At 45.8% G+C, this 71188-nt stretch overlaps 2 protein-coding genes and 2 pseudogenes across 3 annotated transcripts; 2 read left to right on the top strand and 2 right to left on the bottom strand.

Moving 5' to 3' along the window:
* Positions 1-12623: 12623 nt before the first annotated feature.
* Positions 12624-29652, top strand: LOC139011370 (phospholipid-transporting ATPase IK-like). Its single transcript, XM_070416933.1, has 25 exons — positions 12624-12699; positions 14078-14169; positions 14598-14711; positions 15822-15923; positions 16245-16306; positions 16866-16938; positions 17072-17142; positions 17601-17683; positions 18737-18895; positions 19186-19274; positions 19805-19995; positions 20081-20472; positions 20824-21012; positions 21090-21220; positions 22057-22221; positions 22347-22458; positions 23006-23081; positions 23306-23390; positions 23659-23899; positions 23986-24209; positions 26898-26981; positions 27506-27739; positions 27915-28053; positions 28248-28375; positions 29443-29652. The coding sequence occupies exons 1-25, from the start codon at positions 12624-12626 to the stop codon at positions 29650-29652; spliced, it is 3522 nt and encodes a 1173-aa protein (XP_070273034.1).
* A 1761-nt stretch (positions 29653-31413) lies between these two features.
* On the bottom strand, positions 31414-31994 carry LOC139011369 (protein-S-isoprenylcysteine O-methyltransferase pseudogene; annotated as a pseudogene).
* A 4728-nt stretch (positions 31995-36722) lies between these two features.
* LOC139011368 (flt3-interacting zinc finger protein 1 pseudogene) lies at positions 36723-38186 on the top strand (annotated as a pseudogene).
* A 6399-nt stretch (positions 38187-44585) lies between these two features.
* On the bottom strand, positions 44586-54094 carry NPY2R (neuropeptide Y receptor Y2). 2 transcript variants are annotated; one of them, XM_070417233.1, is made up of 2 exons: positions 53556-54094; positions 44586-47670 (listed from the first exon to the last, which is right to left on the bottom strand). In XM_070417233.1, exon 2 carries the CDS (start codon positions 47646-47648, stop codon positions 46503-46505), a length of 1146 nt encoding a protein of 381 aa, XP_070273334.1. In that variant the 5' UTR covers positions 47649-47670; positions 53556-54094; the 3' UTR covers positions 44586-46502. The 2 variants fall into 2 exon arrangements, with proteins under 2 accessions (XP_070273334.1, XP_070273336.1); XM_070417235.1 differs by having other exon boundaries at positions 53566-54094.
* Positions 54095-71188: the final 17094 nt, after the last annotated feature.

Raw genomic sequence — 71188 nt, 5'->3', positions numbered from 1 at the left:
TGCTGCTCTTTGTCATAATGATAATACAGGTATTGTTCAGGCAAAAGAGGAGGAAGAATATTTTTCTGCTGGAACTGAAGAGGGCAGTGATATAGAGGATGTGTTGGAATGCTTTTTAGAAAAATTAAAGCTTCTTGGCAAGAAAAAGAGAAGCCGCGGGGGCCGTTCCCGCAGCTCTCCGCTGCCTTGTGTAGCACCAGTTCCACTTTCCCCTCTCCAGATGGCTTTGCAGGAGGCACGAAAGTATGATGAGGAATTGGGCATTCATGCCTTCCCTGTTATGGAACAGGTGAACCCTCACACGGGACAGCGTGAGCGTGCTTATGACCCGCTTCCTTTTAAAACCTTAAAAGAGTTAAAAACAGCCTGTGCTCAGTATGGGCCCACTTCCCCTTATACTTTAACCATCTTGGAAACTATGGCCTCAGAGGCTCTCCCACCTAATGATTGGAGAGCTATTGCCAAGGCTTGTTTATCAGGAGGGGATTATCTCTTGTGGAAATCAGAATATGATGAAAAGGCTAAGGAACAAGCTGCTCGTAATTGAGCTGCCCAGATTAATATTTCTTATGAAATGCTGGTAGGTGAAGGAGTCTATGCTGATACCCACAATCAAATTCAATACCCCCAGGAAGCTTATGGACAGATTAATGGAGCTGGGATTAGAGCCTGGAAAAAGTTACCCACCTCTGGTCAGAAAACAGAGGAGCTCTCAAAAATTATTCAAGGGCCAGATGAAAAGTATCAGGATTTTGTCTCTCGGCTATTACAGGCTGTTGGCCGAGTAGTGGTGGATAGAGAGGCTGGCATGTTAATAGTTAAACAGTTGGCATATGAAAACGCCAACACTGCCTGCCAAGCTGCACTGCGCCCTATCAAAGACAGGGGACTCTCTCAGATTATATCGGAACTTGCGCAGATATTGGTCCCTCATATATACAAGGAGTTGCCATTGCAGCTGCATTAAAGGGAACCACCATTGAAGGAATTCTTCAGCAACAATTTAGCACAGGGAAAAGTCCAACATGCAAGTGTTACACTTGTGGAGGAACAGGACACATAGCAAAACAGTGTCCTTCTAATAAGGGGATTAATAAAGGAAATGGCAGAGGTCCCAAACAACCTGGACTGTGCCCTAAATGTAAAAAAGGAAAACATTGGGCAAATGAGTGTAAATCTAAGACGGATATCCAGGGAAATTCTTTGCTTCGACACCAGTCAGGAAACTACCAAAAGGGGCCAGCCCAGCCACGGCAAATAACAGGGGCATTGTCTATTTACCCTCCTGTCCCTGTGCCTTCTCAAGGCCAGCAGGCTGCACAGCATCCAGCCTGCCACAGAAAACAAAATAGATACAAGAGCTATTCCGAGCAACCCCCGGAAGTACCGGGCTGGACCTTGGATCCATAGGAATAAGACATTCTGTCTGCCCTGGGTGCTGCCCTTGCCTACTGAAATAAACAAAATATCATTAGATTTAAAACCTTCCACATAGAGAAGAAATGACAATTTCCTTGCATTTCTGATACAGCTACAGCAAATGCCACTGGATCTGAAATTTAAAAATACATCTGGGATTTCTGTACACGTGTAAAGAGAAAACTAGCTTGGAACTAAGGCGTGCATTGTCCAATTTTGGACATTTAGATAGAGTTCTAAGCTGAAATCTCGTTACAAATGTACAAAATAAAACCCAAGACTGATTATTTCCTAAGAAAAATGGAAAATTTGACCCAAAGGAAAAAAGATGCTGGCTAGATTCTAGCAGCAGGATTGGCATTTCCATATAAAGAACAGTTTTTAAATACTAATAAAGGGTGTTAAAAGGTTAACTTCAAGGCCAAAAAGGAAATTCAGTAAAACTGTCTCTGTTACAAAAATTTGCTAAAGAATATGCCTAAAAATAATAAATTGGATTTAAATCTCAAGAATTATTAAAATATATTAATTATAAAAATCTAAGTAGCCCAGGTAAAAGACGGCTACCCCCTCTATTTAAGGCTGGCTTCCCAAAGCAATTTCTAATAGAGGAAGGGCTAGCCTCCCTTCCCCCAACAGAGCAGGTAGGCCAAAAATTTCCTGCCAGTGACAACTTTTAAAGAGAGGCTTGCTTCTCAGTTTCCCATCCTTAGTAGAAAGAATGTAACTAATTTGAATGTTAATGGTTACCTGTTTTCAGTCAATGGCACCCTGAAGCTTTGAGAGTTTACTAACTTAAATTAGATATTCTGAAATAACAAAATGCTAAAATATTAATCTAAATTTCCCTCAAGAAAAATCTAAAGGACAGAATTAAATCCATTGATTATGTCATATATTTTTAAAGTTTATTCTTAAAAATGTTACTGATTGAGAAATGCTAAATATTTAACTTGCCAGCTAAGAGTTTAAAGTTCTGGTTAAATAAATTGGGAGAAATCATATAATTATAGTAAAATTTCAACATTTGTCTAATTGAAAAAAGAGGATAAATTTTATAATCCCAACCAAAATTTTTAAATACAAAGATCAGTTTTAATTTAATTGATATCTCTTAATAATTATAAAAGGTATATAATCTTTAAATTATATATACACATATATATTTAATACTCTTTTAAGTTAGATTTTAAAACTATAATCAAGGAATGACTTTAGGACATTTCATGGGCCCTGAAATGTTTTCAAAAGTTTATTCTCTCTTCTTAAAGGATTTTTTAATAAAAGCAATTTAATATACTTGAAATCACATAGAAAGCTTTATCAAATAAATATTAATAAATATATATTTTAAGTTTTTGCCTCTAAGAAAGGGCAAAACAAGTTATCTTATTTAATATTTCTTAAAATACAACAGTAGAGTTTTAAGATATATTTTAAAATAACAAAAGCTCATTAATAATTTTTAATATTTTACAACAGCATATTATACATTTATTCCAAACAAACTTACAAACTAATTGTTTGGCAGCAATTTAATAAGAACATGAAAGGATTTTATCCCTCCCACTGTGTGGAAGGCCCCCTGGGAAGGCACTTGAGCATTCTATATTAACCTCCATTGACCTTTTTGCCAAGGGAGGTCCCTCTTCCAATTGCCTACAACTGTTGCCTAAGCTCTCTGTTCATACTGAGGTTAAAGCCTCATGGTGGCTGGTACCATAGATCTGTCTCTTGCCCAATAGCATAAGCCGGGCCCTCTCTGGAGAACAAACCTGGGTTCCCCATGATCAATGCTGGGGCCCCGCCAGCAGGCGAGGGGATCCAAAGGCAGTTACTGGGCATGGAGGCCACAGGGGCATACGCTACAAAGGAGACAGAACTAAACCTCACATCATCCTGCTTGGCCCCAGAGGATGGCTGGTAGTCAATGACGGGTAAGACCCCTCTGGGAGGGGCGACCTAAGACAGGCACAGTCTCAGGGGGCCTCAGGGGAGAACTTGGGGCTCAACAGAGGTGGGGCAGAGATCCTCACCCCCCCCCCCCCAACTATGCAGGGGCTTGAACACTCGCACCTTCTGAGGGAGGTCTCCTGCCCCCATGGCTGCTGCGCTTCCCATGCCCAGCTCAGATCGGGACCTAATGACAGTAAGAGACTTAGTCCAGCCGAAATCGGTACCCAGAAAACAGAGACTTGGCTAACAGCAACTACCCTATATCTAAATCCAGCTTAACACCAGGAATGCTCAGGGCCTTCTCAAGGATACAAAATAATCCTTTCCATTAATATTTACAGTATAAACTAAGATTGTTATTAAAGTATTAAATTTGACAGTAAAATAATAGTCAAGTTTTCAGATTAATTAAAACTAGCTCAAGAAGTATTAACCAAAATTTTCATTTCATGGATAAATTGCTTAACATACTATAAACCTAAAGCAGTCATATTTTTATACAAAAATTAAAATTAAAAGTTTTCAAGACTACACTAAAAAATTTCCAAAAACCTCCTAATATTAAAAAATAAAAAAGGGGGGATAGTGGAATAATAACCTGCTAAGTAAATGCCTTAATTGCTTTAATATTTTTACTTGAAAATTAATTTTTTATTTGTAATGCTAATAACAAGACACCCATGAAAACACATATGGTGTCAAATAAGCCAAAGGAAAATTATTTGGACAAAAATTAAAAGAATCCCAAGTCTAAATTATAGATATGATTCCTTTATTAACCTTTGGTCGAGAATACATTTGTATATTTTCAGAAAATAACTCCAAGACCATGTGGATTCCTGCAACAGAAGAGAATTATCAGGACTGCTCCAGCCACAGAATAGCAGTGGCCCCGTGAGACAACAAGAAGAGAAGCAGTCCAGAAATGAAGATGGTGAAGACGCCTTATCATGCTAGCGGTCAGCAGCTGTACGTTGCTGCAAGTTGCCCAGGACCAAACCACAGAGGGTCGGACCTACATTGCCACCATTTTTCCACCATCCAGAACTGAAATATTACTGCTGACATGTACACATAAAAAACTGTCGGACACTGAAACATGAACTTCGCAGAAAAAACAAAGAAGGGGGATCTGTTGGGGGCCAGATGTAAGCTGGCAAGGTCCTTGCACCTGTAGGGGCTAGCAAGGCTGGGATCCTTACCCACACAGTTTTCCCAGACTTGTTTGGATGGCGTTTATCAGTAGAATAAGAGCAACATTTGTAGAATGAGAACAGCCTTTCATAGCTTACCAAGAAGTCTGTAACTATTTACTGAGATATGCTGTACTGAGAACTTGTCCTTCTGCTGTGTCCTTCCCTTAGAGATTAAGAGGAACAAAGAATACATTCCTCTTGATAGACCTCCTATTCAGTGTATTATGTATAAACTAGAGGCCCGGTGCACCAAAATTTGTGCACTTGGGGGGGAAAGGGGGGTCCCTCAGCCCGGCCTGTGCCCTCTCGCAGTCTGGGACCCCTCGGGAGATAACGACCTGCTGGCTTAGGCCTGCTCTTGGGTGGCAGAGGGCAGGCCCAATCCCTAGGTGCAGCCCCTGGTCGGGCTCAGAGCAGGGCTGATTGGGGAGTTGGGGCACCGCCCCCTGTCATGCACAGAGCAGGGCGGATCGGGAGGTTGTGATGCCACCCTCAGTCATGCTCAGGGTAGGGCTGATTGGGGGGTTGGGGCACCGCCCCCTGTCACACTCAAGGCAGGGTCGATGGGGAGGTTGTGGTGCCACCCCCTGTCACGCACAGAGCAGGGCCAATCAGGAGGTTGGGGTGCTGCCCCCTGTCACTCACAGAGCAGGGCCAATCAGGGGGTTGGGGCACTGCCCTCCCCTTCACCCCCCCCCCCCCCCGTCACGCACAGAGCAGGGCCCATCAGGGGGTTGGGGAGCTCCTCCCTGTCACGCACAGAGCAGGGCCGATCAGGGGGTTGGGATGCCGCACCCTGTCACACACAGAGCCGCAGGGCGATCAGGGGGTTTGGGCGCTGCCCCCTGTCATGCTGATCTGGTGCCAGGAGGCCTCGTGGCTCCGCTGATCCCGGTGCTGGGAGGCATATTACCCTTTTACTATATAGGATAGAGGCCTGGTGCACGGGTGGTTTGCCCTGAAGGGTGTCCTGGATCAGGGTGGGGGTCCCCACTGGGGTGCCTGGCCAGCCTGGATGAGGGGCTGAGGGCTGTTTGCAGCTGGTCACACACCCTTCAGGGTGGGGGTCCCCACTGGGGTGCCTGGCCAGTCTGGGTGAGGGGCTGAGGGCCGCTTTCAGGCTGGCGGTTTTGACTGCTTTCAGGCTGGCGGGAAGCTCCCAACCGCTCCTTTTTTCTTTTTTTTTTTTTTTCTTCTGGGCCAGCTTTAGCTCTGGCTCTAGCTCTGAGGCTTCCACTGCTGAGCGTTCTATAATCGAAACAATGTATAACTTCAGCTCTGAGATCCCAGCCTATATTTGTTAGAATGTTTCAAACTGCCAGCTGAGAGGCCGGCAAGTTAGGCGGGAAAAGTTGCAGTCTGTAGTCACTGGAGCAAGGAAGCCTCCCTGCTCGCTTCAGTGCATGGCTGCCGGCCGCCATCTTGGCTGACAGTTAATTTGCATAAGGATATGCTGATTAGCCAATCAGAAGGGTAGCGGTCGTACGCCAATTACCATTTTTCTCTTTTATTAGTGTAGATAGGATTGTGTGGCTAATAAAGTTGCTTCAGTTCATCGAGAGAACTGGGGTCCTCCCGACCCCGCTTTCCTTTCTTTCTTTCTTTTCTCAATTTCCACCTCCCTGCCTCAGCCCAGCTCAACCCTGTCAGGCTGGCCCTGACAGCCTCTGCCACCACTTGCTTAAGTTCTCTTTCTCTTTCTTCAGCGATAAGCTGTCTCCACTTGGCAGGAAGTCTGAGTGCACACAAAGTGATTTTGGAAATCACTAGTTATCTTAATGTCAGCAATAAACAGTCATCCAAACTCTCCTCTTACAAATCTGAACACTCCGTTAGATAACTGTAAGGTGACAGTAAACAGAAGCTGAGCCTTTTACTTCTCTGTAGCCCAGGGTCCTTGTTTTTCTCCTCAGTGTGATCCAGGTTATTTAGAATTCATGCTCATAAGGGAAAATATCAGCCCTTGTCTTACAGCTCTTAGACACTAGATGGCAGCATTGCTCTTTATCTTCCAAAGAAAGGGACTCATGGCATAGTAGCCTCTTTCAGACAGAATATCTTGCCTTCACAGAATCTTACCAGACAGGGCTTGCCATAGCTCCTGTTGTTTAAAGTTATATGATTACTACTCTTCTTATCTAAACAGCAATATTTTTATAGAAAAATTATAAAGGCAAAAAAAGAAAGTATCTGTCAAGCCTTGTTAATATTATGGAATGTTATTAGCACTAATCAGCTTCAAATATAACTAAGAATGCCAAGCACCTTTGAAAACTTGATGAAGAGCAGATTTAATATAAGTAACAGATTCAAGAAAGCATTGTACATGTGTATCAAATATATTCATTAATATATATACTAGAGGCCCGGTGCACAAAAATTTGTGCACTCGGGGGGGGAGGGAGGGGTCCCTCAGCCCGGCCTGTGCCCTCTCACAGTCGGGGACCCCTCGAGAGATAACGACCTGCTGGCTTAGGCCTGCTCCCGGGTGGCAGAGGGCAGGCCCAATCCCTAGGTGCAGCCCGTGGTGGGGCTCAGAGCAGGGCTTATTGGGAAGTTGGGGCGCCCCCCCCCCCATCATGCACAGAGCAGGGCAGATCGGGAGGTTGTGATGCCACCCTCAGTCACGCTCAGGGTAGGGCTGATTGAGGGGTTGGGGCACCACCCCCTGTCACACTCAAAGCAGGGTTGATGGGGAGGTTGTGGAGCCACCCCCTGTCACACACAGAGCAGGACCAATCAGGGGGTTGGGGCGCTGCCCCCTGTCACTCACATAGCAGGGCGCATCAGAGGGGTTGGGGCTCCGTACCCTGTCACGCACAGAGCAGGGTCGATCAGGGGGTTGAGGAGCTCCCCCCTGTCACGCACAGAGCAGGGCCCATTGGGGGGTTGAGGAGCTCCCCCCTGTCACTCACAGAGTAGGGCCGATAGGGGAGTTGGGGCACCGCCCCCTGTCACACACAGAGCAGGGCAGATCAGGGGGTTGGGGCGCCGGACCCTGTCACACTCAGGGCAGGGCCGATGGGGAGGTTATGGTTCTACCTCGTCACACACAGAGCAGGGCCAGTGGGGCGGGGGGGGGGGGGGGGTGTTGGGGCACACACAGAGCCGCAGGGCGATGAGGGGGTTGGGGAGCTCCCCCCTATCAGGCACAGAGCAGGGCTGATCAGGGGGTTGGGGTGCCTTCCCCTGTCATGAACAGAGCAGGGCGGATAGGGAGGTTGTGGCCCCGCCCCCTGTCACACACAGAGCCGCAGGGCAATCAGGGGGTTTGGGCACTGCCACCTGTCACGCTGATCCCGGTGCCGGGAGGCCTAGCGGCTCTGCTGATCCCGGTGCTGGGAGGCATATTACCCTTTTACTATATAGGATAGAGGCCTGGTGCACGGGTGGGGGCCAGCTGGTTTGCCCTGAAGGGTGTCCTGGATCAGGGTGGGGGTCCCCACTGGGGTGCCTGGCCAGCCTGGATGAGGGGATGATGGCTGTTTGCAGCTGGTCACACACCCTTCAGGGTGGGGGTCCCCACTGGGGTGCCTGGCCAGTCTGGGTGAGGAGCTCAGGGCTGTTTTCAGGCTGGCGGGTGACTGAAGCTCCCAACCGCTCCTTTTTTCTTTTTTCTTTTTTATTCTGGGCCAGCTTTAGCTCTGAGGCTTGGCTCCAGCTCTTAGGCCTCGGCTGCTGAAAGCAGGTATCTGGTTTGTTTGGGTTCTATAATCGAAACACTGTTTCAACTCCAGCTCTGAGGCCGGGCTGGCTGAAAGCAGGTTTCTGGGGTTTTGTTTAGCTTCTATATTTGTAACAATGTTTCAAACTGCAAGCTCAGAGACCGGCAGCGGCAGGTGGGGAACGTTGACTTCCTCCGTCACTGAAGCAAGCAAGCCTCATGTTCGCTTCAAGCTGCCTGGCTGTCGGCTGCCATCTTGGCTGGCAGTTAATTTGCATATCGTCCTGATTAGCCAATGGAAAAGGTAGCGGAGTGACACCAATTTGCATGTTTCTCTTTTATTAGTGTAGATGTCTCATTTATACTATGTATTGTGTATAGTGTGTGTGTGTGTGTGTGTGTGTGTGTGTGTGTATTTTAAACTATGGATCTTTAAGAAACCTTATAAAATAGAAAGCTATATTTAAGCATTTTGTTTTCAGCAGAAAGCAAAAGCAGCACCAGAATATCTTGGAACAAAATTTGCCAATACCTTTGTATCTGAAGCCACATGGTCGCTCTCAATTGGCAGGTCCAGCCTTTATATCAGCATGACTTGATCAAGGGGCTAAATTTATCTACAGTATTTGTCACCCACTTGAGTGTATATACACTCATGTACACTTTACAGGCACCATGATTCAATTTATTACCAGGAGAGGTTTAGACCCTTCTGTAGGCAGTTGTACAAAAAGAAGCAAGTGTGAAACCTACCTTAAGGCCTAATATGTTAGTTTTCATCTTTCCCCCACAAGCGCTGTTGTTAATTCTAGCTCTTAGTGTGTGTTACATAATTTAAGTTAGGAAATATATATGGTGTGAAATAATTTCCCTTAACTTAAAAGAAGATTTTTTAAAATTGACAATCAGTGAAGTTGATAATGAACAAGAATAATCAAAGTCATACAATTCAGGCATCTACTGTTAACCACAGTAACAACTGCTTAGTAATTTAGATTCATTTGTCAAAAATGCATAAAAAGTCACTCAAATGCAAGAAAATATTATGAAACCTAATTTTAATTACATTATCCTATAAGTATCACTAGTAAAAAGTTATTTTAAAAAAGGATTCAGAAATTAATTTCTAGTAAGACATTTATGTAGAGAAACAGATATACCAACAAATGTATTTCTAATATTTAAACAGTCACGGGGGAAAAGTATTGAAAAACTTTTTATAAAATATTTCATATTTTTATATATTTCTACTTCTCCTTTTCTGAACCACACAATCCATGTCATGCATATTACAAAAAAAATGTTTTTTCACGTATTCAGCAATAAAATAGTTACTCATTCTAAGTAAAAGCAGAATGCTTGCATCGTTTACTTTTACACTGGTAGCTAATTGAATGCAAAAACAAATGGAAAGTTATTTAATGGGATTAGATCAGCGTTGGTTGGGTGGTGAGGGCCTTTCATTCTTTTCTATTTCTACTTGAGCACATTTATCATTTTGCACCTAGGAAACACACTTATACTGTATCAGTTACTTACCAAGGGTGTTTGAAAATCTGAATCGTATTTCTGATTCTGTCTTCATTCATGGTGTCGGGTTCAGAATGAGCCACCCAGGATGTGTCTCTATGGTATGCAGATTGTTTTGCACTAAAGGTAACTGAGACCCAGTGGGCTCAAGAGAAACTTCTGCTTCCCCATCTTATCTATCTAGACGAATTTAAATCAGAAGCCTGACCCACAAGAGTTATCACCAGAACTGACGTTTTACCTATTTATGTAGCAGGGAAACTTTACAAAATATCTGCCCTTCTTATCATCCTGCAATGACCCTTTGACACCCCCAAGGTGCATTACTGTAGCCCTGGCTCAGACTGTCTTATATACATACCCCTCCACCCCCCCCCCCTCCCCATTTCCTTTCTGTCTCTGAACCTCTTGAGTATCTGGAGCCCTGCCCTCACCTGGGAGCTGTCTGTGAAGGCCCACACCCTCGACCTGCCCCCTCCCCCCCACTTCCCCGGCAATGCCTCAACCCTTCTCCCCTCAATGCCTCAATCCTCTCTGCCCCCCAATGTCCCAACGCCCTCTCCACCCCCCACCCCCCACCCCCAGGCAGGGACAGAACAATTGTATGGTAAATGTATGGATTTGAGATGTCCTGGGGTGCCAGGTGTGGAGCCACACCCTGAGGAAGTCATTGTCCTTGTGGCCCGGACCTGCCCCTGTTGGGAGCCAGCAGCCAAGTCCGGTTGAATGTCCAAGAAGCTACCATGGAAAGGGCAGGGTGGCCACGGCCCACTGTGTGCTGTGTGCCCATCCCTGGAAATGTGTGTGCCCCGTGCCCTGAATCCTACCCTATTGGTGTGTTGTCCTGGCTCTTGGGGGTGGGAGAGCCAGGGCTGTTCAAGATTCTGCTTTTAATTTATTCAAGGTGAAAAATGAAGCCAGAAAAAGCCTTGTGGGACAGAAGATGGTGGCGGTCCCCAGGTCCAGATGTTGGGAGCATGAAGGTGTTAGAAGGCTGCCAGGAGGAGGCCCCTGCCACCCTGTCACTCTGGCTTTTGCTAAAGGTCAGGAGGGCAGGATCCCCGCTGAGGACACAGAAGCCCCTCCCCTAGGGATTTCCTAGGCCACAGCCGCATCAGGGTTTCCTTTCCAGGTCCCTGTCACTGTTACATCCCTCTGGGGCTGTTCTTGTAACCACTGACTTTACCCTTCCTCTTCGGTAAACAAGAGTTTTCTAAAGAAGTGGTTGCCAGTGGCTTCGCAGAAACCTGTTTCATTGTGGTGTCTGCACCCCTTGCAGTTTGCCAAGCCCCTTGGCTGTTGGAGGCCGAAACCCATGTCTCGCTGCTCGGGGAGCTCCTCTCCCCGCTGTTACTCTCCCAGAGAGGGAGTCAGGACCCCAAACCCCTCCTCACAGCTGCACCCGGCAAGGTCTCTCCTAAGGCCCCTTCCCCGGGGTCTTTCTCATTAAGGACTTGGGTGGGGCTGGATGAACGTGTGTTGGGTGCATGAGCACGAATAATCATAGGAGAGGGTTACTGGGCACCCCTAAGCGGCCAAGCAGGACATGCAGACCCTGCTTCCAAAGAAACGGGCTTGCGAGGCTGCTGCTCTAACGGGGAAGGTGGAACCCCCCCTCTTCACTCATTCATTCACCCATTCGCTCTCCCAACAGCTGCTCATCGGTGATGCTAGTGCCTCAAGGGGGGCCCAGCCTCCGGTGGGGGAAGGCACTAGGGCACAGAGTCAGACACAGGCACCCCATGTGTTGGGTCAGTACTGGGCCAGAGCGAGGGACCCCAGGGCTGGGGGGAAAGTCCCCAGAGCCCACTGCCTTCCTAATCCGCCCTTCGGGGAGCTCCTGAAAGTGAACACGTGAAATGTGGAGCTTAATCATCTCCCCAGTGCCCCCATATTTGCCCCGCCCCCTGAGCCCCAACTTTCAAGTGGACCGTCACTGTGGCCGCCCCTTCCGCACACCTGCCGCCCTGGCTCTCCTGGTTCTGGTTCCCCATCTCCCACCGGGGCCGCCCCAGCCTCACCACGGCCTCCCACCCCTTCGCCTCCCTCAGGAAGCTCCCCACCAAGAGCCCAGGCTGCGGCTGGGTGGGCGCACACCAGGGCGGGGCCGGAGGGCATTGGGGTTCGTCCTGGCCTTGGGATGGTCTCTGCCAGCTTAGAGGTGAGAAAACCAAGGTGGCTAGACTCCCGCCCAGGCACCCAGTCCCATCCTGGCCCTGCCCCACTTCCGCTGGCCCCGCTCCCCCTGACTCCTCCCGCTCTACCAGGTCCTGACCCTAATAATTAGTAATCAGTAATTCCTGGTGCCTATTACCCCCCCCCCCCCATGGCACCCCATCCCACCCCACCCCACCCCACCCCACCCCACTGTGCAGGACGCTGCCCACTGGGCCACTGCAGCGCCCCTATGGTGGCCCCACTGGTGACCAGCCTCGGCCCCGCCCCGCCCCGCCCCCAGAACCCTCCCCGAGGCCACGCCCACTCGTCGTGGCCCCGCCCCCGCCCCGCCCCTCCCAACGGCTGTACCGGCCGCCCTGGTCCGCCGCCCGCGGGGCTTCCATTCAGCGGCCGCCGGGACCGAGGACAGAGAGCGATGAAGCTCAGGATGGGGGGCAGCCCGGACAGACGGGGAGCCCGGAAGAGGCGCCTGTTCAAGCTGGGCCCGCCTGAGCACCCCGAGGGGAAACCCGAGGGGTGAGGCGGCGGCTGGCCGGGCAGGGGCACGCGGGCAGGACTGGGGGAGCGGCTGGGGGCTGTGAGGCGCCCCGATTGAAGGAGGGACCAGGAAGGAGGCGGGGGGGGGCGGGGGGGGGCGGTCAGGGCTCGGGGGGAGTCTGCTGTCTGCCTCCCTCGCGGCGATGCCGCCTCCAGAGCACACTCAGACCCGGAGCCGCGGGCGCTGTAGCCACACGAAGGGCCACGACCTCCGACCCAGTCGGTCAGCAAACTAGGAGGGAGCCCCTCGCTGGGGAGGCTTGGTGTCCATGTGGGAATCTTGGGGGGTGGGGTGAGGGGGGGCAGCGGGGCTCAGTGGTGGGCAGTGGGGCTCAGTGGGGGGCAGTGGGGCTCAGTGGGGGGCAGTGGGGCGCAGTGGGGGGCAGTGGGGCTCAGTTGGGGGCAGCGGGGCTCAGTGGGGGGCAGTGGGGTGCAGTGGGGCTCAGTGGGGGGCAGTGGGGCGCAGTGGGGGGCAGTGGGGCTCAGTGGGGGGGGGCAGTGGGGGGCAGCGGGCTCAGTAGTGGGCAGCGGGGCTCAGTGGGGGGCAGCAGGCTCAGTGGTGGGCAGTGGGGCGCAGTGGTGGGCAGTGGGGCGCAGTGGGGCGCAGTGGTGGGCAGTGGTGGGCAGTGGGGCTCAGTGGGGGGGGCAGTGGGGGGCAGTGGGGGGCAGCAGGCTCAGTGGGGGGCAGCAGGCTCAGTGGTGGGCAGTGGGACGCAGTGGTGGGCAGTGGGGCGCAGTGGGGCGCAGTGGTGGGCAGTGGTGGGCAGTGGGGCTCAGTGGGGGGGGCAGTGGGGGGCAGTGGGGGGCAGCAGGGCTCAGTGGTGGGCAGTGGTGGGCAGTGGTGGGCAGTGGGGCTCAGTGGGGCGCAGTGGTGGGCAGTGGGGTTCAGTGGGGCGCAGTGGGGGCAGTGGCGGTGGAGGGGGGCAGCGGCAGCTGGGGGTTACAGTCCTTCATCCTGGGGGCACCCAGGGAAGGACCCAGAGCTAGAGGCTGAGCCTTCAGAGCCTGACGAGGGGAGCCGTGAGGCGGGAGGTGGCAGCCGGGAGGCAGAACTAAGGGACGGGTCTGGCAAAGGCTGGCCCCCCGCTGACCCGGCCCCTCCCCACAGCTCGCCCAGCTTGTGCAGCCTGGGCCCCAGCGAGGCCCCGGGGGAGGAGGCGGAGGAGAAAGCAGGTGCGTGCTGGGGCCGCTGGGGGCCCCGGGAGGAAGCCAGGAGCGATGCAGAGGTTCGCTGACGGGGAGACCCCACATCCACCCGGCAGACCCGCCACGGGGTTCTCGTTGGGTTCCAGCCCCCGTGACTGAGTGCTGGACTCTGGATTTGGGGGCTGCAGACCGGAAGGGGCCGGGCTGCCCGGGCGAACCGCTGGGCTCTGACCCCGCCTGCAGAAGGGCGGGCCTGTGTCCACACTTGGTGACTGGCCCTGGCCCAGGCTGGTGGTGGCCGACCAGCTCCCACACCCGTGGCCAAGAGCCAGGCGACCCTGTGTCTAGGTTCCCCAGGTGCCCCGAACCCTCCTCTGGGGGGTCATTAGGCGGGTTTACACCCCTTGCAACCCCCCCTCCCCCCCCCCCCCCCCCCCCCCACTGGCTTCAGTGTTCACCTGGGAGGTGAAGGCCAACGACAGGACCTACAACAACCAGTTCAAGGAGAAGGCTTTCCTGTGTTGGCAGAGGAGGAAGTACAAGGTGGGTGGCCTCTCCTACCTCCTCCCCCCTACTTTCCCCCCCACTCCCGCCCCCAGTTTTAATCATGAGCAAATCACCAGTTTGGTGCTAGAATGTCCTGTGTTTCCTTGCCAGCCCCCACCCCATTCCCATTAAAATCAGTTAATATTAAACCTTCAAAGTGCATCAGGCTCTACCTAAATCTTTTGACGTGTGTGACTCACTTTGAGAACTACAGGGTCACAGCCCTCTTCTGTGAGTCTTTGCATCCAGTAGAGGCTCAGTTAATGCTGGCTCAAGGCCCAGCCCTCAGCTAGCACTCAATACATCTGGCTTGAGACTTTGTCTGCACTGGGTGCTCAGTTACTGCTGATAGTAGCTAAAGGGCGGGGTGAGGCCAAGGTGGAGTCCTGGCCTGGGCAGTGCCCCCATGCTGGCTCTCATTCTAGGGCAACATCATTCACACAGCCAAGTACAACTTCTTCTCCTTCTTGCCCTTGAACCTGTACGAGCAGTTCCACCGAATATCCAACTCCTACTTCCTTCTTATCATCATTCTCCAGGTAGGGCAGGGTCGGGGTGGCCCCAGGGGCCAGCACCTGTGCACACACCACTTCTTCCACCTGCTGGAATCGCCTCCTCCAAGAAGCCCTACCTGACCACCTTTGACACATGGCTGTGTAGACACTTGGTGGGGGTGGGAGGATGTGTGTCTGTCTGTGAGGTTGGTTGGTTGGTTGGATGGGGAGGCAGGGGTGGGGCAGTGTCTGGCTCCTCCTCACACACTGGGAAATGGCTGAGTCCCCCTGCCTAGCCCAGGGCCTGGCAACAGGAGGTGCTCAATACACATTCAGCGATGGTGCGTGAGTGGCTCCTTCAGATCCAAGGAGGGTGCAGCCTCTCCCCAGGATAGACAGCCTTGGCCACATAACCCCTTGGCCCCATCCACCCAGCTGACTCCAAAGGTTGAGGATCAAAGGGTTGAGAGCAGATTCTAGGGACCTGCTGGGCTACTTCCCAGCACCTGGGTGTCCCTGCCAGAAGGGCAGATGTTGGCCTGTCTCAGTTGAGTGGGCAGTTTGCAGAGCACCCTGACCGCCCCCCCGCCCACCCCCCCCCTGCCCTCAACAGCTCAGTCTGGTCTGACCCTCTCCTTTTCTTCATCGATCCCATGAACATACAGTGTGCAGGTCCAATGCTGGAAACGGAGGACCCAGCAGTTGCCCTGACACCCACTCTCATTAAACCACATGGCAGGGCCCAGTGATGGAAAGGAGACCCACTCTCCCACCCAGGCTTGTCTGCGATTCACTTGGAGCTCAGGCCCGAAGGGTGACTTGGAAAAGCAGAACTATAGGGAGAGAAATAGTAAACCCAAGGCTCTGAGGAGGGAACATACTTGGGGTTCCTGGAAGATGTGACATGGGAGCTGGGCATGGAAGGGAGATGAGTTTGCTGGGGCGGGGGGGGGGGGGGGGGAGTTCTGGGCAGGGTGTGGAATAATAGGCCATTGTCTCAAGATTTGTGGGGGGAGGTGGCTGGCCCTGAGCCCAGGTGGTGGTGGCAGGTGGGACACAGGATGCCAGGTTGAGGGTCTGGATGGGAGGGCAGGGGGAGGCAGTTGTGGGGAGTGTCAGGAGTGGTGGGTCAGTGTGAACCACCGTGTCTGTCAGGGTGCCTTTCCTGAAATCTCCACGATGCCCTGGTTCACCCTCTTTGCCCCACTTATCTGCCTCCTCCTCATCCGTGCCATACGAGACCTGGTGGATGATATCGTAAGTAGAGTCACGGAACTGCTGGGGAGGGCACTGGGGGCAGGCAGGGTCTTTGTCTTGCTTCCACAAGGGATAGGTGCACGCACAACATGGCCCTTTGGCCCTTGCTGCCAATAGCTATTGTCCCAGCAGTTCCCACTTCCCCCACCAGGGTCCCTGGACAGATGTGGCTGGTGCGGGCTCACTATAGGAGCCACGTGTATGAGCTGGAACTGCTCTGCAACTAGGCCCTTCACCAGGGTGGTGTGGGGGCAGGATGGGTGGGGGCAAGGCACAAGGCTGTGACAGGGCCACCCCTCTAACCCATCCCTATTGACTCAGGGGCGACATAAGAGTGACAGCACCATCAACAACAGGCCCTGCGAGATGCTGGTGGGGGAGAGGTGAGGCCTCTAGTGCTGTGTTGGGGAGTTCATCCTGAGGAAGGGAACTCCAGCACAAGTGTGTGTGTGTGTGTGTGTGTGTGTGTGTGTGTGTGTACATATCAGGGAGGAGTGCCCAGAACCCTCCATGCCCCCCAGACATCTTGGTTGAATCTGATGTGTGACAGGGACCCAGCCATTATTTATTAGATGCCTGCTGTCTACCAGGCCTGGGATGTGTCTTGTGATGAGGACAGAGGCTGAGGACCTGATTGTTAACCCTTTCAGGCCTAAAAGTTCAGTGGAAAAGGGAGGCAGAGAAGTTCTGAAGAGACTTGGACAAAGAACTGGGGGAAGGGGCAAGGTTAGGGAAGGTTGGACTTCTTGTGTGGACTAAGAACCCCCTACCCCAAAAACCTGTAGGTGGGCACACAGGGAAGCAAAGCACCATGAAGGTATCTATAGCCCCAACCTCCTGAGGTTCTTTCTACTTCAGGATGGCAAGAGGGCCAAGGGTTTCAAAGATGGGTCTGTTTGGGGCCCTCTCTTACACCTGCCACCTCCCCCCCCCCCCCCATAGGTTTCTGCATAAAAAGTGGAAGGACCTGCATGTGGGGGACCTGGTCCGTCTGCATGACACAAACATTGTCCCGGTGAGCTGTCAGCCAGCCCAGAACTTCCCACTTCTAGTGTGGGGGTGGGAGGGCCTGCCTTCCCACTTGTCTTTCTCCTCTCCACTCCTGCAATGCTGTTTCCTTCCTCCCATCCCTACCTTCCCCACCCCAGGCCGATATGGTCTTGCTGTCCAGCACGGAGCCCAGCAGCTTGTGTTATGTGGAAACAGCTGACATCGATGGGTGAGATGTGGGTTATCAGTAGGCATTTGGGGGCCTGGGAGCCAGCAAGGCCTTCCTCATTCCCCAACAGCCACAAAATGTGGCTCCCCAAGCCCACTGGGATATTTAGGTCATTCATTCTGGGAGCATTTGGGGGCACTTGCAAGCTGGCAGGGGGCAATAACATTAAATCAGGTGAAGGGACCCATCTTTGCACCAACATTTCTAGAAGCCTTACTGTGCTCCAGGTATACCTGCCCAAAAGAAGGCCTGGAGTCTGGCTTCAGCCATTTTGAAAATGCCCTGTGTGATTTGGGGCAAGGCTTTCTTTCTCTGGGCCTCAGACTTCTCGTGGGCAGCTGGCATGCATAGTAGGGGCTCAGTGAAAATGTTTGAGTGACTTTTGAAAAGGGCTGGAGATGTCTTGCCTGGGTACTATCTGTTCCTACCTCTTATCTCACTCCCCTTCTCATCATCAGGGAGACCAACTTGAAGTATAAGCAGGCCCTGTTAGTCACGCATCATGAGCTGACCACTATAAAGAGCATGGCTTCCTTCCAAGGTAAGAGGTAGTAGTTCATCCACCATCCACCCATCTGGGTCTTTGTCTGCCCCTCTGTACAGTGGGCATGAAATTTCCCCATCTCACTGGGTTTTGGGGAATGGCAATGGCGTTTGCTGGAGGGAGGTGAAATAGCTTTTAACAGACCAGCTTATCCAGGCCTGTTTCATGTCCTTTGAATCCATGAAACAGTTGGGGTGTTTTCTGTTATTGTTACAAAACATGCAACACTCTTTTATCAGGCTTTTTTTTTTTTAAACATTGATCACATTAAATGTTTTTGGTTGTTTAATCAAAAAGGCAGCATGTTGTGTGTACAGAGATAGGGAACTGACTCACCCATTGCAGTATGTTTTTATTTCCCACCTGGAAAGTGAGACATTTCACACCTGTGGGTTACAAGTGGCCCAAGGCCCAGCAAGGGGACACATTTTTTTTCCTGTCTTGTTGCAAAAACCAGTTACTTTAATTGGTGCTGGAGCAGAATCTTTTCTCTTGAACCACAACCCTTTGGTTCCTGATATTCAAGCACTGGCTGCATTTGTTTTCATGATATCTGAGGAAAAGCCTAGCTTACATGGAGAGCTAGGCACTGTCTGCCAGATGCTGATCTGGTTCCCAAAGTCCCCAGGATGATGAAGATGAGGCTGGAACTCACAGGTATTCGAGACACCACTGGCAGGAGTACATGTCTAGTGACTCTCAGGATTGTAACCAGGAGGAAGGGGGATTAATGGAGGTGGGCGTGGGGGGGGGGGGACCTGAAGGATCAGAAGAAAGGGTTTTCTTGATGAGGTGCAAGTCCTGGCACAGGGAACAGCATGCACAAAGGCCCTGAGGCTTAATAGAACCAGCTTTTGGAGCATCCAGAAGAGGAGGATTTATGGCAGGAGGATTGAGGTACCAATGGGACAAGTTTTGGGCATTGTGAAGATGGCTGGAGCCAGAAAGTGATGGGAAGTGTTCCCCACATCCTGCTCTACCCTGCATTGGAGAAGCATGGCCCTACCCCAGGCATGCCTCTCAGCTCCTTGATTGCTCTGTTACTCACAGGCAAGGTGGTGTGTGAGGAACCCAACAGTCGGATGCACTACTTTACCGGGCACCTGGAATGGGAGGGCAAGAAATACTCCCTGGACAGTGGCAATATCCTTTTACGTGGCTGCAAGATTCGAAACACAGACACCTGCTATGGAATGGTCATCTATGCTGGTATGACCACTCTAGGGCCCCTGCAGCATGAGCTGCCCTGGTGGGGGTGGGTGAGAACCCTCAAGTTGTTGCCTGCTGAGTGTCTGCTGCCACAAGATGTGGGGCTCTTGGCACAGCTTCTATGGAGCCTTGGGTTCTAAAACTGGAAATAAGCATATTGAGCCATCCCCCTTGGATGGGTGGCTAGTCAGGTAGGTGGATGGATGGGTAGAGGGGTGGGGTGACAGAGGGATGGAGGATGAGGTGGATGGACAGGCAGGTGGACAGATGGATGGATGCAAACCATGCAGGTTTTGACACAAAGATCATGAGGAACTGTGGCAAGATCCATCTGAAGGGGACCAAGATAGACCGTCTGATGAACAAGCTGGTAATCATGGTGAGCTTCACAGAGCCCCTGCCCTGGGGTGGGGGTTGAGGGACACGAAAGAGGGAAGGGAAGGGGCCCTTCCCATAGACAAAGGCTGTCATTTTTCAGGCCTCATTTTCCTTCCTCTGCAAAATGTGTGCAGCCTGATCCTACAAACAGAGGTCTGTGGGCCAGAAAATATTCTTGTAATCAAAATCTTTAAAAAATTTCTCAATTCTGAAATTTTTTCAAACCTACAGGAGACAATAAAATGTTCACCTACTCTCCGTGGACATTTATTTAACAATTCTTAACTTTTTGCCTAATCAACTGTCTTTTTAAATAAGTCACTGTAATAATTTTTATAATAACAGCCATAGAACTCAGCAAAACCCCTGCAAGTTCCCTCCCCCTAGGACTGCCAGCCACCTCTTCTCAGCCCTCCTCCCCCATCCTGATGGGTGGGGGTGCTTCCCCTCTCCTGTTTGTCTTTTACACTGTGGTGTGTCCGTGCTGCCTTGGGTTCCCCCCAGGCTCTACTGTCTCCCTTTGCTGAGCAGATTTGCATATTCGTGGTGCTGATCTCTATGGCCTTGACCTTGGGCTTCTGGAGCAAGGTGACGGAATTCAAGACAAAGCACTATTATTTGCTTAGGATGCACATGCATAGTCTGACCATCGAGTCTATCTTCATACTCGTGAGCTTCGTCATTCTGCTCAGTGTCATGATGCCCATGGCCATGTTCATCACGTGAGTCCGGGGTACTACTCAGCGAGAGGGAAGTGGAAGCTCAGGTAGGCAACGGGACAGGGTGTGACCCAGCATGTGTTTGCAGAGCTGAATTCATCTACCTGGGGAACAGTGTCTTCATTGACTGGGACGTGGAGATGTACTATGCTCCCCAGGACTTGCCTGCCAAAGCCCGTAGCACCAGTCTCAATGTCCAGCTGGGCCAGGTGGGGTACATCTTCTCGGACAAGACTGGCACGCTCACACAGAACATCATGACCTTCAAGAAGTGCTGCATCAATGGCATTGTCTACAGCCCAGAACAGGAGAATATATGTGAGGAGAACCCCTCCCTCTGCAATTTATTTGCCGATCAGAAGCTGCTGTTCAGAAACTCGAAGCTCCTGAGTATTGTGCACACCAACAAGGACAACGTGGTGCGGGAGTTCTGGCGTCTCCTGGCCATCTGCCACACAGTGATGGTGGAGGAGAAAGACAGTGAGTGCTTTGCTGGCTACATGGGCCCTGGAGCTTCTGAGGTGGTGGTCTGGCCTTCGAGGTTGTCCATCCCAACCCCCAGGGCTCCTGTTACCCACCTTAGAGTGTGGTCAGGCATGAGGCTGGAGATCTGTTGCTGAGCTGGGAAGAGGAGGTCCCAAGATGGGGGCCTAAGTGCCCACTTTCTTTTACTTGGCTTAGAGGTTGTACTGGCCCAGGAGACCATTGTCTTATATCTGGTGAGCACCAACTGTGTCCATTGGAGATGGGTGGTAGGTTCCCAAAAAAGACAGCATGTCCTCAGCAAATGTTCCCCTCCCACATCCCATCCCATGGCCCCTCCCCTGCCAGATCAGCTACTCTACCAGGCAGCATCCCCTGATGAGGAGGCACTGGTCACAGCGGCCCGGAATTATGGCTATGTGTTCCTGGCACGCACCCAGGACAGCATCACGGTGATGGAGCTGGGGGAGCAGCGGGTATACCAGGTCCTGGCCTTGATGGACTTCAATAGCATCCGAAAGCGGATGTCCATTCTGGGTGAGCGCCCTCGGCCCAGGGTTGGAGATTGGCAGGAAGGGGAGCACTTATAGGTAGCCAGGCCTCTCCTTCCACAGTCCGAAACCCCGAGGGCTCCATCTACCTCTACACCAAAGGCGCAGACACTGTCCTTTTTGAACGCCTGCATAAGAAAGACATGTATAGGAAAAAGCAGATCGTGAAAGCAGCTACAGAAGAGGCCTTAACTGTGAGTCCTGTGAGAAGGGAGGGAGGCTGGGTAGAGGGGGTAAAGAGAAGGGAAGGTATGCAGAGAAATGGCCTCAGGTACACAGACTAGTCATATACAGTTGGCCAGGCTGTGCCCTTAACCCTTCACAGAGGGAGCATTTTTTTCTAAGTGACACAAGTGACCCTCTCTGGTTAGGCTTTGGCCCTGGATGCTCCCAGCCCCCTCAGACCTTTTCTAGTCAGGTGTGGGTTCTGAGACACACTCTGCCCCAAATCTTTTGTCTCCATGAGTGAACCCCAAATGTCTCAGCTAACCTTTTGAAGCTGTGTCCTGCTGCCCTCTCTAGACTAACTCTCCTTGCCCACAGGGCATTCCCTAGGACCCCAATTTTCCCCATGCTCATGCGATGCCCCAGGAACTTTGCACACACTGTTCCCTCTGCTTGGATGTCTTCCTCCACTCTGTCACTCAGGATCTTTTGATCCTCAGGGCTCTGCTACCTCCAAAGAGACTTTCCTGCCTGACCCTAACATGGGGCTGACATGTTATGCCAGGTTACTGCTCTATGGCCCAGCTCTGACCCTTTGAGATTGCCCAAGGCCTTTGCTGAATCCTCAGCATCACCCAGCACAGGGATCAGGGTTTGTGCAAAGAGTGTTCTTGGCGTCTCATTCAGGACTTCTCAGAGTGCCCAGCTCTGTCAGGAGCAGGAGTCCAGGGCAGGTAACTAGTCTCTAAGAACTGGGGAAGTGCAATCAAGGTTCAGGGAGCCTAGGCACAGGGAGAAGGGGCTGAAAGAAGCAGAGGGAGGCAGAGGTGACAGGGTGGCACCTGCCTGCCCGCCCGGCCCCCAGTCCTTTGCTGAGGAGACCCTGCGCACACTGTGCCTGGCCTATAAAAAGGTGGAAGAGGACCAGTACAAAGAGTGGAACCAGCGGCACCAGGAAGCCAAGATCCTTCTTGAGAACCGAGCCCAAGCCCTCCACCAGGTATACGAGGAGATAGAGCAGGACCTCCAGGTGAGCATGGCATAAGAAGTGAGGGGGCTACAGCACCCTGGCTATGGGACCATGGATCTCCCACTTGTGCTGGGGTTAACTGGGTCCCTGCTCAGTCAGTCTATTCCTGCTCACTCCCCATCCAGCTGCTGGGAATCACAGCCATTGAAGACAGGCTTCAGGATGGTGTTCCTGAAACTATCCAGTGTCTCAAGAAAGGGAACATCAAAATATGGGTACTCACAGGGGACAAGCAAGGTAGGTCCTAGGGTGGCCATTGATGTGGGAGTAAGGACTTATAGATGCCCCAAGCACTATACCATCAACCTATCCCACTGGTCTGGGTTCAGTCCTGCCCCCCACCTTGTCCTGGGGAAAGGAAGATGGGATGATTAAAACTGCTGGCACCTCCCTACTAATTCAGTAGGTTCTGAATTAGTGCTTCTGTGGGTGGGAGGCACATACACACAAAATATTTAAAATGACGTTTTACAGCGGCGTTGTTATAAAGACGAATGTCAAGGCTGGAAAACATAGTTTTATTCAGATTTTAAAGTAAGTTCTTTTGGTGGGTTCCTAAAAGTGCCCATGGGCCCTAGCCTGATAAGTCTAATGATCCCTTGGCCCCTGCCCCAGATAGCCAGAGTGCAGGCCCCTTTGCTCAGAGCTGCAGGCCAAAATCTCGGGCAAGCTCTCATTGGCCAGCCTGGGTTGCACCCTTCTCTGAACCAGTTGCCATAGCCAGGAGTGGGCTGAGTGCCTGGGCATGGCCCCAGGCAAGGGGCTGAGCTGGGCTGGTTTGCAGAGACGGCGGTGAACATTGGCTATGCTTGCCAGCTGCTGTCTGAGAACATGCACATTCTGCATGAGGAGCAGATAATGTAAGGAGTTGGGGGTGGGGGCAGGTGAATTGGTTGGGGGCAAGGTTAGGGTGGGGGATAGTGAACACCCATGGCTACCTAGGTGTGGCCCTGGGGATCAGCAGAGTGTCCTCAGCCTCCACCTGGCTGGACTCCCAGAAGGGGAAACTGAGGCACAGCTGGAGGTGGAGGATGGAAGGAAGCTTGTTCCTGGGCATGGCTGAGCCCCAACTGGGTCCCTGCAGTGCAATCCTTGGAGCCTACCAGGAGACCAAGAACAACCTGCCTCAGGTCGAGATGGCTGCCATGATCGTTACTGGAGAATTTCTGGTCAGTATCAACTCAGGCTTGACTGGGGTCCCTAACATGGGGGAGGGAACTGGGAAGACGGAGTGGGGGTAGACTGTTGGAAAAGCCAAAATGAAAGCCACGCTAGGAGATGGTTTTCAGATGAACTGGAGCCCATGTGGTCAAGTCCACACTGGGGTTTGCGGCAGAAGGCCGGGAGGGAGCTGAGGCCAGTTGGGGACGTTCATTAAGGGGAGAGGTGAAAGCAGAGTGATGTGCCCCCTCGCCCCCACCCTCCCTTGCTAACCAGGACCAGCTGATGAAGAGTGTAGCAGCGCCGGTGCTGCAGAATAAGGACTCCAACACCCCCCAGAGTCCGGAGGTGTGGCGGGAACGGACCTTCGTGGAACTGGCCTGTAGGTGCAAAGCAGTCATCTGCTGCCGGGTGACACCCAAGCAGAAGGCTTTGATTGTGGCACTGGTCAAGAAATACAAGAAGGTAGTGACCCTGGCCATCGGGGATGGTGCCAACGATGTCAACATGATCAAGAGTGAGTGGTGGGCACTGGTTCTGGGGGGAAGGCATGTGGTGGGCTGGGGGTGGCCCAGGGCCAACATGCTGCATATGCTCCTGCAGCTGCGGACATCGGTGTAGGGCTGGCGGGCCAGGAGGGCATGCAGGCGGTGCAGAACAGTGACTACATGCTAGCCCAGTTCCGATTCCTGAGGCGACTGCTGCTGGTGCACGGGCGCTGGTCCTACATGCGAGTGTGCAAGTTCCTACGCTACTTCATTTACAAGACGCTGGCCATCATGATGGTTCAGATCTGGTTCGCTTTCTACAGTGGCTTCACTTCTCAGGTGCACTGCAGGCAACAGCCCTTTGGGGATTCTCTGTGTTGGGGTTCTGCGCCCTTCCCATGGCCTGCAGAAGGGTGGTGGGCATTACCTACTCCACTCTAGGGTCCTCATGGGGCAGGGCTTGCCTGAGGTCGCAGGGCCAATCAATAATTTCTATGGCATTCATAGAGGTATAGAGTATAGATAAAGAGAGGGGATGATTTCTGCTCAGTCAGCTTTGAGCCTGACATTTTCAGGGATATTTGACAGATTTGAGCTCTGAAGGCAGGGCAGGACAGCACATGCTCCAAAGGGTAAATCTTTCTAGGGGAAAGAGGGAAAGCTTGAACCCCAGAGAAGATAAGACTATGGGGTCTGGGTCCTAACTTTAAGACACTCTTGACAGTGTTGTGGTGAAGAATAAGTGTGCCTCCTAGAGCCTGAGAAGAGTCCTAGGAAGATGATTTCCCATGAGTATCAGGAAATTGTTTGAAAATAGATGGCTGTGATAGAGAATAAGCTGCTGTCGTTGTTATCCAGGCATTTGAGAGAGAGCTTTACCAGAGGGCACCCTTGAATAAGTATAATTGTTTGTTTTACTTTTTTGTTTCCAAATATTTTATTCATTTAGATGCTGCTGTGCATGGAATTTGTTTTCTTAATTCCCTTTTGAGATAGCTTATTGCTGGTGTGTAGAAACAGATGGGGTTTTTTGCTAAATTCTTTTTATTGACTCTAGGAGACTTCTGGAGGATCCCTGGGGATTTCCTGCATGTCATCTGCAAATATAGTGTTTTCCCTTTCTTCCTCTCCAATTTGGATGCATTTTCTTTTCTTTTCTTACCTAATTTCTCTGGCTGAAACTCCCAGCGAGATGGTGAGGGTTGGCATCTTTTTTTTCCTGGTCTTACTGAGGACATCATTCTGTCTTTCTATACTTCTCCCTCACTTATTTATGAAATTACTTGTTTTTATCAGTTTGGACTCCTGGGTATTTTTTATTGTGCATTTCATTGCTCCGATTGTCCCCGGCCTGTTTTATTCCCTGAGCATAACTTCATTTTTGGCACTACAAGAGGTTCCAGGCTAATAAGGAAACCTGGTTCTTTTCATCAGAGAAGGGTAGTGTTAGACACTAAGAGCTAAGTGCTCAGTGTGTGCTTAGGGCCACTGGGTGCTATTACCCTCTCAATAGACAGATTTAGGAAATGTACACATATTAGCCCATGGATAGAAGCATCTCTATGTCTATTTTTATTTACATGTCTACCCATCTAGCTTGTGTATATTAAAAATTATGTGAGTTCACACTGATAGTTCTGATTCCAATCCTACAAGACAAGGCTCAGCTTAGCCCTTTTCCAGGTACTCATTTATGACACTTCTCCAGCAGTGAGAAACTTGATTCTTATAAAATTCTTGATCATTATTTTTTGCTTACTTGCGGAATGCGCATAAAATGATTTTTGAGTTCTGGGTCAATGTGGCTCAGTTGGTTGGGCGTTGTCCCATGCACTGAAAGGTTGCTGTTTCAATTCCTGTGTCAGGGAATATGCTCAGATTTTGGGCTTGATCCCTGGTGGGAGTTCTGGAGGGGACAGCCAATCAATATTTTGTTCTCACATCAATGTTTCTCTGCCTAACTCTCTCAAAATCAATAAAATATTTTTTAAAAAATTTTGTCAATGTAAGAAACATTCAAATCTGTAGAGAATTTTTGTGACAATTGCTAGGAAGCAAAATTTCAGCAGATTAAGAAAATGCTCCAGAGAATGGCAGTTTTGCACCTCATTTTATATATAACAATCAAAAGAGCAGATCCAAGTGGGTTACATGAAATTTATTAGTGATAAATTGGGGAGGTGCATGAAAGAAAGCAAAGCAGGGAAACCTCTGGAACTGAGTGAAAAGTAAAATGATAGACACATCTTTTACATAGGTGGGTACAGGATAGTTAACAGTCAAAAATTAATAACAATGGGGGGATTTGTGGTCTCCACAAAGTGGAAAATTACTGTGACATTCCAAAGATGTGCTATACATGCAAAAAGACTATAGGTTCAGGTAAGGTAAAGATTGACCTTTGTCAGGGAAGATGTAGGTCCAGGACATGACTACTCACCATAAACTGCTTTTAGTTTTAAAAGTTTTTATTTTAGACCATCCTTTGTGGTTATGTTAGATCTCTGAGTTTGCAAGACTGCCACACAGGCATTCTCTAAGCTTGTCAGGTTAGCATGTGGCCCCTATTTGTCCACATTTTAAAAAATGGTTTTTGGAACAGAAGCCCTCTCTCCTCCATAGACTTTAACTGGACTGGATTCGGGCTTTGGAAAGAGAGTTGGTTGAGCTCATTGTCTGCTAGGGTCTCTTCCAACTCCTTTTTACCCAGCAATGTCTCCCTAAATCTAAAATGACCAAAAACCACACTTTTTAGCCATATTTCCTCTTATAGCTCTTTACTTGCAGTTCTCATTAAACACACAATGATTCTATTTTAAAATAATTAGATTCTGCTTTTTCTCTTTTATTTTCCAAACTTAATCCATCCGTTGATTATAATGCAACTTCCTAACTCACTAGGAATCCTTCCCAGGTGCATAGCTAACTTGAGTGGGTCTCCTCAGGTAAAGAACATTTCGGTTTCTGGCCATTTGGCATCTGAAGGCTTATCACTAACCACATTCTCCCATTCCTTCCCACCCTTAGCCTCTTTATGAAAGCTGGTTCCTGGCGCTCTTCAACCTGGTGTACACCACCCTCCCGGTTCTGTACATCGGACTGTTTGAACAGGTGAGCAGGCCAAGGACTTGCTTCCTCCTTCCCTGGAGATGCTCCTGTCTCTGCCCCACCTCCTCCTCCGGGGGGTTGGGCTAGGGTGGGGATGGGACTGGGAGAGTACTATTGTTCCCACCAGAGCCCAACCTGATAGTGGATGAAGCTCTCTTGCCCAGCTACCTCCCCCAAGTCTCAATCCCACAGTGGGGAAGAGATCAGAAAAGATGGTTCTCCTCTTTAAGAGGAGTCTGGCTACGTAATCCAGATTAGGGCAGTCCAGTAGAACCTTTAGGATGATGGAAGTGCCTCATGCCTATGCTCTTTACCAACCACAGAGGGCTAACAATTAGTACTTGAGGCTTCCTGGTGTGACCTGAAGAATGAGACATAGCATTTCATCTTTTTAAAGTTTTTAAACTGGTAAAACAGTAACAAAATTCACCATCTCACCATTCTCACATGCATGGTTCAGGCATGCCAAGCATGCATGTTCCTGGGAAACCAACTTCCAGAATTCCTCCACCCCACCCCCACTCCAGGATGTGAGTGATGAGCAGAGCCTGGAGCTGCCTGAGCTGTACATTGCTGGCCAGAAGGATGAGCTCTTCAACTACTGGGTCTTCTTCCAAGCCATTATCCATGGCACAGGAACCTCCCTGGTCAACTTCTTCATGACCCTGTGGATCAGCCATGACATTATTGGGCCCATCAGTGACTATCAGTCTTTTGCCACTGTCATGTCCCTGTCGGGCATGCTATCAGTCACCATGGAGGTAGGCAGGGCTGCTGCCCTCCCCACTCCCAGTGGGACTTTGAACACCAACCATGGAGGTCTCATCACCTGGTGACCCTCACTGAGAGGCTTTAGCAGGTGCCACCCTTCAACCTCCACATAGCCTTGCCTGGAATTCTGACCCTCCTGGTTTAACCCTCCTTTTTCCCATTCAGGTCATCCTCATCATCAATTACTGGACAATCCTGAGCGTGTTGGCCATTTTCTTCAGCCTCTGCTTCTACATAGTCATAACTAGGGCCAGCCAGAGTGTCTGGCTCTTCACAGTCTCCCCCACAACCTTCCCTTTTATGTGTGAGCCTTCCAGTAAGAGATAGGGGGGCCAGCCCTGGAGATGGGTGGGCCCAGTGTTGTAAGAGAATTTGCACAAAGGCACCCTGGGGGTTAAGGGTGAGGAAGGAGGTGGGTGTCAGGAAGAGGGGGTTTGGAGCAGGCTCTAGGGAGGCTAAACCCTAAGGCAGGCCATGACCCTCCCCTGTCTCCTTCAGCTGTTGAACAAAACGTGATATCTCACCCCTACGTCCTGCTGGTGATCATGCTGAATGTGTCACTAAACACCCTGCCTGTACTGGCCTTCCGTGTCATTTACCAAGCCCTCAAGCAGCTACGTCTCAAGGTGAGGGTGGCTGGGGTCCCCACTGCACATTGCTGGAAGCAGGGACTCCAAGGAGACGTAGAGCTGGGGTTAGGGGTTTGGAGACCCAGATGCACACCCAGTGCCCTCATGGGAGGCCAAGTAATGGGCTCTGGGACCCCAGAAAGGAAACCATACTTCCTGGAGTGGAGGTGGCCAGCCTGGTTCCAGCACTGACTTCGTCAGACTTCTACCATGAATTATCTAGGACTTGGGAATTGAGATGACAGAAATGACCTGGAAAAGGTTTAGGCAAAAGATTAAAAACACCCCCAAATGTGTCTGTTCGATAGATGAATGGATAAACACAGTGTGTGGTTCATCCACATATTGAAATATTATTCAGTCTTTAAAAAGAAGGAAATTCTGACCCCTGCTACAATGTGGATGAACCTTGAGGATATTATGCTCAGTAACGTAAGTCAATCACAAAAGGACAATACTGTATGGTTTCATTCATAGGAGGAGGTCCCTAGATGAGTCAGATTCATAGAAACAGAAAGTAGATAGTAGGAGCAGGTGCTGGGGGAATTAGTGTTGAACGGGAACAGCTTGAATTTGGGAAGATGAAGTTCTGAAGATGGATGGGAGTTGATGGTTGCATAACAATGTGACTAAAAGTGCTTAATGCCATTGAGCTATACTCTTAAAAATGGTTAAAATGGGACATTTCATGTCTATTTTACCACAATGAAAAAATGCTGGGGGACTTAAACTGTCTCAGGTAACAAATCTAGAAGGACAAGCTGCTGGGCTGTAGAATTGACTGGAATAGTGTACCAAGATATGGCCACAGACCTACCACATTTTGTCACACAGGCTGGAGACATGGCTACCCTGTGGTTAATTTCTCTTGCATTTGACATACGAGGGCACTTAAGGCACTTGGCAGTTGATCCAGAATCAGGTCCCATCGAGGACTCTAGTTGGGTCAACTTGGGTATGGAAGAGCCTGGTCAATGTATGGTGGCCACTGGGAGCAGGTAACCCAAGAGCAGTCTGCACAGTGTGAGATCTTGATGACCCTTGCTTGCCCCTTTACTCTGCAGGAAGAGAAGGAGGAGGAGAAAGAAGAGGTGGGAGAGGTCCCAATTGAGGAGATGGCTGAGGTGCCACGGGCCCGTCGCTCAAGCTATGCCTTCTCCCACCAAGAAGGCTATGCAGACCTCATCACACAGGGCACAATTATGCGCAGGTCACTAGGGTTCAGCAAATACTCATTTGATGATGATCGTTCCTCAAACATAGATTTCGTCTGATGAATTTTTTCATGAGCATTAAGTCACCCTGGTACCAGTAGAAGATGTCATTCCTGGGGGAGAATAGGTTCTAGCACTGGAGGGGGAAGGTGTCCTCTGAGGATATCATCTTTGTGATGAGCTCCTCCTTGATTGTGGAAGGGCAGTCTCTCTCTCTCTCTCTCTCTCTCTCTCTCTCTCTCTCTCTCTTTTCCTTATTGGTATCTGTAATAATGAAAAAATTAATTAGGCCATGAAGTCTATAAATTAATACTGTTATTAAAATGCTCTTTTGAACAACACATTTCTGGTGTCTGGTACAGTTTACCTAATGTCCATTTTCATGTAATTCTTACACAGTATAGATTCCATTAATGTCATCTAAATATTAAAACATTTGACATTCTTCTAAGTCTTCACAACACCCCTGTGAGGTAGTATGTGGTATTGACTACATACCACAGATGGGGAGTTCTAGGTATGGAAAGGTGAAGGAGGTGGCTCTTCAAAAGCCATGTGGCATAGCCAGGTGTGGTGTGGCATCAGGGCTGCACTCCAAATGTCTGCCTTGACATTTACAGGTCCCAGCACCACTGCAGAACTGCATGGAAAGACTCAGGGTGAGACCAAGTTCCTGTCTAGTTGAGAATTAAAGAAGGGTCTTTATAGGTCTTGTTTCTCAGAAAGCCGACCACTCACCCTGATCTTGAAAAAACAATGACTGACTGTCAGTTGCTCTTTTTAAGACTTGCATGAGTCGACTTGAATTTTGTAGCTGTGTGCTCAAAGCCGTTTGGAAGACAATTTGAAATGGCATTAGGGATGATGAAATTTTGAGAACAAAACATAGAAATCAATAGTTAATAGAGTTAATTCAAAACACAAACTATATGTTATGGTAAAAGAATAAAATCCTAAGTAAGTGGAGAATAATATTTCTCAGTGTTTAACAATGCCTTGCACAGAGCAGGTGTTGAATAAGCATTGCTTGGATAAAGGACAAATGACACATCTTTAACATGCCTGTCACAATAACCCTGTCTTGGGAGAAGGGCAGAGGCCCATGGATTCCCTGGCCTGGGATGCCCGGCTAATACAAAACTGCTCAGCCAAATCCCCGGGGTGTCAATACTTCCTTTCTGCCCACTAAAAGGTGGGGCTGTAAACACAGACTCTACTTTGAATTTATACTGCTATTTATAAAAACTATTCAAAGATGATTAAATATATGAAGAGCCATAGTGCCTTATAAGGAAGTGTCTTTAAAGTATGTAGATGCTCATGCACTAAGGACAGAAATGAGGTTAAAGCTGTGCCATTGTGTGTTTTTTTGGTTCCAGATTTTCAATTTATTTCTAATGCTAAAAAGCACCAGTGCCCACATAACCCTCCTGCTGAAAAAGCCTTATTCGGAGTAGTGAGTCCAGCTCTCCAGAGTGTATCCTAAACGCACTTTTGGCCTCAAAGGATGGCATGTGGCCTGGGCTTGCCCCAGGTCACACACTGGAGGGGCATTGCTGAATATTGCTGTTATTACTCCTTGTCCATCTTTAATCCATGTCCTATCTTGACTCAGCCCAAGAATATATTGCTCCCAGAAGTTGGGGTGGGGTAGGAGTTCCTTCAGTCCTAAAGCCTTCTGACCATTTGGTCTTGAGTTATATTCCGGAAGAGTAAATGGTGGCATATAAATGATCAGGAAAATCTGTTCTTCAGAGTGGCTGACCAGAGGTTGCTTTGTCTCAGGCTGCATGGAGTGGGAGACCCCTCTACCCTGGCATGTCATAGCTCCACCTTGATCCCTTTTATTATAGGCAGGCCTGTAAGCACCTGCTTCTTATACTCCAGGTACTCTTCTCCAAAAAAGTGAACTTAATGAAATTTCCTCTTCTATTTGGTGGCAAGAGACTTGCCATACTGTCAGAGCATAGCCAACATCACAGACAGGGTTGCACAGCATCACTGGTGTTCTGATACTCTAGTAAAACCACCCAAAGGATGCTAGAATCAGGCATACACTCCATTTGTCACCAGACTATGGGCTTCTGATTTTCCATTCTGCACCATGTGGTTGAAATTACAACAGCTGTAAACATGGCCACTTTCCTCAGACATTCTCCAAAGACCATCAGCAGGCCTGTGGCACTGAGTCAGGTGATCTGCTTCAGGTTCTGGCCAAAAGATATTTTGAAGTGTGAACTCTATCCGAAAAGAAAGAGTAGCTATGTGTACTCCAGACTGCGATTCCAGAGAAAGAAATCCAAGGACAGATTTTGGGGATTATTGACCACTGTGGCAAAGTATTCAGAATACTGGAACAATGTCAGGAAGGGGGCATATATACTGGAAGCCACTGGTTTCATATCCAGGGCAGGGGCTTAAGAAGGCTCTCAAGGGGCTGAAATCACCATGTATGGGGAAATCCTCTACTGGCCGTGGGGGGTGTATTAGATGTGACCAACCACAGTGATTCCAAGAACACTGGCTAAAACCTCCTGGAACAGGAAGTCCAGAAAGCAAGCTCAGATGGCTATGTGGTTGCTCGAAGGGCAGCTGGTCCAGCAGCAGCAGCAGCAGCTCATTGAGCCTGACTAAGTAGGGCCAGTTAGGAACTCTGGACTGGACTGTTGAAGCCTGGGTTGGCCCCATAGCTGGTTCCCTGCAGGGGGTCAGATAGGGGTCTGATGCCGAGGGTGCCTCAGTCTGGAAACAGGGCCAGCTGGAAAGGGAACCACCCTCCCACCCCGTGCCCCCTGTCCATCACACAACACATGTTCCTGGGGAACCTAGTGCTAAACCATTGTAGACAACCTGTTTCTGGTCAGGTTTCCTCCAGGACAGAGCACCTCCTTCACTGCGATCTAGATCTATTGAAAGACAATCCTCCACACAAGGGTTTGTCCTTCCACACCTAGGGGAGCAAGGAAGAGGAGGGGGACCATGGTGGCTCATCATCCCCATCTCCTAGCCATCCTCTCAGCTCCCTGGGAGCTGTATGCACCAATCTGCTGGGAGCTTTGGTGGGAAGGATGGGGTTGAGGAGTAGGCATGGAGGGAGCTGCTCTAACCTGAAGGATGTACTACCTCTGCTCGGTGAGAGACACCTCTCCCACCCCACTGAGGCTTGGGGCACCAGCTGGGACACCTCTTCTTGTAAATGTTTTTAATGGCATCTACAATGGTGAATTACTTTAAAAAAGTTTCAATTTACTTTGCCCAGATCCATCAGAGGAGTCACTATCTGTGGCAGCTTTAGTCTTACAAAATGTATTTCTTAGTGGTTTTCCACATTTCAATATTAAAGGAGTTTAGAAGAAGTTGATTTCAGCATTCATGGATGACTTTGAGGGGTTCGACTCGGGGGAGGACATAACTGCAGGTGTGGTGGAAATAGCAAGAAAACTAGAATTAGAACTGAAGATGTGACTGAATTGCTGCAATTTTATGATAAAACTTTGATGAGGAGTTGCTTCTCATGAATGAGCAAAGAAAGTAGTTTATTGAGACAGAATCTACTCCTGGTGAAGGTGCTATTAAGATTGTTGAAATGACAACAATCTTAGAATATTACATAAACTTAGTTGATAAAGCAGTGGTAGGATTTCAGAGGATTGATTTCAACTTTTGAAAGAAGTTCTACTGTGGATAAAGCCACTATGGGAAACAGTGTAGAGTTTCCTCAAAAAAAGTTGAACTGCCATTTGACCCTGTGATCCCACTTCTAGGAATATATCCTAAGAATCCCAAAACGCCAACCAGAAAAAATATATCTACTCTTATGTTCAGAGCAGTGCTATTTACAATAGCGAAGATCTGGAAACAGCCCAAGTGCCCAACAGTAGAGGAATGGATAAAAAAAAAATTTGTGGTACATTTACACAATGGAATATTATGCAGCTATAAAAGAGAGAGAGAGAGAGAGAGAGAGAGAGAGAGAGAGAGAGAGAGATCTATTACCTTTTGAGATAGCATGACGGGACCTGGAGATTATTAGGCTAAATGAAATAAGCCAGTCAGAGAAAGACAAATATCACATGACCTCACTTCTACGTGAAATCTAATAAACAAAATAAAGTGATGAATAAAATAGAACCAGAGGCATGGAAACATGGAATGGACTGATGAATCTCAGAGGGAAGAGGGGAAGAGGAACAGGAAGAGATTAACCAAAGAATTTTTATGCATATAAATAGGGTGGTGAAGGCATGGGGCTGGGTGGGAACCTGATGGAGAGGGACAATGGGGAAAAAAGGGTAGAGAGCTGTAATACTCCCAACAATAAAGATTTAAAAATGTATTTCTTAAACAATAAGACTCTAAAGTGGATGCTATGTTAGCAGGCAAAGAAGCAACATTAATCTTGTTGTCCATCTCCATCAGAGCTCTTGGGTAAACAAGTGCATTGTCAATGAGCAGTCATATTTTGAAAGGAATCTTTTTTTCTCAACAGTGGGCTTAAAATATTCACTAAACCATGTTGTGAACAGATGTGCTGTCGTTTTTGAAAATATGAGCTCAAACTTGCAATATAAGCCCTCTGAAAAAAAAATTACAGAGTTTGTACTGTTTATAACTTAACATACATCACTGAGTTTTACCTAACACCTACCAACTCCAGACACATATATTCCAAAATTTAAAACAAAGCGAATAAGAAAAGCAGAAACAAACCAGATTCACTTATAATTAATAGGAAAAATGTCTTTATCTGAAAGATATAAAATTGGCTTTTTAAAAGGAAAATTTAGTTAAATATAAAAATTAAAATAATCTCAGCAAAATAATAAAAAAAGAAAGGAAAAAATTTGTGGCCTTCAATTATAGAAGGAAAAAAGAGATTATAATATGTAATGCAGGAAAAAAATGTTTGTATCAGATTTTACAAGGTACATTCTTTATACATTCTCCATAATAGAAAACAAGCCAGTTGCCTAGGGGTTGCATGAACATGCTGTTACAAAATGAAAAGTTGACATTTGAATCCAGGTCAAGAAATAAAAGCATCAGAAATGTTTATTTTAAGGCTAAGAAACTTGCATCACAAAGTTTTTATCAAAGTTTACTCTAACTTTGACTATACTAGTAGTACATATATATAAAATGCAGATAATTGAACTCATGAGTGGGCAAATGTAGTGCCATTGAAGTTACGTAAAATAGTAATGCCTTAACATTTATCATAGCCTGTTTTCAACATGAAGAGCTTTATGTTATTTTTAGTTCCTGTGACCTAATGGATCTCCTTAAGAGAACTGTATTAGTTTCTTCCTAATGCTAGAAATAAGAGTTATATAATTAAGGACATGTGAAGTTTTATTTTTACCCACAGAATATCTTAAAGTTGTATATAAATAATCTCTCCTTCTTTTTGAGAGGCGCCAATATAATCAGGAGGGTCAGAAAAGGCAGACAGAACAAACAACTTTTATGGGAGACAGCTGCAGCCAGGGAGGTTACGGGAGATGGCTGCAGCCAGGGAGGGAACTGAAGGAAACCAGACAGGCATTAACTCACTTAGAAAGCCAGATCATTAGTGAAAAATTCCAAACTACATTCCCTCCCCGCCGAAAGCAGATAGGTGTGTTGATTCACACGGCGCCAGATCTCCAGGGAATGACCTCAGGTTACTTCCCCCGTTTGCTAAAAAGTATATAATGTGTGCTTAAACTCTTGGTCGGGGCTCGCAGCCGCTGCTCTGTGCTCAGAGTAGGCTGTGAGCCCCAGCATGCTGGAAACAATAAACCCTTTGCTTTTTGCATGAGAAGCGTCTCTTGGTTCTTTGTGACAGCGGCTTGTGTCCAGGGCGTTACATTTTAATTCTTAATGTTTTCTGTTAAAAACTAGAGAAAACATTTCCAATTAATGTTTTTACTTGACATTTTGTTTTTCACTTGTATCAATATGTGGAATTATATTTAAAGGAGACAATAAAACACTTGCACAGGATAAAAGAAGAAGAAAAATTTCACCAACAAAATCACATCTTACGTGGAGGGAATAAGTGTACCTAAATAATAAACTTAGGTGAAAACTTTTCTTATGATTCATATTGTAGTGTATGTTGTAAAAACTTTTCTGGAAGGCACTTCGGCATTAAGTATAAAGATAGTTAATATCCATATGCTCAATGATTCCATACCTAGGATTTTATCCAAAATAAGTAAGTATGCCACAACATTTATTCAAGGCTTCTCATCAAAATTGAAAACAAGCTAAAGGGACATGAATAATGGTTTTTAAATATACATAATTGTATAACCATAGAGTTATGCACAATTTGGCTGTTGATTAATATTACAGGATATTCAAATGAAAAATCAAAACAGGTTACTGAACACATGTAAGTGAACACTTTTATGTGCACAGGGAAAATAGTATGGAAAAGAATCCTATTAACAGTGATAATGGATGAGCTTGGGAGTAAGAAATGGACTGGCAGGTAAACATCTTATATAATCTTGTAAAAATATTTATAAAAAATACTTATTGTCACATGAAACTACTAAATTTCTAACTTTCTAATATAAAGAAAAAGCGTATTATTTTTAAAGTTTTATAAAATGATTTTAAAGGTAGTTTATTTTTCAATGTATTTTTTTAAAAATCACTCTAAGCAAAGTAAATTCTTTGGACAATATTAATGATTATGTCCTGGTATTTCATCTCAGGTGCTAAATACTTCGCTGCCATCTGCTGGGATATGGTTCCTAATTCATGCCCAAGCTCAAGCGTAGTTCTCCCTGAGAAACCGGAAGAGGTCCTTGGAGAAGCCACATGTCACCTTAGTTCTCTGCCTCCAGCCTTCCTAGCCTTGGGCGTGGTGGGGCCACAACATCAGTAACAAAGAAACAGAATTTCCGGAGGATGAGGCCCAGAAATCAGGATTTTCAAAAGATTCCCAGGTGATTCTAATGTGCAGCCAAGGTTGAGAACCCCTGCCTAGGAGGATTAAAGTGCTTTGGCTTCAACATGAGAAAGTTAAAAAAATATAAAAACAACCATTTTCGGGGAGGTGCCTTCCCTCACCTGCCCTCCATGTCTCCCCTGCTCCAGAGAGCCCCCGCCCGCCACTGCCCTCACGCCTCACCACCATGGATGACGCCCGGCGGCCAGCGCGCCCTGTCCCCGCTGGCCCGGCCCCAGCACCGCCGCAGCCGCCGCCCCCCCCCCCCCCCCCCCCCCCCCCCCCCCCCCGGGGGCCCTTTCACTGCGGTGAGTGTGGCAAGAGCTTCCGCTACCGCTCGGACCTGCGCGCCACTTCGCGCGTCACAAGGCTCTCAAGCCCCACGCGTCTCCGCGCCGTGGCCAGGGCTGCAAGCACAGCATCGACCGGGCCCATCACCTGCGCTCGCACACCGGCCTCCGAGACTCCGCCGGCCTGTGGCACCACCAGGGGGTCCACGCCGGAGAGGAGCCCTGCCGCCGCCTGGCCTGCGAGCTCCGCTTCTCCTGGCGCTCCAGCCTGGGCCGCCAGCGCCAGCGCCAGCTCCGCGGGGTGCTCCCGTCCCCCACTGCAGCCCGGCCCGCGCCTGCCGCCCTGAGCGCGCCCTGCTCCGGGTGCGGGGGTGCGGGGGTCCGGGGGTGCGGGCGCTGGGGGAGGGGGCGAGGCCCGGGAGGGGGTGGGCCGGGGCAGCTGGGGGTTGGCGGAGACGGCAGCGGCAGCTGCGGCCTCGCTGCCCCCATCCGCGTGCGGCGCCTGCGCTCGGCGCTTCGACCACCGACGGCCAGGAGCTGGCGGCCCCTTGGGCCGCACACACCGACGTGAAGCCCTTCCAGTGCCCGCGCTGCGAGCGCGACTTCAACGCCCCGGCGCTGCTGGAGCCACTCAAGCTGACGCACAACCTGCAGGGCCCAGGCGCACCCCCCGCGCAGGCCTGGGCCGCGGGGGCTGGTGCGGGGCCCGAGACCCCTGGAGAGGGTGGCGCCGAGGAGGCGGGGGATGCCAGGCCGGCCTGGGAAGGCGGGCACCTCCTGAGCCGCGTGGGGGGCGGTGTGCCCGAGCTGGGGGGACTGCCCCCCCCCCCCCCCACCGGCGGGCCGCGGTGGAGCCCTGGGAGGACACCCTGTACCCTTGCGACTGCGGGACCTTCTTCGCCTTGGCCGCGGCTGGCCAGCCACCTGGAGGCGCACTCGGGGCGGCCACCTACGGCTGCGACCACTGCGGGGCGCTGCACGCGGCCCTGGCGGCTCCCCCCCAGGGGGACCCCATGTCCGGTGAGCCCGCGGCCAGCTCTGGCCGCAGCAAGATCTTAGGCTGCTCCGAGTGCGGGAAGCTCTTCCGCGCCCCGCGGGACCTGGAGCGGCACATGCTGGTGCCCACGGGCTGCTCCGAGTACGAGAAGCTCTTCCGCGCCCCGCGGGACCTGGAGCGGCACGTGCTGGTGCCCACGCGCGAGAAGCCGTTCCCTTCCGCGTGCATCAAGTTCTTCCGCCACGAGTGCTGCCTCAAGCGCGACCGGCTGCTGCACAGCACCGAGCGGCCCTTGCCCTGCCACATCTGCGGCAAGGGCTTCATCACGCTCAGCAACCTCTCCAGGCACCTGAAGCTGAACTGAAGCTCGGACTGACCACGCCCCGCCGCCTGGGGCTGGACTCGGGGTCTCCCCAGGGGGCCACCCATACCCAGACAGGGACTCTGAGATGAGGGGGCCCTGGCTGGAGAAATGGAGCCACCAGAAACCTATATAGGCCCTGAGCTGGGCACCCCCAAATCAATGGGCCCCTACGCTGGGGAACCAAGAAATGGGCCTCCACAAGTACTTGTCACCTCTAGGACCCTAATAAAAGATGGGCACCCCTCCCCAAGGGCAGCCTGCCCCCTCCCTGAGAGCCATCATTCCCAACGACCTTGGTCTGGAGAGTGTGAGGGGACCATGGCCCCATTCTCCCTGAATCCTTCCAAATGCACTCCCCACAATCACTGGTGCCCCTAGGTCAGTGGTTCTCAACCTTCTGGCCCTTTAAATACAGTTCCTCATGTTGTGGCCCAACCATAAAATTATTTTTGTTGCTACTTCATAACTGTAATGTTGCTACTGTTATGAATCGTAATGTAAATATTTGATATGCAGGATGGTCTTAGGCGACCGCTGTGAAAGAGTCATTTGACCGCCAAAGGGGTGGCGACCCACAGGTTGAGAACCGCTGCCTAGGTGATGGATAGAACCAGAATCTGCCTTCCCCGTTGCATTCCCTGGGCTGAAGGAGGACCAGGGTAGATCCCGCTGCCCTCAGCCCACTCCCCAGCCAGGCTGCCCTCCCCTACTGCAGAATGGGTCAACCCTAGTGATCTCCCCACCCCCAAACACTAGACTAGGCTGGTTGGGCATCTCCGCCCCGCCCCCACCCAGTAGGATGGACTGGTCCAGATGGGCAGCCTCCTGTCCACTGGAATGGGCTGGCACTGTTGTGGCCTGCACCGCACCCTCTTCACAGTGAACACGGCAGACACGCCCCTCCTCTTCTGTGTCATTCCCGACCTGCTAGCTCACCTGAATGGGAGCTGGCGGACACAGGGTCTCCTCCCACTCTGTTCTAGCACCTGTTGGTCTTCCCATCTCAGTTGGTTTGTCTGTCTCTGTGTTCCTCCCAACCCCCAGGGGAAGGGGGGTCTGGCTAGGGGGTTCACCCCATGAGCCTCGACCTCACCCCCTCATCCCAGTCCCCAGTGTCTCCAAGACCCCAATAAACCTCATCCTGTCAGTCAATGCCGTCTCATTGTCTGAACCTTGGCCCCAGGGTGTGGAGGTTCCTCCCACCTGACTTAGACCAGGCCCCTCACAGAGCGAAGGAATATGGAGTCCTTGAGATGGTGCTTGACCCTATCAACTACATGGAACCCTACCCCTTAAAAAAAAAATTCTGAAAAATAGAGGACCAGGCCTTTGGTTGCCTTAGGTCTACTGAGAATTTAATCCTCGGTTTACAAGGTCTATAAATGAACAGAGAACCGTCTGCATGAGGCGAAAGGGCTAATGCTTATAGCAAAAGGATTCCTTTCCAACTCCAGGTGGCATAAGCAGTGGGGACAGCGGAACACTTGAATTATAATTGCAAGCAGATTGTATTTTTGTAAGAGTGTTGCTGGTGACTCCAGCCTTGCATTTATGAAGATACTATTTCACCTTGGCTTTTATGTGGATACCAAGGGCCCGGGGCAGTGACTGTGGTCAGCCTGGCTCAGGGTGGCAGAAGTCCTCCCAGGAGCATTTCTCATACCCTTGAAGAAATATTGCATTTTCCATAAAGGATGGTTCCTCCTCTTCAAATCTGAAGCGATGGTAAGACAATCTGCATGAAAGAGCAAAAGGGGATGGACTCGGTGTGTCCCTTGTGAGTGAGCATTTATGAAATGACTATAAGAGCAGTGAACCATTTGGCAAATGCAGACTGAGGTTGCTTAGCCAAGACCTATCATTAGAGCTAATGCAGTACCCCTGTGGCTTCATTCACCCCAACATATATCAAGCAGAGCCCAATGCAGTCAAGTGTTTACCTGCTGCTGCTCCCCCCCGCTAATGGGTTTGAAATGACTTGCAGGCCCTGTTCCTCTCAGCCTGAGAAATGGGACTTCACACAGCTTAATTACTACTCACCTTGCTGAACATGTGCTACCACCAAGCCCGGTGGGGAAATCAGCCTCAGCCACAAGTATTCCGACTACCACTGACTGAGGGAATTAGTGGTGGCTCCAGGTCTTGGCAACAGGTGGCTATGCTCCCATGGACTAAAAAAGAGGGCTTGGCTCATGGTAGCATGCTTGTGGGAATCACACTGTTCTCTGAATGGCTTGGAATTAACTGCTTAGTCTCTAAAAATGCATTGAGATTGGTATTTTCCAAGTAAAGTGGCCTGAGAGGATTTCATTGCTTTGGTTAACTTAAAATTAAGAATATAAACTAGTAAGCCTGTACTTTAGTGTTCGCTCACTTTAAATAGTTGACAGACAGATTAAGGGTTGAAAATGGCATTTATTGGTAATGAGCCAGTACTGGAAATTTTATTGGAGATGGAACACATATTTTTCTATAAGATTATGTAGCTCAAGATTTTTAGCATTGCTATTGATTTATCTACAATATAAAAGCTAAACTATAAAATAAATCCTTTTCTGCCTCTTCTTAGTTTACATTGGGACTAGAGGCCTGGTGCACGTATTCGTGTACCCGTGGAGTCCTTCAGTGTGGCCTGCAGAGATCAGGCAAAACCAGCAGTCCAATGCAGTCTGCTGCTCCTGCCTGCTGCTCCTACTCATCCTGGCCCGCCTGCTGCCGCTGCTCAGTAGGCTTGCTGCCACTCCGATGTGGTCTCCAGGCTGCGGTGGCCAGCCATGAGCCCTGTGCCTGGCACCCATTGGTCAGCTGAGTGGTTCTCCCACTGTGGGAGCACACTGACCACCAGGGAGCAGCTCCTGTGGTCAGTGCGCATCATAGTGACTGGTGGAACAGTGGAACGGTTGACAGGTTGAATGGTTGCTTAGGCTTTTACATATATACTAGTAGATAAAGAATAAATCCTATCAACCTTCATGAGTTTCTGGCGTTTATGGTCTAAATATTCCATCACAGACACAGATATACAGATATCCTATAAAATAAAAGAGAAACATGCAAATTAACTATCCCTCTGCTATGCTTAAGCCATGCCCACCAGCCAATCAGGAGCAATTATGCAAATTAACACTACTAAGATGGCCACGGCCACAGAGCTGGAGCAAGCAGGAGGCTTGGTTTGCCCCTGGCGATGGAGGAAGCCAAGATTCCCACCTGCCATGGCTGGACCTGGGCTCTGCTCAAGGCTACAAAGTTTCAATTATAGAAGATAAATAAATCACAGAAAAAAGAAAAAAAGGAGAGGCTGGGAGCGTGGATCACTGGGGAGCGTGGCCAGCCTGAAAATGGCCATCAGCACCTCACCCAGGCTGGCCAGGCACTCCTATATAATAAAAGGGCAATATGCAAATTGACCCTAACAGCAGAATGACTGGGAATGACTGGTCACTATGACACACACTGACCACCAGGGGGCAGATGCTCAATGCAGGAGCTGCCCCCTGGTGGTCAGTGCACTCCCACAGGGGGAGCTCTGCTCAACCTCAAGCCAGGCTGAAGGCTGCCAGCACAGCAGTGGTGGCGGGAGCCTCTCCTGCCTCCTCAGCAGCGCTAAGGATGTCCGACTGCAACTTAGGCCTGCTCCCCGCTGGCAAGTGCACATCCCCCAAGGGCTCCCAGGCTGCCAGAGGGATGTCTGACTGCCAGCTTAGGCCCAATCCCCCTGGGAGCAGGCCTAAGCCAGCAGGTGGACATCCCCTGAGGGGTCCCAGACTGCGAGAGGGCTGAGGGACCCCCCCCACCCAAGTGCACAAATTTTTGTGCACTGGGCCTCTAGTAAGTATATATTTGAACACACATAGAACCGAAAACAGCACTTATTTTTGCCGAGGATGTATGTGTCTTTTGAAAAAAACATGTACCTATGAGGGAAATTGTTTTGAGTCAATCAAGTATATTTTGCAAAAAAATTAAGAGATAAATTAATCTAGGCCGAAGGGAGGGAAACAAAACTGGGCAGTGAATGAACAACTTGGTAAAATCACACTTCACACTGGTTAATGGCACGTGCTTTGGAGTCGGAGCTGTCTAGCTCTCCTATCAGTTGTGACACTTTGGTGAATTTATTCAACATCTCCAAGTCTCCATGTCTTCATCTTTAAAATTGGATAACTCTTATTTGATATGCTTCTTATAAAGATTAAATGAATGTTATAAAAATGTAGCTCAGAATTTTATAGTAATATATTTTCAAAATTGGTACCTATTAGATTTATCCAGTCAAAATTAATTTAGCAAATATTTATTGAGGTCTATTGTGTGCCAGACACTATGTGCTCAGTATTCAGAAATAAACTGGTAAGCAAAAAAGCAAACATGGTCTGTCTTTTTTGAAAAAGGCCGGGGGGGGGGGGGGGGGGCAGAAGCACAGTGCTAACACTCTCAGAGATTCCCAGTTTACTGAGGGACATAGTCAATCTCACAGATGAGTTTAAAATTATGACTATGAAAAGTACATGACACTGTGAAAGCATGTAACAGAGAAGATACATTAGTTCAAGGGCAAAACAGTTTCCTTAAGAAAGTGATGATTCCACTGAAATACGAAGAAAAAGTAGGAATCAAATAAGGAAAGAGAGGACAGAAGGATTTTGCAGGCAGCATTCCCAAAGCCCGGTGGGAAGAGCACGCTGGAAGCTGCAAAGCCACTGTCCTAGGACCGCTGGGTGTGAGCAGAGGTGAGACTGCCCTGGGAAGGGCTGTTTGTGAAAAAACTATGTATATTCTTGTCTTTATAAGGGCATTGCAGATATGAAAAGTAAAAAAAAAAAAAAAGATGTCATTATTGACTACTAGAGCAGCACAATTGAGAATATATTCAGGGAGGGAGGGAGGAAGAGAGAGAGGGAGGGAGGGAGAGAGAGAGAGAGCTTTAGAACAATTGATTTCCTGAAAGTATTTATCTTAATCAGAGTGTGTCTCAGAGTGAAACAGATGAAGGCAGAAAACAGTATAGTACATGAAGTAAAATGAACAAAAGGTTATTATGACTGGATAGGTTTTGAGATCAGAGTTACAATACCATATAAATAAATGGGCTGAAAGAATGTACTTTAGAATGAATTTCATAAAATGAGCTGTAAAGCATCTTACATTCCTGCCATTACAGACTTCTTCAGCATTTCCATTTAAGTTCCATATTAAGCATTCAAATTATCATTTATACATCTGGCATAAATCAAAACTGAATAGTTTGTTTAAAGGATTTTTGATTGGTGTTGCTATTCAAGCAAATGGGTTGATTCATATTATCTTATAACTTGCTTCTGGTGGATTAAAAACAATATTGTAATTTTGGTGTGAATGAAAATGAGGATCTCAGCCTGAAGAAGCTGAAGGTATTTATATATCACTCAAAAAGTTCTTTAATGTAGAAACTCAGGCTTAACGATAGGTACCTAAATATGTGCTAGAAATGTTTAATCATACTTAACAAATTTTCATCTCAGCTAGGTGCCATTAACACCCCTAATATCTTCAGGTTTAGAGAATATCTTTAACACATTGGCTTTCATAATAGAAAAAAAAAAAAAGAAATAGAGTCTTTCCACATCATTGCAATTCTGCATAATCCAACAAAGCACTGAAAGGAGAGGATGAGGTTGAAACTAGAAATTTTTATTTGGGCAATTCTCAAGATTGCCAGAATTGTCTGATGGCAATGAAACAGCATAAAGTTTGAGTTTTTGAAAAGTCATTCTGGCTAGGGGGTAAAAGTTGGATTGGATGGGAAGATGACAAGATATAGAGACTAATTAGGAAGTTGCTACATTAAACCAGATGAGAGGTAACAGTGGTCTGGGGAGATAATCACAGCCTGAAATATGCTAGGGACCATAGAGATGGAGAAAAGTGAATGGATTCAAGAAACATCTAGGAATTAGAAGGAGCTGTGGGAATTAATTGGACATGTGTGATAAAGGGACAGAGTCCAGGGTAACTCTAAGTGTAAGGCTCTGGGTACCTGGGAAGAAAGTAGTGAAGTGATTGGGGCAGGAAATACAAGAAAACAAAGTGGAGGAGGCTGGGATGTGCATCACAGTGGAAGGTTCTGTTTTAGACATCCTGGTTTTGATCTGCTGACGAGACAGCTGTGTGGACATGTCAGGTCAGCTGATACAAATACAAGTTCAGATGAGAGGTCTGGTATAAAAATAAAGATTTAGGCATCAGACGTGGGAGTGAGTCCACTAACTCAGGTTCATGTTTAAAATGGAAAGAGAGATAGACTAACTGTTGAGAAGCCACCATTCGTTTCCTGTTTTTAACTATGTGAAAGGTTTACGATCTCGTCTTGAATAGGAACTGATATAAAGTACCACTCAATTTCTCTAGTTTCCCAGATTCTATTTATTTCAACAGAAGAAATCACTATACAAAAAGATGCTTTTACTGAGTTAACAGAATTAATTAGATCATGTACATTTACTGGATCATTAATTAAATTCTAATAATTTACTATTACAACTGGTAATATGGTAGCATTCACATTTCCTACAGTGTAAGAATTCTCAAAAAGACTTTTAACCACAATTTTCTATTGATATTGATATCTTATGCAAAGTAATTGCTATTTAAAGGGCAAAAAATCTCTTTCTGGACATATGTCAAGTGCAACAGAAAAATCTTTAATTATATGATATATTACAGATGTAGTATTTTTGTTTACTTTTAAACCAGTCTTTCACCTAATCTAAATTATATTTTTCATTCTTTTTCTGTATTCCAAAAGTGCTGTCTTCTTCAAGACCAGTCTTTCATTTCTCGCTAGAAAGTAACTCAGTAAGAGCCATAGTATGAATTTTAAATATATCATTAAAATAAAACTCTCCAGTTCAAAAAGTTATTATTTGTAACTAAGTGTTATACTAATCATGGAATTTTTTAATTTAAATAATTTTTTAAATTTAATTTAATTTAATTTTCTATTTACAAAAATATGATTGCAATGAAACTTCTTTAACAGCATTCAAAAAAAAATTATTTTAACATCTCAATTATTCGTCATGAACATAATAGGGTTTTAAGCATCTTTGGTTGTGTAGGTACAATTTTATTAGGCATATACTCATGTTATCAAAATAACTCAGCTAATAACTTTGAGGAGAGCATAATTTATGTTGAAATTGGTCCAAACAGAACATTTGCAAAATGGAATGAGTCCAATGTCTTTAACTTTCTTATCAGAAGGGTTCCATTTTGATGAAATTATACTGTTTCATGAATGAGTCCATTGAAAAGGAATTTCAAAACAACACTACAGTGTTCTGTGAACACATTAGAGCTATGTACCTGTGCAAATATTGCTTACAAATAACCACAAAATGTTTTTAAAATGCCACAAAATTATTTTCTAATTGGTTTAATTTCTAATGAAGACAAACTCACTCCAACATAGGAATAATACATGTTCAAAAGATATAATAATTAATATTAACTAATTAAATCACTAAATGCATTACATTGCATGCTTATTGGTTATCTAAATGGTATCTATATGTAGAAAGCAGGGACAACTTAAATGAGAAGTCAAATGATGGTTTACAGTTCCATAATTCTGAGAACTTCAACCTTTGATTCTGAGTTGAAGCAACTTTTCACTAAACGTGCATTTGGTTTTAAGAATAATCAGCTAGCTGAGCATTAAGAACTTCCCCCGTCATTTTCCAAAACACTAATTATATGGCAAATTTCCGTTTACTTCCTTGAAGTCCTACAATTCGGTGGTAACAGTTACCTGCAGCATTTCCTAGTGGATTTAATCTATAGGAAGATTCATTAAAACAGACACACACACAAAATACAATAAAGGAGAGAGAACCTGTGGCTCCCTAGGGAAATTGGTGTTTGGTCATCTTTTCATCAGAGGAGGGGAGAGCAGTTAATTATACATCATCCCCAACCTACTCCCCAGTGTGATTTGAAAGTCAATTTATTTAGCCACCACCTTTTAGCGACGCTGATAACGCCAGTTCCTTGTTCAGGTTTCCTTCACTCTGGGAAACTGTCACGAGCATTTCCGTAATTCCACCTTCCAGCCATACAACTGTACGTGAAATGCTTTGTTGTCCTATCTTCCAATAGGTGTGTTTTCACCTCAGCTCTGCCGATGCATTTTCCGTGAATGACACCAAAGAGCATCCATTCAGATGCTCTTTTTCTTCCTAAAAATGGGAAATCAGGATGCACCTGGGCGCCGTCCCCACCCAGATTTATAGCTCTGGGCAGAATTCATCCACACATTTTCACACCACAGCTTCCTCAGACATTGGTTGCCTCTGTGAAAGAGCCATTGGGGCCATATTTCCTTTTTACTTCCAGGTTCTTTTTAGCCTTGAATGACACGAACACTTCTGAGTGAATGGTGTCCAACCTGGGCTCACAGCGGAAAGCGGAGAGGAACGCCTTTCTGTAGTTGCTGTTCATCCAGCCGTAGAAAAGGGGGTTGGCAAAGGTGGAGCACATGGCAATGATGTGGAGAACGGTGAAGATGAGCTTGTACTCCCTCAAGTTCAGGACTTGGTTGTCAATGTCCACAGCGAGTTGGAAGGCATGGAGAGGCAACCAGCTGACCGCGAACACCACTACCACGCACACCAGCATTTTGGTGGTCTTTTGCCTTCGCTGATGGTAGTGATCATTAGCAGCTCCAGGACTGACATGGTTCTTAAGTTTACTCCAGATACGCATGTAGGAAAAAGATATGATGCTCAGAGGCAAAACATACAGGATCAGTAAGGAGGAAACACTGTAGACAGTGCCATACACGCTCTTCTCACCGGGCCACTTCTCTGTACAGGCCACAATCGAGAAGTCAGGGATAATCTCAATCAGTGAGTACTCACGGAAGATGGCCAGGGGGCTTGCTAGCAGGGCACTGATGCCCCAGGCCAAGCCAATGATCAGGAAGCTGATTCGCTTGGAGATCTTGCTCTCCAGGTGATAGACGATGCAACGATGCCGGTTCAGGGCAATAACTGTCAAGGTGATCGTGGACACTTGTACTGCCAGACCCTGGGCATAGGGTACCAAGTGGCAGAGAACAGGACCCATTTTCCACTCCCCCATTAAGGTGTAGGTAAGAGTGAATGGCAAGCACAGGGTGTTCACCAGAAGGTCTGCTACAGCCAGATTGGCGATGAAAAAGTTGGTTACTGTGTGCATGCTCTTGAATTTGATTACCACATGGATCACCAAGGAGTTGCCAATCACCCCAAGCAAGATGATGAAGCAATAAGCCAAGATGAGGACAATCTGCACCTCCATCAGCTTGGTGCTGTCTCTAAGCTCTGGCTTAGGGTCAGGGACCAGCTCACCTCTAGGAGTGGTCTGCCCTGGACCATACTGCTCCATTTTCATTTCTTCCACTGTCTGGTTCTCATCAGCCTCTGCACCTATTGGGCCCATTTTCAGGAACTAGCACAAGAATCTACAATTTAAAAAAAAGAACAACTATGAAGCAAGGGTGAGACAAAGGAATATCACAAAAGGATTGGTTTCATTGTGGTGGGGGCTCAAAATGACTGTCCTCTGATATCTCAAGTTGCACATAGTGTAATCCTATCTAATAATAGACAAACATGGTAATTAACCGTACCTCCGACACGCTTCCCATTGGCTAATCAGGGCGATATGGAAATTAACTGCCAACCAAGATGGCGGCCGGCAGCCAGGCAGCTGAAGCGAACAGGAGGCTTGCTTGCTCCAGTGATGGAGGAAGCCAAGGTTCCCCGCCTGCCAATGCCAGCCTCTGAGCTGCACTCTAAGAAATAATGTTGCAATTATAGAAGCTAAACAAACCCCAGAAACCTGCTTTCAGCCATCCAGGCCTCAGAGCTGGAGTTGCAACAGTGTTTCAATTATAGAAGCCAAACAAACCCAGATACCTGCTTTCAGCAGCCAAGGCCTCAAGCTGGAGCCGGCCTCAGAGCTAAAGCTGGCTTTCAGCTCCAGTGACAGCCATAGAAGGTAAATAAATCCCAGAATAAAAAGAAAAAAGAAAAAAAGGAGAGGTTGGGAGCTTCAGTCACCCACCAGCCTGAAAACAGCCCTCAGCCCCTCACCCAGACTGGCCAGGCACCCCAGTGGGGACCCCCACCCTGAAGAAGGTGTGACCAGCTGCAAACAGCCATCATCCCCTCATCTAGGCTGGCCAGGCACCCAAGCAGGACCCCCACCCTGATCCAGGACACCCTTCAGGGCAAACCAGCTGGCCCCCACCCATGCACCAGGACTCTATCCTATATAGTAAAAGGGTAATATGCAAACTGACCCTAACAGCAGAAAGACTGGGAATGACTGGTCATTATGACACACACTGACCACCAGGGGGCAGATGCTCAATGCAGGAGCTGCCCTCTGGTGGTCAGGGCACTCTCACATGGGAGGAGCTCTGCTCAGCCACAAGCCAGGCTGATGGCTGCCAGTACAGCGGTGGTGGTGGGAGCCTCTCTTGCCTCCTCAGCAGTGCTAAGGATGTCCGACTGCAGTTTAGGTCTGCTCCCTGCTGGCAAGTGGACATCCCCCGAGGGCTGCCAGGCTGCCAGAGGGATGTCTGATTGCCATCTTAGGCCCAATCCCCCAGGGAGCAGGCCTAAGCCAGCAGGTGGTCATCCCCTGAGGAGTCCCAGATGCGAGAGGGCACAGGCCGGGCTGAGGGACCCCCCCTTCCCCCCCAAGTGCACTAATTTTTGGGCACTGGGCCTTTAGTCTTTTAATAAAACAGGCCCTCTAATGTGTCTATTCTTTGTCTAAGTCTAAATATGGGTGAATTAAATCAGGTCCTTGACATGTATGTTACAATGGTAAAATGTAATACCTATGTATAAATGTAATTCCTATGTGAATGCCACTAAACTGATTCAACCCATTTTATGAGATGAATACTAGAAACTTTATCAATTAATTTTATAACTTCTATTAATTCATCAAATTAATTTTAAATTAGAAAAAGTGTCCTTCAATATCTCGACTGTTCTAAATTTATAAATATAGCAACAAACTACACAGAAAAGAGACAAATTTTGAAACCTTTGGCCTGGTGCCTGAACTTTGGGAGTATAAAATATTTAGGGCAAAGTGAGCAGATTCTCTTTTTTTGCCACTGTTCCTAGTGTAGGGGTTAGTGTTAAAAACAGGTAACCCGTTCAAAGCAGTTGGATTTTTTTTTCATGTTCTAAAATAAACATTCTACCTGACATACAGCAGAATCCTACATAGGAACTATGCAAAAACTATATCTAAATCTGAAATACATCTCTCTCTAACCCCTAAATATTAAGGTTTTCAACCTTCGCTTCCCCAATGGCAGCCTCCCAATCCCAGGCTTTTTCTTCTGCATGCCCAACTTCAGTCAATACTCTCTCCATCCATTAAGCCAAGTAAACTTCAAAAGCAAGTTACCATTCTAGGCTTCTTCATCTCCTTTAGCCCCCACATTTAAGAAACCCTCAGACTGATCTCTCACTTACCTTTCCCAGGGGTACTCTTATCATTGCTACCCTTGATCTCTTACCATAATTACTCTAGTAGTCTTCTATCTTATCTCCCTCTTCCCCTCCCTCCCTCCCTCCCTCCCTTCCTTCCTTTCTTCTTTCCTTCCTTCCTCATTCATTCATTCACTTAACAAATATAATTGAGCATCTTCTATAACAGTGATTCTCAACCTGTGGGTCGCAACCCCTTTGGCAGTAGAACAACCCTTTCACAGGGGTCGCCTAAGACCATCCTGCATATCAGATATTTACATTATGATTCATAACAGTAGCAACATTACAGTTATGAAGTAACAACGAAAATAATTTTATGGTTGGGTCACAACATGAGGAACTGTATTTAAAGGGCCAGAAGGTTGAGAACCACTATTCTAAATGCCAGGCATAGCTCCATCCTTGCATTGAGCAAGCATTTAAAATCTTATGTCAGGAATAAGAATTTGTGCTGGGGGAAAAGAAAGCAGGATAGGACCTCTATTCTAGGCTCTTACATTTTACTGGATAATAAAACGGGGTTTCTGAAATTCAAACGTGATCATATTACTTCCCATATGTCCCCAGATTTCTTAAAAGAATATAATATATTGGTTGTTAATAATAGTTCCCCTTTCGAGTCTATAAAAACACTCAGATCCCAACATCATAGTAGTGGTACCTATTGAATATATTCATAATGAAAAAAGGCTTCCACTATTAATTTAGAACCTCCTTTAAATGAATTTGTTTTGTATTCATCATAACAGCATCTACCTACATTGGTGAGTTATATTAATTCACCTCACAGACCATGGCTGGCTGGGCCTCAGTGCCCCAGCCCCATTTCCCACCCTTCCTCTGGAGGGCTGACTGTTGTAGGCTGTACTTTCAGGCTCATGATTCATCAGAATGAATGGCCAATGGGAACTCCTGGCAGGTAATTATAGGGCAGGAGGAAAGCAGAAGCCACTGTACTCTTCTCCCTCCCTCTCTCTTCCCACCAGAGCCTCAGCAGCCCATCCATGGCCTTGGTTGACCCATTGTGATTCTGCTGCCAGTGGATGGCCCTGGTCCCTGGGGTTCAGTCACACTCCTCCCCATGTCCGTCTGCCTGGAGGTAGCAATGACTCCTTGCTCTTGCTAATCCCTGGGCGGCCTCAACATCCCCTGTTTGGCTTTCATTACTTATATAACCAATTCGCTGCCTGTAATTCCTTCTCTTTTGTTTCTTGAATAGCTTCTGTTTCGCTGGATCTGCTGCTTTCATTGATGTGCTCTCCCACTAAAGGTTCTGCACGCACAGGTTGATAACACTGGCATGTGAAGAAAATCCCAACGCCATTGTATGACATTCAAAGCTTTCCTTGGACTCATCCCTGCCTACCCCTCTGGCTGCATCTCTCCTGACATCCCAGTATATACTCGTGCTTCCGTTGTACTAAACTACTCCCAATTCCAGCAGCACATCAGCCTTTTCTCCTGTCTCTCTGCCCTCCCTGCCCCGAAGTGGGAAGCCTCTCGTTCCCCCGACAACCTGTGCTCACTTCTAACCCTGAAGCTCTGCGTGTCACACTGAAGTTGTTTCCCTCCCATCTGCCCACATCGCAATCTCTGGGAGACAGAAACTGGGTCATTTCCACCCCTTGTTTAATTCTTAGCACACCATCCAACACATTAGAGGTGCTCAATACTTTGGCAAAACAAATATGAAGCCAAAGGAAAACATAATCTTGCTGAATAATTGAGAGCAGCAAAACACCAAGTAATTTTGATCCTTTCCTTTACTGACTGTAATTGCCTGTACAGAACTCCTTGTTCTGATATGCCAGCCTGGTAATTATTTTCTTGTTCTTGGTCAGGCAACCACTTCTAGAAGAAAGTTGTCCCAAGATGCCAAGATCCCTCTTAAACCAATCCCTGAATAGAACATTAAAAAATCGTCAGTCAGTATACCCAGAAGGAAACTTTCTATCTCAAGAGCTTAACGCGCGTGCACGCACACACACACGTAGGAGCCATAAAGCAGAGAGAGATGTCCATGTACTCACATATTTGCTTTACTAATATATTCAAGTTCTCTTCGTATAAATTTTAAATAGACTGTTCCAAGAAGCCCAGGTCCTCATTTGCATTTGCCTCCCCTCTTTAGTAATTAGGGAAAATAGAAACTAACCAGCCAAATCTTGGCGTGTGTATTTGATAGGCTGTGCCATTTCCCTTAGACTAAGAGAGACTTTACAGAGTGGATTAGTCAGTCCTGACAATTCATTAACAGAACTAACAAGACTCCAAGAGGTCTGAGTTAGAGGTTTGCAGCAAACTAAATTGAGAGTGAGCCTGAGATAGAAGGATATTAGGACCATATTTCATTTATTAACCTTTTTCTTTATAGTCCCATTTTCTTTATTTCAAAGCCCCTTTATTTAAAGCGTCTCTGCAGGAACAGTTAATGATCTACAAGAAGGACTTGTAGTATATGGATGCTGGACTTCAGCCAGGTCAGGGCTCACCTGGGAATGTATTACCTCATGAGCACACTTGTGGAAAAGCACAAGAGCAAAGAGAGAGAGAGAGCTGCCAGGTTAAAAACTCAGGAGCACAGAAATTAAAAGAGAAGTAGACAAGGCAAAACCCTTTCCTTGAAATAACACGATTCTCATTGTTCAAGACACTTAAGGAAAACTGAATATTTACCTTAAAGTGACTCTTTAGAAATTCTGTTATAGTGATATTTCTTTATAGAACAAGAAAATAGCTTCAAGTCCCCCTCACCCCGCCCCCCTCCCGGAGATTCAAAGAACTTTATCTCAGTGAGAAACCAGGCTATGCTTTAACTATACATTTAAATCTGTGGAACTTTTAACAATGGTATGCTTATTGTCACAGGTTGGCCTTGATAAAACTTAACACCTTATCAATCACAAAACCTTCCAGGAATTTTTCCCGAAAGAAAAGCCCAAAAACCGTGCCAAGCGTCTTATACTTGCTGGTCCCAGGAGAGAGAGGAGTGGACATTCAAGAATGCTACACACACGACATGGCTGTTTGCCTAATCCGCAAAAAGTTGAAAACATTTGCCAAAGGGCTTGAATATCTCTCTTCCAATTGAGTTTGTGGTTTTTCTTTGAAAACAGCATTGTCTGTTTCATGTTAGTAAGTTTAAATAATGTGTTCCTCTGGCAAAATAAAGTCTTAAGGCTTTTTTACTTTTGCCTCCTTCTCCTCCATCCACCATATGCTCCTACCAGTGGGTGAAGCTGGCGTGGAAAACCAGTGAGTGCTTAAATAAATGTGTTTGTTCTTAAACAACGTGGGAGAATCCAATACAACCTTCCCCTTTAGACAGGGGTTTCATTTTAAAGAGAAGAGGCGAGAACAAACGCCCTAGCTGGTTTAGCTCAGTGGATGGAGCGTTGGCCTGCGGACTGAAGGGTCCCGGGTTCGATTCCGGTCAAGGGCACATGCCTGGGTTTCGGGCTCCATCCCCAGTAGGGGGCGGGCAGCAGGCAGCCAATCAATGATTCTCTCTCATCATTGATGTTTCTATCTCTCTCTCCCTCTCCTTTCCTCTCTGAAATCAATAAAAATATATTTAAAACAAAAAAGAGGCAAGAACAATAACAACTCGCTATTCTGGAAGGAAGAGTCAAGGAAAAAGAAATGGTCAAGCATCTTGAGAAGATAGCAATTGGGGATGGCATCATCTTTGACCTAAATGAGGGGGGAAGGCTCCTACACTCATGAGCCCCCCCCCCCCCCCGCCGCCCCCATGCCCCCTTCATAGCACCCGAGCGCCTCTTCGTGGGATAGTCTCCCCAGAAGGCGAATCAGAGTTAGGACTTACACTCACTGACCCGGCCGTCGAGTTTCTTTCTGCTTAGAAGCCCAAGCAAGACGCCTGACCTAAGGCACTGCAAGGTCCCCGAAGGCAAGTCCAGCTCCGTCCTGACCTCGCAGGGCAGGCGCCCCTCCGTCCAGGTCGCCGGGAGGCTGGCTCCTTCCCGGAGGCTCCGCCGCGGACGTCTGCAGCCCAGTGCGCCGCAGGAAGTGGTGGGAGGGTGGAGAGCCTGTGAACCCCTCCGGCGAAGAAAAAGACACCGGTGCGGAAGGTGGGGGCGAAGGGCCGGCAGCAGAGAGGCGTGGATGGGAAGGGTCCGAGGCGAGGGAGCCGGGGACCACGACCGCCGTCTCTCCGCCGCCTCCGGGCTCGGAAGCGCTCCCCGCAGGGCCCTGCCCGGCGCGGCGCCTCCTCGCGGGTCCCCACCGCCGCCTGCAACTGCTGCTCTCACTCCCCCGGGCGACTCTCAAGTTTGATGCTCTTCTTGGGAAACCTTTGTAGCATTGCTCCCCCTTTCCCTGCCAGGAACCCCTCCCTCGCCTTGCTCCGCGAGAGACGACCCGGGAAGGATGGACCCCCCAGACGCGGGTCGGGGTTCACCAGATCCGCTGGGGATCCGCCGGGGAAAGGAGCGGGTCCGGGCGCAGGCGGGAGGCCAGACCCAGCTGCGGGAGAGGGGCTGCGGCCCCGCGGCGGGCAGGGCGCCAGCTGGCGGGAGGCGGGAGGCGGGCGCGGGAGGCAGAAGTTGCTTCCTTTCTCGCTGGCAGGAGCCGAGGGGGAGCGCGGGACCCGCGCGGAGACCCGGCAAAGCGCCGCACAACTGCGCGGCTGGCAACCTGGGCGCTCAGCTCCGGGGCTGGAACGCAGGGCGCTGATGCCACTCTCAACGGGGGTCGCTGAGGTGAAGCGAGTTCAGGTCCTTGTAGCCCAAGATCGGCGATGCCTGAACAGGTGTCTGCCCACAAGTCAAGCCGGGTAGCTCGGCTTCCGACGCTAAAGCAGCAGGGGGCGTGGTGTGCGCTCTGGCTCCGGCCAGGGGCTGGAGTAGGAAGAGGAAAACAATGGGTCCCCAATAAAACCAAAGGGCGCTTTAGCCAGTTAGCTGACTTCCAGATCCTTCGCTCTTGGGTCATTTCCCAAACCTTGACTGCCTCCACGAGCGCCTGTCTCCTCCTGGCGAAGCCCCGTGCTAACGCCTGCAGCCTGGTAGTGGATCGGAGGAAAACAGGATCGTGGAGCCAGTCCTCAGAGCCAGGGGGTCCGTGTCTTCGGTGTTCCTCCCCAAAACTCTTTATTCGGAGCCACTCCTTCTGGAAGTTTACAGCCGGTCTCTCTTTCCCATGTTCATTTTCGGAGGGGACAGCAGACCCTGTCAAGTGAGGAAAACCAAAGCCTGAAACTGGAAACCAACCTCTTCCCGAACTCTCCCCTCTTGGGGTTTCACCCACGTTCCTTTCCTTCTGTGTATCAGTCTCTTCGTTTCTGAACTGAGAAGGATCACACCGGTTCACTTGGAATTTCTCTGAAGTATTTAAAAAGGGGGGGGGGGGGGGGATTAAACTACTAAAAAAATACTCTCTCCAAAATACTGATTAAGGCCTAACCTCAAGAGGATTGAATTTCCAACCCCATGCCCGTTTACCCACCCTAATAATGCTGCATTGGTAAGGCATCTCTACACAGCCTATTCTGAAAAGGATCTTAATGTGGAAATGCGCCCAGAGCAGCACAGAAATTACTTCTGAAATGCAGCAGCTTGGGCTTTTCAATTACCCAGAGACACAAGTAAACAGAACAGGATATATCCAAGATGCTCTACACGGCTCCACTTAGAATGTTTTTGTAGATTTTTTTATATTTTTTTTACCTTGGGTAGTATTCCCTGCTCCGACAGGTGTCTTATGCAACAGGTTCCATGCTTCTTAACATCTTTGCACCAGTGAAGAAAGAACTGTGTACTAAGGAGTGCAGCGTCTGAGCGGCTTGAAACAACAACCAAAAAACAAACACAGTACACAGGAGACCATGTGAGTGCTGGCCTTCAGAGCAATGGCTTGGCAGGACTCACCTGATTTTTCACTGACATTGATTGCACAAAACATTTTTGCCTCCTTTAAAAGCATCTTGGCAATCAATCATACACAGATGTTTGCTCACTTCCTTATCGACATATGTGTGTCTTAGATGATTCACATAGTTCCGCGGACATCTAGTCAGCAGCCTTAAGAAGAGTAAGTGACCTCTTTGACTAATGTCTTCCAAAGAGCAGAATTGAATGAGTAATGAAATCTGTTGAAATTAAAGTTGCTTTATTGTGTGTCATATTATCGTGGATAGTTTTAACTATAAACTCATGATATTTTTTGTGCATATATTTTAATGTGCATATACTGTGTGCTATGGTAACAGCGAACCACTTTGATGAACACCCATAAAGCCAATTACGACGCTGATAGAAGTTTGTGGAAGTGGTGGTGAAATATTGATTAATCCGAATTGGGATAGGACAGGATTATCGCTGCCTGATTTGCATCAAATCAGTTAGTTCCTCAGGCACTACCACATCTAACCAGACTGTGTGCTGACTGCTCTTCAAATAAGGAACAGACTCAAACTCAGGTGCCTATGTGGCTGGTGCCAATGACATAAATAATCTCACCAGCAGATGAGGCTGTGGGAGACAGTCGGAGTGGTGGGGTATTGACACCTTGGACAGCACAAAAGCATACTTTGTTGAAGGACGAGGCTGCTTCTCATATTCCACTGAACTGCCCTGCACAACCCTAGATCCAGTATTGTCAAATCTGACATTTTAAGATAAGCAGAATCCATATTCTTAAATTTTTTCCAAATTTTAAATGAAGGAAATTAATTTTTAATAAGTCAACCCCCCCCCCCCCACCCCCCCAGTGGGCCATATCTGTGCAGACCAAAATAAATAAGGAGATGGATGGAAGGATGGGTGGATGGATAGATGGATGGATGAATATGTGCAACATGACCCCTGGGTCTCCAACATTGAAGCTTCTGATATTAGTATGTGATATTTGACAAACTTCCTAAAATATCTCAAAGATGCCTCTACTACCATTTCTTCTACCCTGTGCATACACCATTCTTCTGTGCACATAAATATAAAAGGAATACAACTAAAAATTAATCGCCAAACAAGTAATTTTCTTTTCCACTTCTGGTTGAGTAGATGTTCTCAATGAGACTCTGAAGTAAAGGACCTAGTGAGTAGCTGAACAATTTGGTATTTTGGATAGTTAAAATGAAGAAAATTCTGAGAAGCTCACTGTTTAACAAGAAAAAGTTGGATAACACCATATAGAACACCATTTGTAATATATTTTTAAAAATTTTTTGTTAATCCTCACCTGAGGATATTTTTCCACTGGTTTTTAGAAAGAGTAAAAGGGAGAGGGAGAGACAGAGAGAGAGTAACATCAATGTGAGAGAGAGATATAAATTGGTTGCCTCCCACAGGGTTCCCAACCAGGGCTGGGCATTGAGCCTGCAACTGAGGTACATGGCCATGACTGGAATTGAACCCGGGACCCTTCAGTCCACGGGCTGACACTTTATCCACTGAGCCAAACCGGCTAGGGCTGTGATATATTTTTAGATATATCATGATATGGATTTCCTTTCACCTAAATTTATTTTGAAAGCAAGGAAGCTTCCCTCAAGGTGTAAATAATCTCATTGTTATTTTGATAATAAAAGTAATTTATAGCCATTGTATAAGTTAAAAAAAAAACAAAAAAGCAAAGAGCTGAGGGGAGGAAAGCAAGTGAGGGGGGAATGGGGGCACCTGTAATAGTGTCAACAATAAAAATAAAGAAAAAGGAGCAAAGAAATACACATTATCTGAAACAATGCTGCCCAGTGGGACTTTCTACTGTGATGGAAATGTTTTTTGGCCGCACCATCCAATAAGGTAGCCACCAGCCGCACGTGGCCTTTGAGCACTTGAAATGTGGCTGGTGCAACTGCTGACTGCTAACTTTTAATTATTTTAAAAACCCACTGAAGAGAATAAATATGTTTTGATTCTTGGGGGAATGTCCTCCTGGTTTCCTTTTGCCAGAAGCTAGTTTTCTTCTCAGGTTTATGTCACAGTTTCCTGAGAGATTATTAAATAAACTTCGATCCAGAGCAACCTGACTTCAATCACAGACAGAAAGAAATAGCGTAGTGCAGCTGGAATGTGGAAACTGATTCTAGAAGAAAGAAGGAAGCTCCTTAAGTCAAGATACCAGCGTGAGGAAGAAATCTGAGGAAGGGGTGAAGAGCATAGGACCAGAAGAGAGAGTGCAGCAAGCCCACGCAGAGGAATTCTCTAAACCCCAGTAATGTCAGAAAAGCTCGGGGAAGCTATAAAATAACCTAGACCAAACAAACAAAGCCTGCTAACAAGTCCTTGGTTAGGAAATAGTAATAATTAAACTAACTTAATGGGTAGTTATAGTGTTTAGTATATTTGACACAGATTCTGTCTTGCTTTATTTAAATGTTCAATAAATTTAGTTATTATTTATCCTTAGGCTTAAGTCCATCTTACAGAAATTCTTTTTAAAGTTTCAGTAACACTCCTTTATAGTAAAAATTATGGAACTTAGATATCCTGATCAATAGGCCATTTGGCTATCATATTGATTCTCAATTGATTGTAGATATATTTCTGATTGGATCTGTGCCCACCTTTCATTTCCGGTAGGAGAAGGCACAATGAGACATAATATCTGAACAGATATGATGAGGTTGCATCAAGTAGACAAGAAAAGAGAGACCAGTTTATATGAATGGATCTGGAAGTGTTATAACTTTTAAAATGTCTCTCTTTAAAAAAAACAAACCTTAATTTTTAAAAACCTAGCTAGTCTAATCATGCTTGTTTTGATGGTAATACTTCTACTTCCTTCTGCTTCATTACAAACTTGTTTTTTTGTACCAAGTGGACCAGCAAATGTGTGAATGAGCAAGAAATGACCACCAAATACTGAATTAAACAAACTGAGAGGTTAGAGTTTTTGCAAATGTTTGTGTGCAGTATGTGAAGAAGACAGGTGTCTCATTGAAGAACAGCAACTAATCATTCAAAGTGAAATGAATGCTAAATCTGAAATTGGGCATAGATATCATCTGCAATGATTTTCATTTCTATGGATTTAGAGATTTTATTTTTGTTTTGAAATTTTAAATATTCAAAGTAATTAAGCAGGATTGTAAGCAACATATGCAATGTTTTACTGAGATTTTTATTTCTCAGTGATCAGACAAATGGATATTGAAACTGGTAAGGATCTAAATCTAAAAGGATATTTAAATGCAAATGATTCACAGTTCAAATTTTAAGGTAGAACAAAGGAAGGGACATTTGCAATGGAATTCAGAATTTCATCAATGCCAATTTTCATTTGATTATCTGAAACGCGCACAGAAGGCCCAGGGCTAAAGATGAAGTATGCACCCTTTTGGAAATTTAAATTTTATGTGAGTGTTTATCCTTGTAACATATAGAGACATAATTTGATATACAGCTTTTGAATCATACACTCAAGCTGAATATAATTTTTAATTTTTCTCAAAAAAGAACAAGCAAAATCAAAGCACTCTCTCATACTAAATTGCTGTTGGTATCAGTAGCCAGAATGGGACAAATTTTAGCAGAAAAAGTGTAGCTGAGAGATGGTCTTCTAACTATGGAATGTTATGCCCCAGACAGTATGTAAAAGGGGTGTGTACTTTGCTTTTGTTTCCATTTTAGGATTTTAAACTTCTAAAATTATATTATCATGCATGGGTGATACATTCAGGGTTTTTTTGTTGAATTCTTGGAAATAAATGCTAAAATGTTCAATTTAGTCATTTAACATCTAGACCACACTTAAATAAAAATTTCATGTCTTGATATTTATTCTACTTTTCTTTATTATTACTGAGTGATTCTTTCAAGACTAATAACTAAGAGCAAATAATATAGAATTGTGTAGTCTTCTGGCAATTCTGTCCTCTGGCATCTTTATTTCTTCTATTTTGTGGCAGTATAAAAAATAAGTTATAATAAGGCTTTTGACTGATTCATTCATCTTGCTCTTTGTTTCCTAGTACATAGAAATCTGATAATGTAATTGCTTTGTTTGGAGATGCCAATTATTTAATTAAGTTTATCTGTCACAGGGAAAGCATACAGAAAATGCAAATATTACCTCCTGTTACGGATTATATATTGTAACATGGATATAATACTAAGATTATATTGAGATAAGCATAGTGGAGAAAATACAAATGTGGAATACAATTATCTAAAGTAGGACTATGTTTGTCAAACTGTGATCCTAAGGGTCCCTTCATTAAAATCATCCAGGATCCCTCCTAACAATGCAGATTCCAGGACTCTGTTCCAGACACTGCAGCCAAAGAGTCTTTTGGGGTAACAGATGCACTCTGCGATTACCAAGTTTCCCGGATAATTCAAATGTATGTCTACCTTTGACAAGCACCAAGCTAAGGGGACAACCTGTTCATAAACCAATAAATAGAAACAGACTCATAGACACAGAAACCAGACTGACAGCTGTTAGAGGGAAGGAGGGTTGGAGAAAGTTGGTGAAAAGGTGCTGGGATTAAGAAAAAACAACAACAACCTCATAGACACAAACAAGAACATGGTGATTACCAGAGGGAAAGAGGAGTGTGGAGAGGTAGAGAGGATAAAGAGGGGACAAATGATGACAGAAGAAGAATTAATCTGGGGTGGTGAACACACAATACAATATTCAGATGATTTATTATAGAATTGTACTCCTGAAACCTATATAATTTTATTAACCAATTTTATCCCAATAAATTTAATAAAAATAAAATAAAATTTTTTAAAAGCTAAATAAATGAGAATGACAGAGAGAGAGAATTTAACCTGAATTATGCAGAATTTTGATGTTTTCAGAAATTGTTGGGCAATTCTTCCCTTCTCATTGCTCATATTAATTTAATGTAATAATACATTTTGTTTTCATCGACAAAATTAGTTGAAGATATAAATATCTGTTGTAAATTCCTGGGGATACATCTCTTTGCTTAATTAACTTTCTAGTTTGAAGTCAGAGATTCACTTTTTTAAAAGTATTTTTTAATGTATTTTTATCGATTTCAGAGAGAAAGGGAGAGGGAAAGATAGAAACATCAAAGATGAGAGAGAATCTTTGATTGGCTGCCTCCGGCATGCCAATCACTGGGGATCGAACCTGAAACCTGGCATGTGCTTTAACCCGGAATTAAAACCATAACCTCCTGGTTCATAGGTTTATGTTCAACCACCTCGCCACACTGGCCTGGCTATATGAAAACTTAGTCGCTTGTGTTTTTTCAACACTTGTAGCACTTCAAATTTTACATTTTTATGTGATTATTTTACTACTTGATGAAATATCTTCCCAACTATACCTTGAGACTTTGAGGGCAGGCTCTGTGTGTGTTTTTATCATATTGTATCATCAGGATTTAACACAGTGCCTCTAACACAGATGTAAATCAATGTATCTTGCACATTTGTATGTATTTGTGAACATGAAAAGGTAGTCTACCAAAATATTCCTTCTTTTAACCTGTTAACTTATTGTTACACAAATTATTGAAACTCTCTTCTCCTTTCTTATCTGTCAATTTCCACTTCTTGATTCATCGTTGCCTCATGCAGTTAGTTCTTACTTCTCTTAGACTGAACATGTCTCTCCTGCCTCCTTTACGTCCTCGTCCTCTTTAAGCACAAGTCACCCTTCTCCACTGCTCAGAAAAGGAGATATCTCTAAACTGCAAAGAAAGTAGGTATTCCTGAACTGCTAAGAAAAGTCAATGTTTTTCTGACTCAAGGACATATTTCATCAGTCACTAGATAAGGGGATAAATAAATTACAACTCTTGCCCTGAAGGACCTAAAATCTGATTAAAGAGCTGAGGTGTGAAAAGTAATTAAGTTGCAATGTGATATATGTAACCTCAGTCCACAGATGTACATGACTCTCTCTTGTCACATGGGCCTTGCTACCTTGAGGCTTACTTACTTCATCAAAGCCAGCAAGGGAAAGTCTGCTAGCAAAAGAGGAGTTTTGATCTTATGTAATATAATCATGGAAGAGATCACTCATCACCTTTGCTTTCTTCTACTGTGTAGAAGCAATTCACATGGTGCCTCAAGAGTGAGGCATTGCTGACAGGGAAAATTGGGGACCAATTACATTAATGCATCTAGAACATGGTTTTCTAACTTTGTTTGAGCATTCTGTCTGCCTTTAACAAGGTATAGTGAAATATTTCTTTGCTTGCTTGTTTTACCTTCAATGAAATCTGCCCAGATTGTAGATAATGTAGAATAATTTTCTGTGCTCCAAGTTGACTGTAGCATGCCCTTGATTATTTAAAACACAATAGAAAATTAAAAAAGATTTATTCATTCACATTATAAAAGGAGGGAACAAGAAACAGTTGGGGTTCTTTGTTATGCCCTATATTTCTTACTAGTAATTAGCTCCAACAGTACTGGTAAGATTTCTGTGGGTAGAATTGTTAAATCAAAGGATAAGTTTACACAGGTAAAATGGTACTAATACAACCTTTTAGAGATTACAGATGGATTGGAAGAACTTAGAGGTGTTTAATACCCTTGCTGACCATGTGTCCTTAGGCTCAGGAGCAAATATTAAAGAAATTCTTGCAAAATAATTTAAGGCTTTGAGGTATGTAGTGTTTTGCAAAGGCAGTACATGTTGGTGAGTCCATGTGTAACCTTAATTCGTATCACCAAAGGCATTTTGTTCATAACCCATTAAGCGAGCATGAGCAGGTCATCTTATCCACCTGATTATTGGTTGCTTCCAGTCTTTGAGCAAGCTTTCACATGGTCCACAGATTTCTTCACCACTTAGTCCCTTCCTGAGATATCCATTGATACCTTCCTCCTGCAAATCTCCTTCTCACTATTTTTCTAATCCTTCAAAAATCATTAGAAATTGCTCATAAATGTACATTGGACATCCCTTCTTACAGGAAAATCCGTGAAAACCAGGTGTTCTGTTTGAAATTGTATCATCAGGATTTAACACAGTGTCTCTAACACAGAGGTAATTCCTTCTAGGCTGTCTCTCAGGGCCACCCTCCGCTGGTGAATGCTAGAACATTTCACTTTGGGATGGAGCCAAATGATTATGCAGAATAACTTGGGCAGTAAGCTCATATTTTTCATCACTTTGTCATAGAGAAACTGCCCCCATGAGGCCATAAATATGTACTGAGAGGTATCAGATTAACAAATAGGCACAGCACATGAAGAGTGTGAAACATATAAATTGAGAGGATAGTGTAATTTATGTTCTTAACTTTATTAAAAATTGCTCACAATTTTGGTAAATCTCAGCATTATTAGGCTGCTTATTTATTTAAATTACCATAAAGTATTAATTCAAATTTATAGATGTCATTATCACAGAGAATCTATCTATCCATCTGTCCAGACACCTATCTATCATCTATCTATCTATCTATCTATCTATCTATCTATCTATCGTATCACATAATTCAAAATGTCAAATATAAGGACAAAATGTCAATATTCAAGCAAATATTTATAATCAAGTTTTCTAGTTTTGCATAAAAATGGACAATTTCTAATATTCTCACAGTAACTATGAAATGAAGCTTAATGTTTTGAAAAGAAAAAATACTCATGAAAAATCAAACATGTGGATTGAAATTCCCATACATAAAAGAAGACTTAGGATATCCCATTTTCCCCCTGGAATATTAAAAATAATCTAGTCAGAAGGATAAAGATTTCATTGTTTCTTACAAAACAACAGAAAGAATTCCACACAAATTAGTGAAAAATGAAACGTGCCAGCCATATAGGAAGTATGAGGATGAAAAAATCCAAATAAATTAATTCCATTTTTTATGGCAAGTGGATGTGAGCACTCTTTGTGTTAGAAGGGGGAAAAATAGTCCCTAATTTGCATATGCAGGGCTTATAAAGAATTAAAGAAAAACATTGAGAAAATGTTATTTACTGAGAGCAGCATTTCCATTTCTATGCAGAAGCAACAGAGTTTGGAATTACCCTCCTGCTGTGAACAATTAGAAAATTGAACAAAATGTAGAAAACAACTATACTTATAGATTAGAAAACACACAGTGCAAGACTGGGGTCCTTGATGGCAAGTAATAGAATGAGTGAGCACTAGGATTCCTCCAGCTCTCTTCTCAGAGAAAGCTTCCAGAGTGCAGCAGATGGAGGGAAATTCTAAACATGGTCCCCTGGCCTCAATGAGATGAGGAAACCGTGATCGGAGTTTGGGGAGGTCAAGAATTTATGGGACAGAATATCGGTAAAAAGGGAATTTCGCAGTGAAACAGTTACAAAACCTGCAAAGGGATCTCTTGAGTCTTTGATCAAACACCAATCTGTGCATGCATAGTGAGACCTCATGAGAACAGAAAAAGAACCACTTCCTTGGAGAGAACAATTACCAGAGAAATGTCAGCTGAAAATTCTCCAAAGCCCATGTTGCAGGGGCTGAGAATGACTTGAGTTCCAACTAGCTGGAGTTTAGAGGACTCACTAGAACAATCAATAGAGCAGCGGTTCTCAACCTGTAGGTCACGACTCCTTTGGGGGTTGAACGACCCTTTCACAGGGGTCGCCTACCAGGGGTCCTCAAACTACGGCCTGCGGGCCACATGCAAATACAAATATTGTATTTGTTCCCATTTTGTTTTTTTACTTCAAAATAAGATATGTTCAGTGTGCATAGGAATTTGTTCATAGTTTTTTTTTTAAACTATAGTCTGGCCCTCCAATGGTCTGAGGGACAGTGAACTGGCCCCCTGTTTAAAAAGTTTGAGGACCCCTGCCTAAGACCGTCGGAAAACACATATATAATTACATATTGTTTTTTGTGATTAATCACTATGCTTTAATTATGTTCAATTTGTAACAATGAAATTGGGGGTCACCACAACATGAAGAACTGTATTAAAGGGTCGCGGCATTAGGAAGGTTGAGAACCACTGCAATAGAGATTCCAAAATGGTCATGTCTTAGAAGTGGTAATAATAATTGCCTAGGGTAGAGGGTACTCTGCTAGTAAACAAGTTAGGAAAGCTTTTAAAATTTTAAAAGCAAGCCTTAAATGCATCAAGCTGTCCCACAAGTTACTCAGCTGCCTACCAGAACAAATGATAACACTATTCAAAAATATACAATAAAATCAGGCACTCATATAACACTATTCAAAGGCATACAACAAAATCAGGCACTCAACAGTATCTGGCATTGGGTCAAAAGGAGACATAGAGAGAGAAAGATGTGGCCCATAACCAGGAGAAAAATCAATGAATAGAAGCAGACACAGACATGGCAAATATGATAGAATTAGCAGACAAGGGCATTAAGTATCTTTTAAGTATGTTGAATATTCTCAGGGATGTAAATGGGAATATCTTATTGTCATAATTAAGAGGGAAATGGAATATATAAAAAAGCCAACTTCTAGATATGAAAAATACAGTATCTGAAATAAAAATTTCACTAGATAAAATAACCAGCAAATTATATTCTGCAGGAAAACAAAACAAAACAAAAAAAAGTGAATTTGAAGGTAAAGCAACCAAAACTAGCCAAAAAGAGAAATAACAAAAATAAAACTAGCCCTAGCTGGTTTGCTCAGTGGCTGGAGCATTGGCCTGCAGACTGAAGGGTCCCAGGGTCGATTCCAGTCAAGGGCACATGCCCAGGTTGCGGGCTTGATCCCCAATGAGGGGGCATGCAGGAGGCGGCCAATCAATGATTCTCTCTCACCATTAATGTTTCTATCTCCCTTCCTCTGTGAAATCAATAAAAATATATTTTAAAAAATAAATAAGGCTAAAGTTGCATAGTGACTCAGTGACCTGTGGAGCAATATCAAGTTGTGTAACATTTGTGCAAAAGGAGAAGGAAAGGCAGCAACAATATTTGAAGAAATAATGTCTGAAAGTTTTCAAAATTTAATAAAAACTAATATCAGACAAAGCAGACATCAGAACAAAGAATATTAACATAAACAAAGAGGAACATCTAACATAAAGATAGAGTTCTATTTATCAAGAAGTCATGCTAATCCTAAATGCATATGTACCCAATATGCTTCAAAAAGACTTTAAAATATATGAAGAAAAAACTGAAAGAACTAAAATGGAAAAAGGAAAATATATAATTATAGTTGCCTATTTCAACATTCTTCAGAGTACTTATAAAACAAGTAGAGAGAAACCATAAGTTCCAGAAGATTTAAAGAACAAAGCAACCAACCTGTCTTTATTGACATTTATAGCTCAAATACATATTTGTGTAAAGTATCATGGAAAATAGCATCCAAATAGCCCATATACTGGTCAAGAAAAAAAGTCTCACTAAGTTTAAAACTGGTATGAGTTCAACTTATGTCACTTGCAGCAAATAAAAAACTAATACACATCACTTTCTTGGACATGTAACCCAAGAGCAATTAGTAGTTCACTATCTTGTAATGCTTGTTAGTAATTACACTTTAGACCAGCCTTTAACAAAAATTACCCATAAAAATGGACAAGTTGCTATCATCTAGATATTACATTGAACAACACAATGGTTAGGGGAGCCGATCTCCACGCAGTCAGAAATTTGTGTGTAACTTTTGAGTCCTCCAAAACTTAATTTGTCCCTCAGTATCTGCAGGGGATTGGTTCCAGGACCTGGTAGATACCAAAGTCAATGAAATAAGATGGTGTAGATCAAGCACATAGTAATAGTACAGGTATTTATTGGAAAAAGAAATCCATTTAAGTGGACCTGCACAGTTCAAACCCTAGTTGTTCAAGGGTCAGTTGTAACTATCTTCACCAACATTAAAATCTACTAATTATATATGAAGCAAAATTATCTCTTCAGTCACTCAGCAATACTGAGAAAAACAGACTGACGACAAGGTTGTAGATTTAGATATTAAAAGCCATGATTAGATGGCAGAGCTGAGGTTGTTTTTAATACAGATGGAACTATTTTCTTTATTGGGGTTTAATTAGGGTTCACCTAGGTCAGTGATGGCGAACCTTTTGAGCTCGGCGTGTCAGCATTTTGAAAAACCCTAACTTAACTCTGGTGCCGTGTCACATATAGAAATTTTTTGATATTTGCAACCATAGTAAAACAAAGACTTATATTTTTGATATTTATTTTATATATTTAAATGCCATTTAACAAAGAAAAATCAACCAAAAAAATGAGTTCGCATGTCACCTCTGATACGCGTGTCATAGGTTTGCCATCACTGACTTAGTTCAATCTTATTTTCTCTTCAGCTTAAAAACTTTTTAAATAATGCACTTTTCACTGATTGCGTTTCACCTCTGCATTAACAAATACTTAAGCAGATTTTACAGAACTTGACATCACTTTTTCTTTCTTCATACTCCTGGGAATTACAATGTGAAAACTGTACTTAGTTTATCTGAAAATGGTACTTGGTTACCCAAATTTGCCTTAATGATGCTCTAAAATTACCACTGCACATTTCAGTCATATTCTGTACAAGACTCTCAAGTTAATTGTGGAAAACTGAGATAGAATGAGGTATCTCTTTCCTTTAATGTAGAAAGTTAAGATTCAAATCCATTTTTAAAGATCTAAATATTTTGTATCTTTTAGGGAATAGTTTTAGAATAACTCAGCTTGAGTCTGTGCAACTTGACATCCTTGGAACAAAAGAATCATATGATCAAAAATAAGTCAAGGCCAAATTTGGTATTGGGGATGATTTTCATGTTGTTATAGATAATTATTTAAATCATAACAATCTCCAAATATCAGAAAGTTAGCATTCCTAGCCTTACTTCTCTTAAACTTTCTAAATTATACTTCCTCAAACAGACTTTTCCAGACTTCTTGCTCTTGTTCTCAGAATCATTTTTCATTTGCATATATATACTAGAGACCTGGTGCACAAAATTTGTGAACTGGGGGGGGGGGGGGGGTGTCCCTCAGCTCAGCCTGCACCCTCTCCAATCTGGGGCCCCTCGGGGGATGTCCAACTGCTGGTTTAGGCTCGGTCAGACATCCTTCTCACAATCCGGGACTGCTGGCTCCCAACCGCTTGCCTGCCTGCCTGATTGCCCCTAACTGCTTCTGCCTTCCAGCCTGATCACTCCCTAGTCAATCCCCTGCCAGCCCAATCAACACCTAACTGCTCCCCTGCTGGCCTGATCACCGCCAACTGCCCTCCCCTGCCAGCCTGGTTGCCCCCAACTGCCCTACCCTGCTGGCCCAGTGGCCCCAACTGCCCTCCCCTGACAGCCTGGTTGCCTCTAACTGCCCTTCCCTGCCAGCCTGGTCTCCCCTAACTGCCCTCCCCTGCTGGCCTGGTTGCCCCTAACTGCCCTCCCCTGCCGGCCATCTTGTGGCTGTGAGTGCTGCCATCTTTGAGGGCAGGGCAGTCAATGAGCTTATTCCCTCCTTATCAGCTGTGGGCACCACTATCTTTGTGACAGCATGAGGGTCAATTAGCATATCCCCTCTTTATTAGATAGAATATATATATATATATATATATATATATATATATATATATATTTAAGTATATAGCCTTTGCTATTCCAAATATCCCTGTCTAGATATATCTGTCACTCACCAGCTAGGAGAGCATATGATTCCACAAAATAGAAACAATAACCTTTGAAAAATAGGAATAAAATTTGTGAGAAATAAATGAGATAATAAGTAAAAGAACCTAGCACAGTACCTGGTAATATATGTTAGTTCATTTTTATCTGAAGTTAATTAATTAAGGCAAACTTTGTTCTTAGTTGCTTCAACACCAATGACAGTTAGTTATTACTATTTTCATGATTTAAACCTAGAGTTTTCTTGAATAAGACCATGAAATTCTTCTCAAAAAGCCAGGAAAATCATTTTATCTAATTCTCAGAAATGAGCGAAACAACCTCAAGATGCCCTAAAATTGCAGCTTGTGCTGACATTTCAACAAATGATTAAACTGTACTTAATCCAAAAAAGATTTGGGCGGTTTAAATAAGTTCTTGTTTTGTGAAGCATTAAAACATTTATTAAAACACTAGAGGCCCAGTGCACAAAACTTGTACTCCCTCCCTTCCCCTGGGTGCCTGCCACTGGCTAGGGCCTCCCTACCTTCCCCCAGCCTGCCCTGCCCACTGGTCAAACTCCTTAAAGAACTCCCACTTGAGGGACAATTTTCATATTACTCTTTTATTATATAGGATATGAGCACTGTCGTTAAACAAATATCCATGTGACTGGCATGAATTTGGGCTCCGGGAGAAATGAAATCTGTCCTTTAAAGAACACAAAGCGTGTAAAATCAAATTAATCAAAACTAAACAGTAGTGCTTAAAAAAGGAAAAAGCACATTCTGCTTCTTGTTTACGTTGGATTGGTTGCCATGACAATTTGTGTCTGTGGCTTAAGCTGAATGAATATGTTCTGCAAATTCATAATATTTATGTCCTTTTAACTATGAAATTCAAAAACCAAAAACAAACAAATAAGAAGATAGGAGAAAAGGAGACATAGCTAAGAGAATCTGATAGTGTACTAAAATTTCGTGGCATGAGTAAGAAAATATGTAGCATAAAACCAGGCTCTTTGACCCTCACTGCACATTAGAATCCCCTGGAGTACTTTAAAAATCTGTATAAAAGCCTAACTTCCAGACCCTGGGATTTCAATATAATTAGCCTCACATGTGGCCAAAGCAGTCCCATTTTGCCAAGGCTGTGCAGTGGCTCTGATGAGCACCGCCAGGGTTGAGAAGCGCTGATGAGGGCTTTCCTGGGTCCAATCACCAGGGTTTAAAGCCCGGATGTGTTTTTTACTTGTTCTGTACACCTGAGCAAATCATTTAACCAATCTGAGATTTACTTTCAGTGACAAGTTATGACTCACTGCTTAACATAATGCTGGGTTTGGTTTTGTTTTGTTTTTGTAATGCCATTTATTTATAAAATTTTTTTTCCAATTTAAATAGATAATCCTACAAGTGTCCTGTCAATATGTTCCCCATGGATACTTTCTGTCAGTGAAAGGTAGTGTTAACATAGGGGTCAGCACTTTCTGTTAATGGTTATTTGAGCAAAATACTGCTAATTGTCCACTGATGAGTGTTGTACCTTGGTAAACTGTGTTTTGCAACAAGTGTAATTTATTCTCCTACGGTCTCTCTTTCTGGCATTTAATTTCTATTTCATAGAACTCAAATGGCTAACATGGTAAAAATTCACTTATGATTCCAGTGTGTATTATCACACCCCTTTAAACATAGCCTACAGCTAATTAGTACTGAAACTGTTAAATCAGGTCATCTCTCTGTCTCTCATTTTCCTTTTAAAAATATGATATTAAGTTCAATCTCTTGGTTTAAATATATCTTTTATATGTGAAACTGTATCATTAAAATACACACTTGTAACCAATATGAATTTGTTAATCAAATACTAGAAATCTGTGTTTTTCATTAATATAGTACAAATAATCTAACAAAATATCATTTCAGGCTGAATTTTATCTTTTTAATTGCGAGAGAACATATACCACTTTTGTGAATAGATAAGAATAATCTATTAATAATCTATTGAAATATATCTTTTCTAAAGTGGTTAAAAAGATTTTCCACTTTTGTAATATACTTTATTATAAAATTTTTATTAATTATAGAATATTAAACCTTAACCCAATAAAGGCAAGTAATTTTAATTTCTAGGTGCCTCTATTTGAATCACAACTCCAACACATATAGAGGGACAAGGTATTTAACCTTCTTAGGACCAGAATTTCCTCATCTGTATAATAGAGGAATTTATGGAACTTACATTACAGAGCTATTGTGAAGAGTAAATGCCCACCATGGCATTCACAGCCTCATACAATACCCTCCTCTGTAGTGTGGGTAGGACCTCTGACTTGGTTCTGGCCAATTGAGTACAGCAAGGGTGATGAGAGTATGTGATTATATGTATATGATTATATTATATGAGACTGTAATGTCCATCTTGAGAGGAAACTCTTCCTTGCTGGCTTTGAGGAAGCAAGGGGCCATATTGGGAAGGCCCACAGAGCAAAGAACTCTGGCCAACAGCCAGCAGGAAACTGAGGCCCTCAATTTGTCAGCATACAGGGAACTAAATAATGCCCAGAACCAAGCGAGCTTGAAATCAGAGCCTTCCCCAGTTAATCCTCAGACGACACCACAGCCCTGGTTGATACCTCGGTTGTAGTTCTTGGAGACCCTAAAGCCAAAAACCTTATTAAACCATGCCCAGACTCTGATCCCCAGAAACTGAGACTATACATGTGTGCTTTTTGAACTTGCTAAGTCTGCGTTAATATTGTTATGCAGCTACACATAATTTACACAGTACATGACATATGGTAAATGTTCAAAAATATTAGCTATTCGTGTCACTGTTAGTATAAATTATTGAAATCTGAATTAACTATTTAATCTTGATTTTTCTACAGACTAATGAAGTCTACATTTTCTATTCTTACCAAAGTTTTTGAAGTTGTGATTTCTCCATTCTGTATTTGCTAT

This window comes from Myotis yumanensis, unplaced genomic scaffold, assembly GCF_028538775.1.
Source record: "Myotis yumanensis isolate MYYU_CA2020_CCGP unplaced genomic scaffold, mMyoYum1.0.hap1 SCAF_5, whole genome shotgun sequence".
Classification (NCBI taxonomy): Eukaryota; Metazoa; Chordata; class Mammalia; order Chiroptera; family Vespertilionidae; genus Myotis; species Myotis yumanensis.
The sequence above is the reverse complement of the archived record's forward strand: the minus strand, read 5'-3'. Positions and strand labels throughout refer to the sequence as shown.

Bases quoted from the DNA above. Each gene is read 5' to 3' on its own strand.
- NPY2R (XM_070417233.1), bottom strand. From the start codon at position 47,648: ATGGGCCCAATAGGTGCAGAGGCTGATGAGAACCAGACAGTGGAAGAA.
- LOC139011370 (XM_070416933.1), top strand. From the start codon at position 12,624: ATGCCGCCTCCAGAGCACACTCAGACCCGGAGCCGCGGGCGCTGTAGC. The intron at 23,391-23,658 runs GTCAGTATCAAC...CTTGCTAACCAG, and splicing joins TCGTTACTGGAGAATTTCTG to GACCAGCTGATGAAGAGTGT. The intron at 28,054-28,247 runs GTGAGCCTTCCA...TGTCTCCTTCAG, and splicing joins CACAACCTTCCCTTTTATGT to CTGTTGAACAAAACGTGATA.